Here is a 71,117-nt window from a genome sequence, read left to right on the forward strand (position 1 = left end):
TTTAAAAGTCAAAGTACTCAGGGCTCCCTGCTGATAAAAATATTCCGAGCTGCTGCTTGACTCCAGGGTGAACGTAACGTGAAACCTCCTCAAAGCTTAAAACACTCTCACCTCCTCCTGAACTGCTCCTTTGGTTGCACCGCCTGCCCCGGGGCTCCGTGACAGAGCTCACACGGACGAGTGGGTGAATCTCCTCTTTTTTCTGCCTTCATTCTCTGATCTGCCCTCACCAAAACCATCGTGGCAGAGCGGGACAGGGATGAGCAGCAGGGTGTCAGAAGACTTCAAGCAGTTGTGTCAGTTTTAGCGCCTGTAAAAGCTGGGCAGACAGTGAAAAGCTGCTGGGAGCTGCCTGGAGGATGCGGCTGCTTTCTTTGTCCTTGGAGCGTGAGTGGAAGAGGAAACCCAGAGGCTCCGGGTTTGCTCATGGCACAGGGACAGCAGGAGCAATGGAAATTACCTGTATGTAAGCCATGATAACATGGCAAAGACAGGAGAACTCAGAGTAAATTCATCATAAAAAAAACCAAACCAAAACAAAACAAAAAAACAAACAAACCAACAAAAAACCCCAAACAACAAACAGCATATTTCAATATTAATACAGGGGAAGAAGAGATGTTTCTTCATGCTGTGGGCAGCTGAACCTTAGAACTCCTTGCCAGAAGTTGTGGATGGAGAAAACTTTCCTGGCTTAAAAAGGAAATTAAGGCAGGACTTCAGAGAGTTCTGCTGAGGATTACCAAGTAGAAAAACCACATAAGGTTCACAGAATTCTCTGGGATGAGAGTAGCTGGAAGCTCTAGCTCATGTGGGAAATATCACTTATCCTTTCTTTGACGTGTGCTTCTAGGTACTTTTGAAAACTACTTACACATTCCATCTGAATCAGTATCCCTGTCCCTTTTTATATACTAACAAGAAACCATTAACACAAATATTAAAAAGTGGAATAATTATTCAGTGATTCTTTCCATATGAGGTATAAAACAAACCCTATATCCCGAGCACATTTAAACAAGCCAAAATGACATTTCTTAAAGGCATGGATGCATTCAGTTCAGGAAGAGCAGTCAGACAAATAAACCTCCCACGTCCTCATCAAATGCTCACAAGATTGAGGATTTGGGTTATGAATTGTGACATGTTCTTCTCCAATAATGTACAGCAAATAAAAGGATTTACCTCCTGCTACAGTATTAAATCAGTTGTTCTAGAGGTTAATAAATCTGTTTGCCAAATTCTTAGGAAATGGAAATTTAAGGCTTTATTTCCTAAGTTACTCCATCATGGATGTTTTGGGAAGGAATGAAATGAGCATTATGATGTGATTTGGAGACTGTCATTACTGTGTGAATGTAGAGCTCAGCCAAGGTCTTACACTGATGTGCTGGTGACACAAAATGTTTAATGACATCTCTCATGACATCTTGTTGCCCTTCTGACAGTGTGAGACAGAAATGTGGCTGCTACAGAAGATGCTGAGCTACCTGGTCTTGCCAGCCACTGTCAGAGGAGTGTCATGATCCACTCTTGTGGGTGAGACATCAAATCTCCATCCAGAAAGTGACTGATATCTCCTCCAGCACCTCTTCATGGAGGCTTTGGTTCCTGGACAGGTGTAAAATGGAGTGTGCTGAGGTTTTAATCTTACACTCCTCCCCCACTTTGCAATGTTTTGGGGTCACTGTTTGCATATCTAAGGTGCCAGAATCCCAGAATGGTTTGGGTTGGAAGAGACACTAAAGCTTATCCCATTCCACCCCCAGCCATGGGCAGGGATACCTCCCACTATCCCAGGTTGCTCCAAGCCCCATCCAACCTGGCCTTGGACACTTCCAGGGATCCAGGGGCAGCCACAGCTTCTCTGGGAAAGCTGTGGCAGGGCCTCCCCACCCTCACAGCCAGGAATTCCATCCCAATATCCCATCTAAACCTTCAGACACACAGCAGTGGTTTCACTCCACTACTCAGACACCCACAAAGTGCATCCACATAACCATAAATAAGCATTTGTGAGAGGCATAAAGCCTGTCAGAGCTTTGTCTGTCAAACCAGGGTGTACCTTTCCTGTCAGGCAGAGCTGTGTGCTATCACTTGAGTAATTCACAATTATTTACCTTGGAACCAGCACTGTGGCCTTTTAAACCCAGGATTAGTGTCCAGCCCTCCTGCTCACTCAGGAAGTAGTGGTGAAGACATTTGAGCTCTAACAAGCCATTATGTCTATTTTAGCACAACCACCAAATGCCAACTTGGATTCACCCAGGGAGCTGTCAAGGGTTTTGCGTGTCAGTGTGTTCTCTTCTAGTTTAATTTAAAATTTTAGGGAAAGTTCCAGTATTTGACATGCTCTGTTCTTTCCCAGTCATGGCTAGGATCATTAAATCCTAAAAAAATCCCAAAGGCAAGCAATCCAATAAAGCAGTCTTTTGTTCTGAGGCTGGCAGGATAATTCAAACAGGAGGTCAGTCAAAAAATTCACATTTTCCTGAGTGCCCTGGGGAGCTGAGTAGATGAGTGCCCTGCCTCTTTCTAACCCCCATGCCATGGCAAGAAGTGAATTTCCATTTAATACAGCCTAAAAACCCATTCAGTGAAATAACTGCAAGGTATTTTCACAGCAAGGCCCTGCTCATGGTGGCTGGCACTTCCCCAGCTCCCTGAGGATTTAGGGAATAATGCCTGAGTTTGTGTGATCCCATTGGCTGGGCTGCCTGACCCTGCATGTGCCATTTCTAAAGTGTGCTGACCCCCCTCCATAGCACCCTGAGAAAGGAAACTTTCAAATATATTCCTATTTCATAGGCATAAACCATGCTGCCATTTCAGAATGTGCCCCAGGTTTGGTTGTTTTGTGGGGTTTTTGTTTGTTTGTTTGTAGTGCTTAACACAGAAAGATTCTCCCAACACTCCAGTATTCAGTGATGCAGCTTTGTTTTTATGCCTTTTGCCCCAAATCCTCAGTCCATGCTTTCCTCTACAGTTTTTTGTCTATGACATAAGGATTTTCTGCTTAAAAATGGAAGCAAAGATTCAAATTCCCTGGCAAAGCTTCTCATATGGGATACAGATTGTGTCAGCTTATCTGGCTCAAGCCTGTCTGCATGTAAACTTGTTTTCTTTGGAACTTCAGTGGTGCTCTGTGCCTCATTGTTCACATTCTTACAGCTGGGGTTGTGGCAAGGGAAAAATCAGCTTTTTGTTTCTCTCCTGCGCCACTGGGTAGATCACTGCTGATGCGTAGATGGAAATATTTTTTTTTCCTTATAAATGTTTGTACTCAGAAATCAAACTGGAAATGTTCAAAGCCAGGTTGGACAGGGCTTGGAGCAACCTGGGCTAGTGGAATGTGTTCAAAGCAGCAAGCCTCAGCAGGGATGGTCAAGGCAGAGCTGCAGCAGTGGGATGTGTTCATGGGCAGTGGAAGCTGCCACAGGAACAGCAGAACACCAGTGGTTATTCACTGCACGTGGTGCCGAGCAGGGCTATTGCTTAGAGACAGCCACAGCTCAGATAACAGCTCCATGTCATGGCTTTTGAGTTCAGAGCTCCCTTGTTCAGGAATGATTTATTGTTTACTCTTTTTATTCTGCTGGTTTTTCAGATGAATGTCCTGTGAGAGCAGTTGGTGTTGTGTTACTGCTGCAGCACCTGCAATGCGAAACTCAAAATGATATCAGAGGATGGTTTGGGTTTGGGAAGATTATTAAAGATCATCCAGTCCCATCCCTGTTGGAACCCTGGTTACTGAGAATTTTAGATTTTCTGTGCTGACAGGCACTGACCCCCAAGAGAACACTGCATTTGACCTAAAGCCGTAAAGACTTCCAAAACTGAATGATAAAACTAAGATTATAATGAATGATAAAACTGAGATTATTATTAAAACTGAGATATACTGAGATTATAAGTGTAGTTTGAATAGAAATGTGTAGTATCACAGAGTAGAAAACTTAAAGATTTTAGAATACAGTAATATATATAAAGCAAGATGAAAGCTTTAGGACAGAGACTAATACTTCTTCTTCACCTTCTTCTTCACCTTCTTCTTCACAGGTTTAGGTGGTATTGTGTAATAAGATAGAATTCCACATTACAAGCCACAGGTAGTTAGTTGTTAGGTTACAAGTAAAAATAATTTAAGTGTAATTTCTTAATTAGAGAGTTTATCCTTAAAAAAAACATTGAGAAAGAGATAAGGCTCCTTTTTAGAGTGAAGTGCTGTAGAACTCACAGTCTGTGAGACTGTAACATAGATAAAAACTAATAAACATCTAAGTCCGAACAAAAAATACCGTCTCGGGTGTTTAATCCCAACCCTGCACCCATCCCAACTTCCACACCACATCCTCATCTCTATCCCCATGTCCAGCCTCATCCCCATCCCTACTGACCCTGTCACCATTCCCGCTCCCATTCTCATCCCCAACCCCATCCCCATCCTCATTCCCATAGGGAAGATGTGTGCTGATGTCTTTACAAACAATTCCACAGAATAGATAAAAACTAATAAACATCTAAGTCCGAACAAAAAATACCATCTCAGGTGTTTAATGCCAACCCTGCACCCATCCCAACTCCCACCACATCCTCATCTCTATCCCCATGTCCAGCCTCATCCCCATCCCTACTGACCCTGTCACCATTCCCACTCCCATTCTCATCCCCAACCCCATCCCCATCCTCATTCCCATAGGGAAGATGTGTGCTGATGTCTTTACAAACAATTCCACAGATGAGGGGATGGCTGTTAATGGCTTTGAAATGGTGTTTAATGTCTCTACCAGCCTCAAGCAGAGGGTTTGTACAGAGCCCGGACAGTCTGACTCCTGAAAGAGCCAAATGGGGCTGCACAACCCTGAGTTTCTAAACTTTGGGGTAAATAACCTGTTCAGGGGGTATGTGGCAGGCGGTTCGGGAAGGCTGCACCTTCGGCCAGGGGGGAAGGAAGAGGGCACCGAGGGTCGGAGTTTGGGGTAAAAGCAGGCTGCGCCCTCCGGAACCTCGAGAGAGAAAACCCCGCGGGGATGTGCCCCAGGGCCTCTCTGCCCATACCTGGGTAAAGCTGCAGGATCCTCTGTCTCCTTATGGACACTGCCTTTTCCCAGCGGGATTTCCCCACACACCATCACCATCCCGAGGCACCCCCAGCCCCGTTCCCAGCCCGCTCCCCAGCCCCAGTCCCATCCTGGTCACATCCCCGTTCCCAGCCCGCTCCCCCTGGTCCCAGTCCTGTTCCCAGCCTGCTTCCCCCGCTCTCCAGTCCCCATCCCGGTTCCCAGCCCGCTCCCCACGTTCCCAGCCCGCTCTCCAGTCCCGTTCCCATCCCGGTTCCCAGCCCGCTCTCCCGTTCCCAGCCCAGCTCCCAGCCCGTTCTCCCGGTCCCAGCCCCGGTTCCCAGCCCGCTCTCCCGGTCCCAGCCCGCTCCCGGTCCTCCGGCGCTGTCCCGGCGCTCCCCGCGCGGCCGCTCCCGCCGCTCCTCGCTGGTGAGGCGGGCGGGGCCGGCGCCGGGCGGAGCGGGGGCCGAGGCCGCGGGGCCGCCGGGGGAAGGGAGGTGAGCGGCGGCGGAGGGTCCCGGCTGGGCAGGGGGACACCGACCCTGCTCCGGAGAGTCCCGGCTGGGCAGGGGGACACTGACCCTGCTCCTCATCCTGTTCCCGTGCTCCTGTCCGCGGGGCGGGGCGGTCCGGGATGTGTGGGGGGAGCGAACTGGGAGGGAACCGGGGTGAAATTGGGGTGTGGGGGTGTCTGGGGGGTTGGGAAGGCGATGAGGGGAGTTTGGGGATGTGGTGGGGAGCAGGGGGATGTGCATGTTGAGATATAGGATATAGGATTTGGGGGTTCTTTGGGGTGCCTGAGGGGTGGAGGAGGAGGAGGCGGCGTGGGTTGGTTGGGGATGGCTCGGGGCGGGCAGGGATAACGTGGGAGCTGCGGGATGGGGGTAAGGTTTTGGGGTGTCTGGAGGGATGTGTGGAAGGCCTTGTCAGCACAAAGTAGAGCCCCGACTGGGGGCATGGGTGTGTTTGCTTTCGAGGTACCCGGGTTTGTTGAAGAGGCTTCTTTTGGGGATTTTAGGATGCTTAATGTGGGGGAGGAGAGGTGTGGGTGGGGTGTAGTTCTGTGTAATGTGAGTGGAACAGGATGGATGTAGGATGGGTCCTTAGGTGGGATTCTGAAGGGACAGGGATGAGCTGCTGGGCTTGGGGAAGTGTCAGGATTGAGGTGGATGAGGTGGGTGAATATTTGAGACCAGGTGAATTTGGTGTTTCTGAGAGATGAAGGTGGAGCAGAGCATCACAGAATTGTTGCAGTGTGGTTTGGAGGATTGCCTGTTGGAATAGTGGGATTGATGTGGGAACAGGATGCTGGGGTTGGAGGTTTGTGTGTGCTTCATTTCTGGTAATCCACAGGAGTGTGTGCAGACAGATTTGTGATGGCAAGGGTTTTTTCCACATGCTTCCCTTTGGGGATAAGAGTAAGCCTGTAGGATTTATAGGAGCCTTAAAGCTCTGGATATGCGCAAATCCTGTGTTAAATTTTGAGATAGCGGCGTGTTTTCAAATTGCTTTTGTTCACTGCTCAGTCTGGAGAGGAGGTCTGGTTGTGTGTAGCTGCTCAGCACTGCTGGGAGCTTGGAGGAAGGTCACCTGGGAAGGATCAGGTGGTTACTGGTGCACTCTTAGAAAATGATAAATTTAACAGTGGTCTGGTTTTTTTTTTTTTATATATCTGAGAAGAAGATAAACTCCACTTTGTGATCCCTCAGGGAGGTGATAAATCTCCCTCATGAGCCACATCCTTGTTGGGTGAGACCCAAAGCAGCACTGGAGCTGCAGCTCAGCTTTTGTGTTTGATGAATCAACCTGAATCTCTTTCATGTTCATCCCACCTGTAGCTGTCCAGGGCTCCCTCTGGAGATACCTGCCTGAGGAAGGATGCTTTAGTGCAATAGTTTTGGTTATATAGCAAACTGTCATATGTCCAAAGAATTTCACATTCTGCATCAGGACCGTGGGAATATCCAGTAAAGCTTTTGGCTCTTTCTTCAGCAGGAAGGTCAGAACTGGACAAAGCAGATAGGGTTGAAGCTGGACACCTCTAGAGAGCAGGGAAATGTGTCTGAACAGGGAGAGACAGTGAATTCTTGAGAGAAATCCTGGTCCCGTATTTTGGGAGCAGTGTGCCATTCTTGGAATGAAACCTGCTTTTGATGGTGAGATAATTTCTGAAAGAACCAGGTTTATGATATAATCTCCCTCATGAACTCTGCACTGGTTTGCGTTTGCTTTCACAGCCTTTTGAGCAGATTGTTTTCTAAGTCCAGGCAATCAAGCAGGAGTTTGTTGAGCATTTGGGGAAGTGTGGCCTGGTGGCTTGGGTGTAATCTTCTTACCCAGAGGAGCTTGTGTAACACACAGTAAAGTGCAGGAGGCCTGATTGAGACTGCCTTGATAATCCCTGCTCAGCCAGGGGAGAGTTGGCTGCTCCCTGGGAAGTGAGGGAAGGGGGAATTGTGCTCCAGGTCACTTAGACACACTGAGGAATTGTTTATTCTGAGATTGGGGCTGTTAATGTGAGTCTTGCACTGGGCAGTTTTACTCTGAAGCATTGTTGGGTGTACAGGTGCTTCAACAAATGAAAAAAAACCAACTTTGTTTCCTTCAGTCCTAAATTATTTCTTCTGAAATAATTGCTTGAAATACTTCCCAAGGTTCTGCTTTGTGCCAGATGCTGCCGTGATGTTATCACTTGTGAACTCTGCAAGATTTGAATGCAAAGCCTTGAGTTCATTGCCCGAGTTCGGAGCCAAGGTCAAAGAGCTGCCACGTCCTGGCGGTGGCAGATCTTTGGGCTGCTGATGGTGAGCAAACAGAGAGACTGCAGGAGGAAAGGGCAGCCAGGGTGACACAGTGACAGCACCGAGCCACCTCCCTAGGTGCACACCTTGATCAGCTGTGCCACTTTGTGCTTGGGCACAGGTGACGTGGCAGGACTGGCTTGCAAGCAGTTAAAATTCCAAGGGCTGTGCCATTGGTGGCTGTCACTTGCCAAAACCACACAGCTCTGACCATCATCTGATGGGAGAGCAGCGAGGGCTGTGCCAAAGGAAAAGGAAAACCCAACACCTCTTTTTCTGAGGAAGGAGAGTGGATTCCTTTCTCCAGTGAAGTCTGGCATTTAATTTGGAAGTTTTCCTGGATCTTTCTTTCCCAGACCAGCTGATGGCAGCTGAAGCATTAGGCCCTGCAGCAGGAAGGTTTGTACCTCTTGGAAAGTTGGAAAACTCTCTGTGTGTAGTTGGTTAACTGGAGGTGAAGTTATCCGTGGTGATTAATAAAAAATATAGATATGTAAATTTAAACTCTTGCTGTTAGTGGCATAGGGTGCTGAATAATTTCATGGGCTGGGTAGGTTTTAGGAAGTGTCTTTGATTTCTCAGTTTGGTGCTTTTTCATTGTCCTGATCATCTTCTGGCTGTTTTGGAGTTATTTTGGAGCTAAACTTCCCTTGGAAGCAACCCTTCACTGTAAAACTGCAATTCTCAGCAACTGTGCTTAGAAGTTGGCTGTGTTAAAGTTAATATTTCTGTTAAAAGTTCATATTTTTTGGGTTTATTTCACTTTCATATAAAAGTTATCTGCACTGTTTTAGCAAAGCTTATGAGCACATTGAAGATTGATGGGATGTTTCAAACTGGTTTATAATAACCGTGATTATTGTTGAAATTCTTTTTGATGTGTGAGTTTGTGAGCTTAGTTTGCTTTCACAACTTAAATGACAGCTGGAAGAGAGCTGTGAGAGGGATTGTGGAAAAAAATCACATCTAATTCTTTAATCTCCATTTGAAAAGTTCAAGATAACACTTCTCAAGAGATGTCTGATCTTCTGTAGTTTTAAATTGCTTTTCTAAGGAAACAAGTTTTGTGCCATTGTGCTTTCTGCTAATTCCTCTGATAATTATCCTCTGATAATTGCAGTTGCTTTAACGTGCTGGCACCTTGGACAGAGGGATGGTTCCCCCAATTTCTGTGGGAATGGTTCCTCTGGGGTAGAAATGAGATCCTCTCAGTGGTGCCTGTGGCAAGAACTCAGCCCTTATGAGACATCAGGAGAGTTTGTGGTGCCTGAATTAGAGGAGGTTTTGCTCTCTGGACTTCTCAGACGAGAGAAGCTCGTCCTGATGAGCCACATTTCAAAGACACTTTGAGCATCCTAATGAATTGTGTGATACAGGGCTGGTCAAAGCAGTTGTTGTCTCTTTCCAAAGTCTGAGTTCACAAAGTGTTTTTTCCCTTCTTTTTATTTCCCCAATGCTTTGTTTATGTAGTTTGCCTGAAGCCAAGTCAATGCCTTTGGTTGTCCTTTTTCCCCTTTGTTTAATTCCTTGAGTTGTTTGTGATAATTCCTTAAAACCTGCTGATTTAGAGCTGCTCTTTTACTGATATAACTTAAAAAACTTGTGATTGGGGCATCATAAATATTTTGCATATCATTCCACAGCATCTTGGAATGAGTCTAGAAATGAATATATTGGGTAAGAAAATGAGCTGTTTATTTTCCTTCAGGCAAAACACTTCCTAGGATATGTTCTCCCACTTCACAGGAGATCTGATGGTAAAAATGCATGTAAATACAGGTAATTAATTAGGTTTTTAAACTAATTTTTAATTAGTTCATTCTGATTCTCTTTCAGAGATGATATGAAGTGCTGTTAATCCTCTGACACCGTGCCCTGGATCCTCATGGTATGTCTGAAGGACACATCTCTGCATGGTCTGAATATGCCAGGTGAAGCCCAAGAATAACTTTTCACAGGAGTTTGTGACCTCTTAAAGAGGAAGAAGTCAAGAGAGGGCAACTTTTGTTCTATATTTAGCCCTAGGTGAGTCTGTAAAAAGAACCTGATGGGCTCTAACCTAAAATTTATTTTTGGACTTTTGTGTTACACTAGAAAATAGAGAAGTGCTACACTCAGGCAGCTTTTTGGAGCTCCATTGGAGATGCAGCACATCAGTGGGATGTGAGCTCAGCACAGCAGCTTCCACAAACACCTCTGAGAGCTTTACTCAGCCTTTCTGGTGCTTTGGGCAAAGCAGGAGGGAAAACAAGAATATTTTTCAGGTAGATAATTGCCCTATCAGATCCCCTGCCTCACCTTTTAATCTGAGAGGCAAGAAATGGGCACAGCCATGAGTTTTGAGAACAGTTTGGTTGCCTTGCAGTGGCAGAGGTGTCACCAGAGGTGCTGTGTGGTGGTTCCAGTTGTTGCCAGTGCTGTTCAGTTCCAGTGGTGATTTCGCTCTCATCCTGCCTGGAATTTCAGAACGAACTGACTTAAACCTTTCATTTCCAGATTGTCCTCATGAATACTCCCGTGGAGAATGTCCATGATCTTCTTTGCCTGTGTGGTGAGGGTGAGGGATGGGCTTCCCCTCTCAGCCTCCACAGATTTCCATCTCAACCAGGACTTTCTGGACTGCAGGAAGAGGCTGAAGGCGCTGTCCTCGATCCTGGCGCGGTACCCCAGTCGGGGCACGGCCAAAGGACGTAACCTGAGCATCCAGTGAGTCCCTGCTCTGCTTTGCTGGGAGCTTTTTGGCTTTATTTTATGAAATATTGCTCTTGGGGGTTAGTATTACATTGAAATAATACTGTGGGTGTGGTCTGCAGTGCCTGATTCCAGCCTGAAATCCCACACTGCTTGTGTAGGGTGTGAACTGCAATAATTTTGAAGTCTTATTGCTCACTTGCTACTCAATGTAGTGAGCTTGTGCTTAGTTATATATTTGTATATTTATATATATATTTATATGTTAATATATTGTATTTTGCGTGTTAATTTATATAAATATACTTACATAACTGTTATTTGTTTTATACTGTATTATATTTACACAGATTTCATTTTGCACTTACATTTATACATATAAATTCACATACATTTCAACATATTTACATACACATACACAAACACAATATTTATTCATATTTAGTTATATATTTAGATACCTACACAATATTTATACACATATAGTTATATAGTTTATATGCATACACAATAATTATATGTATTTAATTATATCTTTTATATACATACACAGTAGTTATTATTAATAGTTTAGTTATATATTTTATATACATACACAATAGTTATATGTATTTAGTTATATATTTTATACTCATATACAATATTTATACATATTTAATTATATATTTTATATGCATACACAATATTTACATGTATTTAATTGTATATTTTATATGCCTATGCAATATTTATATGTATTTAGTTATGTATTTATAGATACTTTAGTTATATATATTATATACATACATCATACTTTTGCACATTTAGCTCTATATTTATAGATACATACATAATATTTATACACATTTAGTTGTATATTGATATTTCTTATTTGTATATATTTTGCTCATGTTAATTTTCATTTTGTGTGGTAAAAATGGGCAGTGCTTGTTACTTTAGCAGTTGGAGAATCATGGATTTTTACAAATCCCTTTAAGAAGGCATCCAAGTGCCTTGGAATGATTTACTTTAGGAGAAGAAGGAATTACAGAGAAAGAAATGAAAAAATTTGTTTAAACTCATTTAAGAAGTGAGTTTTAGCTTCTGATTGCATTTCTGATGTGCAAATGGAAGAAAACTTTAAGTGACCAAAACTAAGCATCCCTTTTTTGGGGCAATTAAAAAACACATGAATTTCCACTGAAACAGATGGAAAAGCAGAGATTTTCATCTCAATTCCTTTTCACTCAAAGCCAACTTGTGCCCTTTGATGCCAACAAGTCCTGCTGCTTTTAATCTGCTGTGGTCTGTGCAGCAGCTCAGCCTGGCTCTGCAATGAGAGCAGTGCAATTGGATCCGTGGCAAAAAAGCCATAAATTATGGACAACTTGGAAAAGGTGCTTTTAGGCAGGCATGGTGTTGATCCCAGCTGGGAGCAGCAGGAATTTGGGGAAGCTCCCCGGTGGAACTGGGTTGGCAGAGCCAAGCAAAACTGTGAATCCCAAGTCCACAGTACAGCAAATAAATAAAAAATGAGGTGAAATAGAAACCGTGAGTGGGAAATGAAGTTGGGGTAAAATATAGGAACAGGAGGAAGGAGACAAATTGTTCAGTTTCAAAACTTGGGTGTGAAACTGATTTCCTGCTGACTGGGCTGCCAGGGAAGATGTCCCTGAGAAATCTGGAAGGATTGGACCATCTGCAGGTGGAAACTTCTACATAAATATGGATTCAGTGTTAGAGGAGCCCCTTCTAGGGTAAATTTTTATTATGATGAAGCAGGAAGTGTTTGAAAATCTTGGGTTGTGCAAATTAGCAAGTATTTCTTGCTGTTAATATGATGTTGCCATCTGCTTCCTGGTAACAAACTTCCTTGCTTTTATTTTTTTTTTCTGCATTTTCTTTCAAAATTGGTTTTCTGATCACCTTGGTTTTTATTAAGGTGATTTAAAGCCAGCCTGGGAAAAGAATGTCCCCAATTTGTACTGATGTACCAATTTAATAAAGTCTGTGTTGTGCTCTTCACTGTGCTCAGGCATCCTGGATGAGTTAAGAATAAATAATTGTGTAAAAAAAATAGATCTACAGGGATTGAAGGACTTTGACAACAACAAAAATCCCTTTTTTTTTTTTTTTTCCAGTCTGCTCTCTCAGCTCAGTCTGTACATTTTGTTCTGACAGACAGCACAGCTTCATCCTCACATTCAGCAGGACTTTCACCTTTTTATGTTGATGTGATGTTTTTTAAAATTTCTATTTCAGTTTCCTTTCTTCTGGGGATATTGCCTGCATGGCAATCTGTTCCAGCAGCTACTCAACCATCATGGCCTTCTGCTTCCTGGAAGAGCTTCGCTGGGAATTTGCTGCTTCCTACAACACAAGGAGCATCAATTCAGCTTCCAGACCATATGCTTTTATTGAATTTGGTTTGTAACTTTGTTCTCTAATAGTAAAAATCCTCTCTCTGCCAAATTGATGGTGTTAAACAACATCTCCTGGCCAAAGGCTGATGATGAAAGTGACTCTGGGTGTGCCTTTGCCTGTGTGTGGAGGAGGAGGGGGAGATCTTAATGCCCTAAACTATTTGAAGTATTTGGTTTGGAGTTCCTGAGAGTTCATCTATTATGAACAAAATGCTGTGGTGATTGATGAACAAGCAGAGAAGAAAAGAGAAATTGATATCTCAGACACTTTCTAACTTAATTAAAAAAATCTGACAAGTGAGGAGAGATGAGTACAGGAAAAAATGGAGACAGAATAGATTATTATGGGCAGCTTTATTTCTGGCATGACTTGGCATCAGAATGCTTCAGAACCATGCCCAATGGTTCTTTTTTAGCCTAAAATAATTGGTTTTCTTGCCAAGTAGCAGCTGCTCTATTGAACTTCACACCTTTGAAAGACACAATTCCCTTGCAGTGAGAAAGCTTTCTGGGAAAGGATAATATCCTGCAGTGTGTTTGCACTCTTCAGTCCAGATTTCAGTAACAGTGCTAAACTCAGGCTTAAAAACTTGAGAAATCCATCAGGAAAGCTTCTTTTAGAGCCATCTTGGATTTTGGGTGGATTCCCCTGCAGGGCACATTACAGCCAGGATGTAATTTCATGCTGAGATCCACATTACTCGTATTTTTTTTCTTAACTTGAGTAGGAGTTGGGGGAATTTCTAGCCTCTTTTAATTGCATAAAGCTTATTTTTCAAAGAAAAAATACATTTCTAAAAGAATTTTTACTCTTATACTTTATTAAGTTACTGAGTGCCTAATATTGCTGTGTGGTTATTTATTTATTAATTTAATCATCTCCTTTCCTATGTTTGGATCTAAGATGTGCTTGATGCTCAAGATTTTAATATTTTGTTTGGTAGTTACAGATCACTTTTATTATTTTTTAGATTGGATATTTAAAGAAATTCTTTCCTGTGAGGTTGGGGAGGCACAGCTTCTCAGAGAAGCTGTGGCTGCCCCTGGATCCCTGGAAACATCCAAGGCCAGCTTGGACAGGGCTTGGAGCAACCTGGGACAGTGGAAGGTGTCCCTGCCATGGCAGGGGATGGGATTGGATGATCTTTAAGGTCCCCTCCATCCCAAACCTTTCTATGCTATGAAATACCTAAAAGAAATATTTTTGTCCCTAAGCAGCAGTGGAATTTTATGCCTGAACCCAGTAAGAAATGAAATAAAGAAATTAAAACAACCAAAGAGAACGCCACGATATGATAAAATATCACCACAATTAAGGTTTTAACAACACTAAGGATTAATTAAGCAGTCCTTCAGAGGTGACTTGAGCAGCTTTTCCTGTTCTTTCAGATAACACCATCCAGAAGGTGAAACACCATTTCAACAGCGCCCGTGGCTCCAGGGCCAAGGGCAGCTGGGAGAGGGTGGAGGAGGAGCTGAAGCTGCAGCCCCCAGTGCAGCTGCAGCTGGAGGCCACGGAGCTGCTGAACGGGCTGAGCAACGGAGGGCATGCAGGAGGCCGTGTGGAGGTTGGTAAGTTACTTCTACACCAGGTGACAGGAGATTTCCTCACCCTCACATTGGTGCCAGGTGGCAGGATGGTAGAAAAACACGTTCACTCTTTGTTCTGGTTTGAAAGGAAAACCAGTGAGAGACTCCAAGTCAGAAATACAATTTATTAGGAAAAGAAAAAAAAATACATGCAATAAAGCAAAAGAAAAACCACTGACAGAGTCAGAATACAACTGACACTCTGTTGGTCAGGGTGGAAGAGATAAAGAAAACTGCCCAATGAACAGAAGCCCCACTTCTGACAGATGGCAATAGAATACATATTGCCTTGCAATCTAGGGCACTCTTCTGTGAAAATGTAAAAAGTTTAATAAAGGACAATAGGAGACAAGGACAATAGAGCAAGGGTTATTATGGGTGGGTGCATCTTGGCACTGAGCCAGGAGCACCCTGTTATCTTCAGGGATACCCCTTAAATACCTTTTAATTACATCAGCCTGTTGCATATTCATGGATCCTTGTGCGTAGTAAACTTTTTCCCAAACTACTTCACATGTTGCAAGAATTGTTTAGCACGGTTCCTCCTTGGATCAGCATTTTTAGAGCATGCACATTCCTTGGTTGTGGCTTTAGTCCGTTTTTATCACCTCCAGTGTTTGGGCCTTGGTCCACTCTGCCTTCAGAGGGTGAGTGCTGCTGGCTGGCACATCTGTACAGGTGTGCTCATCCTGTGTCCATTGGGTGTTATCCCATCCCAGCAGGCATTTTAACACAAGCACACTGACATCAGCTATTGCACTGAGCTTAATTAACAGCAGAAATAAAAACTATATCTTTATAACAAAGTGACTTTAACATGACACACATAAAATCTGTTTTAATATTTGCAAAAAGACAATAATATAATTTGTATCTATAACAGTAGAAATGCTGCAACATCCCTCAAAGCATCTCCTTCAGAAGCTGCTCAGAGTAAGGCCATGGGAGCCATTTCAAGTCCATGCACACACCACAGATAGCTCAGGGGAGGAAGGACAGGAAGGGTCTTTGTGTGATGGATTCCAGCAAAGGTTTATTGCATCCACCATGCCAAAAGGATCAGGGACAAAGACAAAAACCATGTGGTCTGCACAGGCTTAAGTGTGGGGTCAGTGATTTGAGGGTACAGGGATGGTGCAAAGGGCAGCAAACTAGGGAGGATGAGGGATGAACAATTGGGGTGGGCAGGATCAACGGCCAGTGGGGGAATTTAAATAAAATTATAATAATTCAGAGGGAGGGGGATTTACATTTTCCATTTCAGGGGAGGCTTCTGCCTTCCTTAGTAGACACCTATCTTTTCAAACCAAGAGATATTTCTAATGTAGATTGGCAATAGTGCTGCAGAACACCATGGGGAAAAGTCCTCTCCTTCAGTCTAGGTGGGGAAAACTCTGTGGTAGATCTTTCCAGGGCAAAGCTTGGTTTATTACGTTCCCACAACTCCCCTGTTCTTTCTTACTATGAAGACTTTCTCAATGGATTTTTGTAGATACTAACTAAACAGAGAAACATGAGTAAAACTATAAAAGCAATGATTAGAACCTACAAAATCTGTTTGGCAAAAGATGAAAACCATCTTGTCAACCCCGTTGTCTGAACAGTTCATTGATGTAATCTGAGCTCTTCTCAACTTTTAAGTCCTTTACTTGCTCCTTCAGCTTCTGGATGTGGATAGATGTTGAGTGTGAAGAAAGGCAGAAGCAGCACATCTTTTCCAAGTCTTAGCACTTATGTCCATGGGCAAGCAGTGAAAAGTCTGTTGCTTGATTTTATAGGGTTACATGCTTGGTGTTTTTAGCATTTATTAGCAGCTCACTTAGTGCCTAGAACATAGCATTGGTTTGCTTACTTAGCACTTTCAATTCTCTTAGCATTTTTTAAGTTTTTGCAGCAGCATCCTCAGGGGCCAATACTCAGGCTGCTATTTTCTTTTTTCTACCTCAAAAGTCCGTTTTGTTTTGGCAGTCAGATTTAAATTGATGGACAAATCTGCTGTGCTTAATTTTTTGATCACGAATTGTGGCCCACAGCACATGGTAGAAAAACATGTGGGGGTTCCTTGTGTACCAAGAAATGTTTATTTACACTGTGTGTGTGAAACCAAAAAAGGCTTTTTCCATCATAGTAAGCAACATATGGGCTTTACATTGCAGCAGGTATGCAGCAGAGTTTTGGAGACTGCTGTGGAGTCTTCTTCCAGCCTTACAGCTTCCTCTCTGTATGGAAAATATAGGCTGGGCTTGATATTTTCTATGTGCAATTCTCTTCTCTTCAAACCCTTGCTTGTTCAAATTTCTAAAGAAGCTGCACTGATTCATTCATTGCTTGTTGCAAATTCATAATGAAAGATCTATAATTCAGTCTGAATGAGTTTCTTCAGCCTTGAGGGAAAAGACGATGAGAAAAATATGAGCTGAGGGTCACCTCTTGTTCCCACATTGTCTGGCTTGAGTTGTTCTCCCCTCTTTGCTTTTTCCTTTTACCTTATTTTTAAAAAAAGTTAATACATTTGACTAAAATTCTGAAAGAGGCTTTGTGTATCTGTATAAATAACACAGAGGCTTGACAAGGGCCTTTTTAATAATAAAACCTGATGTTTTACCTGCTTTTGAGGTACCAACCTCTAATTCTTTATTACAAAACTGGTATCTCTTACTTGTGTTTCAGTTGCACAGTCAAGGTCCTGCCTACCTCCTCCACAAATGAAATCCTAGAGTTATTAAGGTTGGAGAAAACCTTTCAGATCATTGAGTCCTACCAGAAACCAAACCCTGCCAAGTCCACCACTAAACCATTCCCTATTTTAATCCTATTAGCACGGTGGTTTAAATGCAGCTGGAGTGCCATGAGCTTATATTTCCTTTTTTTGTTGTTGTTCTTGGCTTATGAAACACTAATAAAATTAAGTTCCAGTTGCTCAGTCTTATTGTTTATGATAGATGAGCTGGAATCTAAGTTGACATAGGTATTTTAAATTAGAGTATGGAAGGGCACTGGCCAGGAGGAATTAAAAATAGAATGGAAACCACTTCATTTGCCAGTCAGATTTGTGAGTGCTCCTCAGAGCTGTGCTTGAAGGTTAAATCTTTTCATGTTATGACAGGGCTTAGAAATTCTTTGCACTTTTTCTTTAAATTTTGAACAGCTTCAGTGCCAGTAAATATTTGTGATCTAGTCTGTGTCCACAGATCAGAAATACATTTTCACTTCCCTCTTATTCCTAATTGCTTTCCTTTACTTTCCATCTGGCTTTTTATTTCTGCCTGTTCTCTCTGGTCTAACCCAAATACTCTCACAGATTGTTCTGCCTTTATTTTAAGGATCATGTTTATGATCATCTGTTTGCCTCCACTGGAGTCAGCTTTCCTGGCTTGTGTCTCTCTCCTCTCATCATCCCCTCCCAGCTGAATCCCACTTTGCTGCTCTAAGTTTAGCTGTGTGCATAGTGTTTGTTCCATATTAATGTTATTTATACCATGGCTCTGCTCTGCAAGAGGCTGTTTGAAATGCTGTGGCTGCAGGAGAGCAGGATTGAATTGTGACTGCACTCCCTGGTGCAGGTTGATTGATCCAGGGCTGATCCAAACATCCCTTCCTCACGTGGCTGGAGCTGCTGCTGGCCTCTTTGGAGCTGGGTGAGCTCATCCTCTGCCTCTTCAGTTTGCTGTGAAAGGGGCTAGAAAAGTCAGGGCAGCTTTGTCCTTGCTAGCATTCATGAGAACAAGAGATTTTTTCCTTCTTACTTCCATTCTTTCTGCTGTTTGTTCTTTCCTTTTGTTAACTAAACCCAGCCCAAAATCCCTTCCCTTGTGCCCTTGCTCAGCACACCACAGCCCTGGCTGCTGCTCGGAGCTCACTGGTGTCAGTGTGGGCACAGCCAGAGGACATGGGGCTGTGTGCAGGGCACAGGGGGGCTCTCTGTGGCCAGGGGGGGTTTGCACATCACAGCTGCCTCTGGGAAGCAGCAGAACAACCTGTGCCACTGCTCTTGTCAGCCAGCTGGAGAATCCTGCAGCTCCCCTTGGTGAGTGTTCTTCATCTTCCACAGGCACACAGGGAGTCCTTCAGAGGCCTTTCCAAGGGGCTGCTTTTGAAGCTGTCTCACTCCCTGCCTTTTGTGTGCTTGTATTTCAGTTTAAGCTGTTGGAGTGTGATTTCATTTCTCACTCCTGGTGCTCTTTCTGCAGAGCTCTGAGTGAGTGACTCAGTGTCCAACCTTGTGCTGTGCCTGCAGGAGGCAGATCCAAGCTGCTGCACACTCTGGTGTCTCCTTCCAGTGAAATGGCCACAGGCCTCTGCCAGAAAATCTTTCACGGGCAGAGGTTTCAATTTCTTCACTGTGTGAGGATGTTTGCAGTTATTCTGCACATGTTCAAACCTGCTGGTGCATCACCCACAGCTCCCTGAATGTTTCTGTTTGGATCTTGTGCTCTGAAGTGCACAACTTGTGTGCTTGAAGAGTCAAATCAATGCAAAGCCTAATTGGTGTTTATTTGTGCTTGTGCAGAGTAGTGCTGTCTTGGACTGAGTGTTTGTACTCTTCTTTTCCCTTATATAATGTAAGAGACCATTCCAGTATGAAATTCTCTTTATAAAAATATGACTGACTTCACCCAAGAAAGTGAAATAATTTTTCCTTAGTAGGACCTATCTCGCTTCTCTGTGCAATTTCAGTTTGTGAGTTAAACTTCAGAATTTAACAGCACAAATAAATCTCTGCAGCAAACCATTTCAAGACCAGTTTTCACAGAATCTGAACCCTGAGCAACTGGATGTTTTAATCTCCCCTGCATCTGTGACAGCAATTTTTTTTATCCTCCTGGACTAAAAAAAAAATGTAACTTTTACATAATATTTCATGCTACAGAAGCAATGTATTGAGACCTACATTGTTCTTACCTAGGGACAGGGAACTCTTGGCATGTGTGGTTTGCAGGATTCTGCTCAATGAATGACATTTGTATTTGATAATTATAATTTGGTTGAGAGACATTTATGCCTCTGAAGTAAACCTTAGAAATTGAGGAAGAAAAACAGTCTTTATTAGGAAATAATCTGTGGGAGAGTTACACATATATATATATAGCTGCAACATTATTTAGTTAATCAAAAGTAGGAATAGCAGGAAAAGATAGAAGGAAACTGAATTCTGGGGTCAGGGAATGAATAAGGACGCTGCTACAAGTTCTTTGTAAATGTCACTGTGTAGCAAAAGAAAAGCCAAATTGCCTCTGAGTGACAGAGTTACACCATTCTGTCTGTAATACCCAGTAATGCTCCCTGAAGTGACACACATCAAATTGAGTTGATCCAGTTCCTTTGGAGCTGAAATTGTGGGTGTGTGAGTGCATGCCAGACAAATTAATTACAGAGACATGGATGAAAGGTGCTTTACATCCCTTTATTAATTTGGCACCAGAGTTTTTTACATCCATCTATCAAAATGTGGCTTGAAGGAGAAGGCAGGAGTGTTTTCCTCTCTGAAACTTCTTTCCTTTTTCCCTGTGGTGGCTCTTGTGGTGATTAATCTGTCGCTCTAAAGAAAGCCAGAGGTGCAGTTTATCTGTAATAGATAAATAGATAAATAATCAGATAAATAGGATCTGGATACACCTGGACACAGGGAGAAGATGGTTTCCTTGAGGGCTCATTCATTCTCTCCTGTGTCTTGGGTGCAGGAGAAGATCTGGATTTGATATCTGAGCTGAAAATTATCATTTTTTATGAAACTGAGTGTCCTTCTTGTGGTGATCCAAGGGCAGGGATGAAATGTAGGTGAGGATCAAGGTGTGGAATCTGTTGTTGGACAAGTGCTGGAAAACTGGAGGTGTGCTCTTGGCCAAGCCTGAATTAAAGGCAGCAGATTCCAAAGCTAAACACACATTTATGATAATTACTTTGACCTTAATTAGGGATGTATCAATGAGGTTATCATGCAGAACTGCTGTTCAGCAGTGTGGGTGTTAAGTAGTAGCAGAGAAGGTGAGAAAGGAAGGAGGCAGATAATTCACTGCCTGTGAAATGGGGGCAGCCTGAGCCCTCAAGTGGGAAGAAATGTTTAATTACTGGTTAAGGAGGAGATGAATTGCTGCCTTGCTGTGATGGGTGGGTGAAATCCAAGCCCTTCCCCAGACCTTTGGATGGTGAAAGTTTTTGGCTTTTCTGCTGACCTGAGCAGTGTTGAGCATCCTCATCAGCTGGAACAAACAAAGAATTATCTACATGCACCGTAGTAGAAGACATTGATGCCAAATAGGTCAAGAAAAATCTGTTGCTGACCTGTTTAAAAATACTCCAGAGCTCTTGATGATTTTTGGATGTGTGAAGAACTGAATACTGCAATACAATAAAAAAAAAAAAAAGGGGAGGGGTTTCTAGTCATAATCAGTCTTTCCTGGAGCAAACATGAAAGGTTTTGAAAGTGTTTAAAACCCATAAAAGGTAATTGTGGTGTTTTCTAGTAAAAGATTGAAAGTAATAGAGCAAACTTGCACTGATGTCTGGTTTTCATTTCTTTTCAAGTCCCTACTTACAGAATGCAGCCTGTGACCCCCCTGGGGATTCTGTCACTTGTTCTGAACATCATGTGTGGAGCTCTGAACCTCATCCGAGGAGTTCACCTGGCAGAATATTCCTTTCAGGTAACCCTGAGTGCTCCCAGACCTGAGAATGAGTGAAAGGCAGAGAGTTTTTGGGTACCCAGTTCAAGGGTGGCTGTTCTGCCCCTTAGCTGAGCACAAGAAAGTATTTTGTTTCTCCAGGGAATGTACAGTTGGTTGCTCACCTGCTACACCTTTGTGTATTTTCCTGTACATCACAACATTGTGCATTTTATCCTGTTCTAGAGGAGTTTAAATTTTGAGAAATATTTTATTCTTACCACGCTGCCTGGATTTTTTTTCTCCATTCTTGCATTTTATTTTAGATCCTTTTCTGTAATTTTTTTAAAAATAAACATGAGACTGTAAACAACTTTAAAAAAGGGGGAAAAAAAGTGTCCTGATTGTATCCTGACACAGTTTTATTTAGCAGGAGCTGTCACATAAGCCTCAGTTCTTGGTGTCTTATCCAATGATATTGATCTTGGTGTTTGACACTGTTACAGTCAATCAACATAAACTGGGATAAGAGGTTCTTGACTATATGTATAATGTTCTCAAATATCAAGCAGCACTTGCTAAAAGCTGTGCCTGACGTAGTTGTCACTTCTTTTAATCCCAACAGGAGGACCATGAAGGAATTGGAAATGTGATAGCTTTTTTTCTACCTTTTCTAGCCTGTGTTTTTCAGGTATGTTAACTGCAAATAAAATACTTTGCTGATTATTTTGCTGTTATAATTCACAAGGCAGAGCCATTTTCATCTAAGCAGAGGTTTTTAATATCCTAGCTAGGTGATTCCACTGATTTATTCCAGTGAAGTGGCACAAAAGCAGTTCAAGGCACGTTTTGACCCTTGGGAAATTGCATTTGCAGGCTTTTTCAATGCTTCCACCTTCTGACAAGTCAGAGGGGGCTGGGTGTGATGGATAAATGCCATCCCAGAGATGGTTTCTTCCCAAAAGGATGGACACATCTTCCTGTCAGTGTCAGACTTAGTGATGGGCTTTTGCAGCACAACCACCTGAGCAAATATTGGACAGCAACATTATTGAAAATGGTGTAATTTACATGAAAAATCACATTGAATCCTGGTGGTTCCTTAGATATTTTTTCCATCATGGGGTTATTTTCTCTGACCTTACACAGAAGAGTTTGAATGAGGAAAATACCACATGTTCCAAATTGTTTTTTTCTTGAAAGGCTCCTTGAATTCCTAAAAAAATTGAGTTAAAGGTGAACCTTTAACTTGGGGGCAATATATGCTGGAAAATCTTCAGCTTTCAGCCTGGCATTGCAGAAAGGTGTTGGAGTTTTGTTTCTAGGAATAACTGATGCCTACAGTGCATTCATTACCCTTGTTGCTTTTGGATCATGGTTTGGGGACCACTGTCTGCAGTCTTTGATGTATTTATGGGATTATTTGTTGTATAATGATACAATTTAGTGTCTTTCAGCTTTTTTACTCGCTTCTCTGTGCAATTTCAGTTTGTGAGTTAAACTTCAGAATTTAACAGCACAAATAAATCTCTGCAGCAAACCATTTCAAGACCAGTTTTCACAGAATCTGAACCCTGAGCAACTGGATGTTTTAATCTCCCCTGCATCTGTGACAGCAATTTTTTTTATCCTCCTGGACTAAAAAAAAAATGTAACTTTTACATAATATTTCATGCTACAGAAGCAATATATTGAGACCTACATTGTTCTTACCTAGGGACAGGGAACTCTTGGCATGTGTGGTTTGCAGGATTCTGCTCAATGAATGACATTTGTATTTGATAATTATAATTTGGTTGAGAGACATTTATGCCTCTGAAGTAAACCTTAGAAATTGAGGAAGAAAAACAGTCTTTATTAGGAAATAATCTGTGGGAGAGTTACACATATATATATATATCTGCAACATTATTTAGTTAATCAAAAAGTAGGAAGTAGGAATAGCAGGAAAAGATAGAAGGAAACTGAATTCTGGGGTCAGGGAATGAATAAGGACGCTGCTACAAGTTCTTTGTAAATGTCACTGTGTAGCAAAAGAAAAGCCAAATTGCCTCTGAGTGACAGAGTTACACCATTCTGTCTGTAATACCCAGTAATGCTCCCTGAAGTGACACACATCAAATTGAGTTGATCCAGTTCCTTTGGAGCTGAAATTGTGGGTGTGTGAGTGCATGCCAGACAAATTAATTACAGAGACATGGATGAAAGGTGCTTTACATCCCTTTATTAATTTGGCACCAGAGTTTTTTACATCCATCTATCAAAATGTGGCTTGAAGGAGAAGGCAGGAGTGTTTTCCTCTCTGAAACTTCTTTCCTTTTTCCCTGTGGTGGCTCTTGTGGTGATTAATCTGTCGCTCTAAAGAAAGCCAGAGGTGCAGTTTATCTGTAATAGATAAATAGATAAATAATCAGATAAATAGGATCTGGATACACCTGGACACAGGGAGAAGATGGTTTCCTTGAGGGCTCATTCATTCTCTCCTGTGTCTTGGGTGCAGGAGAAGATCTGGATTTGATATCTGAGCTGAAAATTATCATTTTTTATGAAACTGAGTGTCCTTCTTGTGGTGATCCAAGGGCAGGGATGAAATGTAGGTGAGGATCAAGGTGTGGAATCTGTTGTTGGACAAGTGCTGGAAAACTGGAGGTGTGCTCTTGGCCAAGCCTGAATTAAAGGCAGCAGATTCCAAAGCTAAACACACATTTATGATAATTACTTTGACCTTAATTAGGGATGTATCAATGAGGTTATCATGCAGAACTGCTGTTCAGCAGTGTGGGTGTTAAGTAGTAGCAGAGAAGGTGAGAAAGGAAGGAGGCAGATAATTCACTGCCTGTGAAATGGGGGCAGCCTGAGCCCTCAAGTGGGAAGAAATGTTTAATTACTGGTTAAGGAGGAGATGAATTGCTGCCTTGCTGTGATGGGTGGGTGAAATCCAAGCCCTTCCCCAGACCTTTGGATGGTGAAAGTTTTTGGCTTTTCTGCTGACCTGAGCAGTGTTGAGCATCCTCATCAGCTGGAACAAACAAAGAATTATCTACATGCACCGTAGTAGAAGACATTGATGCCAAATAGGTCAAGAAAAATCTGTTGCTGACCTGTTTAAAAATACTCCAGAGCTCTTGATGATTTTTGGATGTGTGAGGAACTGAATACTGCAATACAATAAAAAAAAAAAAGGGGGGGTTTCTAGTCATAATCAGTCTTTCCTGGAGCAAACATGAAAGGTTTTGAAAGTGTTTAAAACCCACACAAGGTAATTGTGGTGTTTTCTAGTAAAAGATTGAAAGTAATAAAGCAAACTTTCACTGATGTCTGGTTTTCATTTCTTTTCAAGTCCCTACTTACAGAATGCAGCCTGTGACCCCCCTGGGGATTCTGTCACTTGTTCTGAACATCATGTGTGGAGCTCTGAACCTCATCCGAGGAGTTCACCTGGCAGAATATTCTTTTCAGGTAACCCTGAGTGCTCCCAGACCTGAGAATGAGTGAAAGGCAGAGAGTTTTTGGGTACCCAGTTCAAGGGTGGCTGTTCTGCCCCTTAGCTGAGCACAAGAAAGTATTTTGTTTCTCCAGGGAATGTACAGTTGGTTGCTCACCTGCTACACCTTTGTGTATTTTCCTGTACATCACAACATTGTGCATTTTATCCTGTTCTAGAGGAGTTTAAATTTTGAGAAATATTTTATTCTTACCACGCTGCCTGGATTTTTTTTCTCCATTCTTGCATTTTATTTTAGATCCTTTTCTGTAATTTTTTTAAAAATAAACATGAGACTGTAAACAACTTTAAAAAAGGGGGAAAAAAAGTGTCCTGATTGTATCCTGACACAGTTTTATTTAGCAGGAGCTGTCACATAAGCCTCAGTTCTTGGTGTCTTATCCAATGATATTGATCTTGGTGTTTGACACTGTTACAGTCAATCAACATAAACTGGGATAAGAGGTTCTTGACTATATGTATAATGTTCTCAAATATCAAGCAGCACTTGCTAAAAGCTGTGCCTGACGTAGTTGTCACTTCTTTTAATCCCAACAGGAGGACCATGAAGGAATTGGAAATGTGATAGCTTTTTTTCTACCTTTTCTAGCCTGTGTTTTTCAGGTATGTTAACTGCAAATAAAATACTTTGCTGATTATTTTGCTGTTATAATTCACAAGGCAGAGCCATTTTCATCTAAGCAGAGGTTTTTAATATCCTAGCTAGGTGATTCCACTGATTTATTCCAGTGAAGTGGCACAAAAGCAGTTCAAGGCACGTTTTGACCCTTGGGAAATTGCATTTGCAGGCTTTTTCAATGCTTCCACCTTCTGACAAGTCAGAGGGGGCTGGGTGTGATGGATAAATGCCATCCCAGAGATGGTTTCTTCCCAAAAGGATGGACACATCTTCCTGTCAGTGTCAGACTTAGTGATGGGCTTTTGCAGCACAACCACCTGAGCAAATATTGGACAGCAACATTATTGAAAATGGTGTAATTTACATGAAAAATCACATTGAATCCTGGTGGTTCCTTAGATTTTTTTTTCCATCATGGGGTTATTTTCTCTGACCTTACACAGAAGAGTTTGAATGAGGAAAATACCACATATTCCAAATTGTTTTTTTCTTGAAAGGCTCCTTGAATTCCTAAAAAAATTGAGTTAAAGGTGAACCTTTAACTTGGGGGCAATATATGCTGGAAAATCTTCAGCTTTCAGCCTGGCATTGCAGAAAGGTGTTGGAGTTTTGTTTCTAGGAATAACTGATGCCTACAGTGCATTCATTACCCTTGTTGCTTTTGGATCATGGTTTGGGGACCACTGTCTGCAGTCTTTGATGTATTTATGGGATTATTTGTTGTATAATGATACAATTTAGTGTCTTTCAGCTTTTTTACACCTTTGCTCATGGCAGAGTTTTGGGGTGAATAGATTTATTTTGATCTATTAGATTTATTTCAATCTAATAGATGGATTTAGATCTAATAGATTTATTTTGATCTAATAGATTTATTTAGATCTAATAGATGGATTTAGATCTAACAGATTAATTTAGATGTAATAAATTAGTTTAGATTTAAGTGCTTGATGTAAGCTGTTTTTCACAAAGAAAGGCTCTGTGCTGTCTCTTTCCCTGTGAGTACCTGAAGCCAGGGAAGCTGAATAAAGGAGAGTTTTCTCTTCTTTTGATTTATAGCAGCTTCTCCCCAAAAGCTCTGCACAACCTGCAGTGCTTTCCACGTGCTGACCTCTGCCTGTGGCATCAGCACAGTTGGAAATTGTGACCTGAGCTGACAAAGGCTGATCTGTCACTGCCTGAGGGGAAGAAGTCCCTCCTCTGTCAGCACTGGGAGCTTCTCATGTTCTCCTGTGAGGGTTTTGCCCTTCACATTCCCAGAGGATGGGTCCCAGGCAGCAATTCCCAGCTGGTTTTGTGCAGAGTTCAGTGCTAACTCTCCCTCTCTGCTCCTTTTGCAGTGTTACCTGTACCTCTTCTACAGCTCAGCCAGGAAGGTGAAGACATTTGTGCTCCTTTTCTGCATTTGTTCATGCAATATCTACTTGTATGGATTGAGGAACCTCTGGCAAATCTCCTTCCACATAGGAGTGGCTTCTCTTTCTTCTTACCAGATCCTGACAAGGCAGCTCCTGGAGAAGCAACCTGACTGTGGTGTATGAAGAAAAAAAACAAACTTGGGGTTTGCTACTCTGTTTTTACAACTCTTTTTTTTGTATTCACCTGGCCAAAAATAGCTCAGAGTGTTTTTTTTAACCATCCATGGCAATGGTTATTGCAAGGAGAACAGTTCCAAGCAACTTGGGATAAGTAGGATTCTGTAATTATGTCCAGCACACACAGCAAGGGCTGCAGCTGTATTTCACATGGTTTATGGTGGAGCTTGTCAGGTGTCTCCACAGATGGAAGTTCTTACCTTCAGCAGGCTTTTCCTCCTTGGCTGCCACCATCCAGACAGCATTTTGCCATTTGTCTCACTGGCTCTGTGAGAGCTTGGCAGGTCAATCTTGCCCTGCTGCTGCAAATACTCAAATTGTGTAGTAAAACAAAGGTAAAGTGATGGATAACATTTTTGTCTCTAGATTTTCTTGGTAAATGTGAGTAAAGGGGTTGTTTGCTGTAATTAGGTGAGTGCAGTATCAGTGGGAAAAATGCTGAGGGTGAGCTTCAGGATCACTTTTCTAAGTTTGGAAGGACAGGGAAAGGCTGTGGCTGTTTTATAAACCATAAAGTCTATAAATATCTCCTTGGCTCAACAGCACATTGCAGTTTAGTGTGTGCTCATGGGTTAATTGCAAATATGCTTGGGGCAGCAGAAAATAATCCAAATGAGTGTAAGTGATCTGTCAGCTCTTGTGGCCTTTGTTTCCTTGGCTAAGGTCACTTTTAGGATAAGGGCAATTCCATGTTTGCTTGGCCTGTATGGATAATAAATCTTGCAAGCCTATTTATGACAGGCCACTGACTCCTTCACCTTTTTTTAATAAAATGAGTAGCTAGTGAGTAGAAAGCAATTTCCAGGAATGGAAAGCAAGAGCAGGTTCTCTTTGTTCTGTAAAACACCTGTGGGTAATGGTGGTGAATTCTTACACTCAGATGAGTTTCTGGGTGTGCACTTTGGAATAGGGGACTGGAATTCCCAACCTCTGCTGCACTGGCTGTTCTGCTCTGTCATGGATCCAGGTGCACAGGGGCATTTTAGGCCATAGAGGAATAATTTAGGCTGGCTGTTAAAAAAATGCATAGCAGTTTGATGCAGCTGTCCTTGAGGGGTTGTAGAGATTCAAACTGTAGGTATGTTATTGTGGAATTATGGTCCTAAAATTTCCTTTTTTTCTTTTCTTCATGATCATCCCCATGTCTTTCACCAAAGATTTCTTTTTTCTCTCACACAGTCTCTACCTCTGGTTGCAAAGAGATTAACATGCAGCAGAGTCGTCTTTTTTTGCAGGAACACTTGAGAAAATTCCTTTCTTTTATCCCAGTGAGTTTTCCTGGAATCTCAGGATGTAAACACAAGGATCAGACCAGAAATTTGTGGTGCTGGACCTTGGCAGCACTTCTGGATGCAGCTGACTGCAGCAACAGCATCCATGGGCAGCCCATTACAACCTGGACAGTTCCTAGGACATCAGGAGACTTAGTGCCAGAGCTTTTCCCAGGAGGAAAATGTAGAAATTTCTTTTTCACTGCGCTTACTGGAACAGCAATGTGATAAAAACCTCCAAAGTGTGAGGAATAGTCTGGTAGGAATGATGGAGGAATGTTTTAGCCAGGCATTTAAGGACACAGCTCGAGCTGTGTGCCATAAGGGAGAGGTTTTCTGTTATAAGGGAAGGGATTAAAGTTGTTTGTCTGCCATTATCCCAGTTTTCTGTCAGTCTGCAAGTGGAGAAATGAAGCCACAATTCAAACACTGTCCCTGAGACGCCAAGATGACCCCACAGATATGAGGGGTTTTGTGCTGCTCTTAATTTTCATACAGTTCACTCCCAGTTTTCCCTGGTAAATTACTTCTGGAGACTGCAGGGAACTTGCAGCCACAAGTTTGGATTACAAGTTAAAAAAAAAAAAATAAATCTGAAAAAAGAACACCCCAGAAATCTGACACTAGAAACTTAACACTTTAAGGGTAATGGATCTGGTGTTTTCCAGGAGCATAAATTGGGTAAAAAATTGCATAAATTGGATTCCTGTGGGGAAAGGATGAAACATTTTATACTACAGACAGACAAATCTTCATGGAAAGGACTTTAGGACAGGAGCCAACTCCCTGCTCCTGCCTTTTTATCCTCACTGTGGCTAAAGAGTCCAGAAGAGCTTTTCCAGTTTCTCCTGGGCTTGGCTAAAGCCAGCCCACACAGAGCATTTCCAGAGGGCATTCCTCTGGGCTGATTGGAAAAATTGTAACATTCCTGCTGCTTCCCCAGCATCCAACTGCTCTGTCCTGAAACAAATCCATCCCTGAGCCAGGGGATGGCAGCCACAGCTCTGCAAAGGAGTGCTGGAACAGGCTGGCTGGATAATTGTGCAATTAACAGAGTGGAGAAAGGTTAATTTCAGCTTTTTTTTGAATTGGTTTTCCTAAAAATATTTCAGTAAAATCAAACCAAATCAGTTGGTTCAGTTTTGCCTTTGCCTAAACTTCTATATTTTTTGCTTTGTGGATTTTTGGGGAATGTGGCTGAATCTTCAGGTGTTTTCTACTCAATGACAAAGCTCTGTTTTGGTGTTGGTCTTAATCCCTTTGCAACCTTTTATTTTCCTGTAATATGTGTAAACCATATTAAGGAATCTACATGGATTAGTCTGTGTGCACTTCATAGGTTTGGGTTTGGGTTCCAGGATGAGGCAGAGCACACAGAATTTCAGAATTTGACCTATTTTTCTTTTTAATTTGGTATTTATCCCATGTCCACACAGTATTTATACAGTTAAACATTTTCTCTTGGCAAAACAGCAAGAGGAATAGAATAGTTTACATTGATCTCAGTGCTTTAAGATTTGATAAAAAAGAATGACTTGCAGTTTGAGAACACAAAATCTGACTCATAATGTGGGATTTTTCCTGTATTGAATCAAATCCCCAAAGAGAAATCCATCCCTTTTTGCAGCTTTAAACTGGTTGATGTGGTTTGAATTGCATCTTCTTCATTCTGTCACTTTGCAAGAGAAGTCTTCTGGAAACTCTTCTCCTCACCCAGCAGCTCAGCACAAGCAAATTGGCAAAGAATAAACTTGAGTAATTTCCAGATTTGCTTACTCAGTGCTTAGTCACTTTATGAAGCTGGTAATTCTCTGGTTTCTTTTTTTTTCCCCCTTTTCTCCCAAAGACCTGTTGAGTTTGTAGAAGGTGGGCTGGTACCTTTTTAGACATTTTTGCACTGTATTAATAATGAAACCTGTGTAAATGTGTATAAAATCATTTTGCATGTATATGTATATATGTACATATATCTAATAAATGGCTTTTTTTGTAATGTTGTCTTCATGCAGTGTTTGGAATTTACTGATTATATGAGATACAAGGTTAATCCATCATTCCATTTTTGCAGGCACCTTCAGTGATCCCTGTGGCCAATTCATCAGCTGAGCTGTATAAACCTATTTATAAATACATATAGAAATTTAATTATCCAAGCAGGGGATTGGGATAGAATCCCAATTTGCAGAATCCTCCGTTGAAGGATGCTGGGATAGAATCTCCTTGTGGCTTTAACAAGCTTGCTTTTTATTTTCAGGGACTCTCAGAGGCTTTTCCTGCAAAACTTGTGTGTTGAAGTGGTGAAATGAGGTGTGACACATCCCAAAGGTGCCTTTCCAGCTGCCTGGCAGGGATAGTGGGGATGTGGCAGTTTGCAGGTGCATTTTTAGCCTTAATGAAAACAGGCTTGTTAATTAGTCTGTCCCTACTAAGAGCTTGTGGACTTTTTTGGGGGAATTTCAGCCACCTTTGCTTATGGCTCTGAAGACACCAATTCATCAGCTTTTAAGCAACGAAGGGGTTGATGTGACAGAAAATTCACCTTTTCCATCACTGGAATGGGATGTGTTCATGTGTGGGGGAGATGCTTTGTGGGACAGGACTCAGAGGATTCTGCTGAATCAGGAACCAGAAAATAATGCAAAAATCAAAGAGCTGGAAGAAATCAGGTTTGTGGAATTATTGGTTTCTTCCCATTTTTTCTGCTCCCTGCTTCTCCACGGGATATCTAATGGCTTCAAACCGACAGAGGGCAGGGTTAGATTAAATATTAGGAAATTTCCTCACTCTGAGGGTGGGGAGACCCTGGCACAGGGTGCCCAGAGCAGCTGTGGCTGCTCCTGGATCCCTGCAAGTGTCCAAGGCCAGGTTTGGAGCAGCCTGGGACAGTGGGAGGTGTCCCTGTCCATGGCTGGGGTGGCACTGGATGAGCTTTCAGGTCCTTTCCGAGCCAAACCACTCTGGGATTCTGTGGCAAAAGCAAAACGATGCTCAGAGAGAGGGAGAAGCCCCTGGAGTGAGGAGAGAGGCAGAGCAGGGGGTGGGAATCAGGAGGAGAGAGCATCATTCTTCTGAGCTGCTCTGCCCTTTGAAATCCAGATGTTATTTTTGTTCTGTAAATAAATGATTGCTCAAAGCATGTTTCTTCTCAGGATGCCAGTGGAGGGGAACAGCAGCCTCTCCCTTTCTTCTGTGGTGAGGGGAGAAAGCAATTATAACTCCCTTTCTCTTTTGAAGATGCTGATAAAAGGAGGTGGGAGGATCAGAGGGTCCCTGTGCCGAAACAGAAACAACTCCTGAGGTGATAGAAATACATGTTTTTATTTTAAACAAAGTAACTGCACTTCTGCTGACTTTCAAAGGTGACCCAGTTGCATGGAGAAACTGTTTGTGAGGGGGGGAAGGAAACCATGGCCACAAAAGCAGGGGCAGGCAGGAGGTGGGGACAGGTGAAGTGTCCCTCTCAAGTGGTCATGGATTTAAGAGCCCTGGGCCACTGTCCTAAGCTCAGGCCAGGGCTTGGAGCAGCCTGGGACAGTGGGAGGTGTCCCTGCCCATGGAAGGGTTGGAATGAGATGATCTTTAAGGTCCATTCCAACCCAAACCATTCCGGGATTCTGTGATTCCCTTGGGCCACTTTTCTCCAGCTCTTGGAGGAATCCTTTAGAAAGTAATTAAATGGCAACACCAAACAAATAGCCCTAAAAAGTCTTTGCTTTCTGTTCCCACTTAAAGTACACAGTAAGCAAAACACAAAATGCTTTTAAAATTCCCTTTGGTGGAATAAATGTCTTTTGATGTAAGAATGGTAAGGAGGGCTTGAAATAATGACCATTAAAAGGTAAAGTACCTTTCAGTACAGCATGGAAGGCTGAGATTAATCCTTTCATTATGCAGGGGGAAAAATTAACTGTTGGATCCCTGGATACTGAGAATTTTCTGAGGGCTTTCTGTGCTGCCAGACACTGACCCCCAAGAGAACACTGCACTGACCTGAGGCCCTGGAGAAGCTTCCAAAATGGAATGACAGAACTGGGATTGTGGGAGTGGAGTTTGAATAGAAGTGTGTGACATCACAGGGTGGGAAACTTTGAGACTGGGGTTTTACAATATAGTAATATAGATAAAGCCAGACAGAGGTTTTAGGGCAGAGGCTGGTCCTTCACCTTCTTCATCATCTTCTCCATGGGTTTGGGTGGTTTTGTGTAATTGGATAAAAAAGTCCCCACTGCAGCCACAGGTGGTTGGTTATTGGGTTAAAAATGAAAATAATTGAGGTGTCATTCCTTAATTGGACAGTTGATCCTTCAAAGGCCTTGCAGAGAGAGATGGGCTCCATTTTTAGTTTGTCAGAGTGCAGTGCTGCAGAACTCAGGGTCTGTGAGACTGTGACAGGGATCAGAACTGATAAACATCTGAGTCCCAACAAGAAATTCCATCTCACACATTTAATCCTGACCCTGGCAAAAAGACTCCACAATTAACATCCCAAATCCCTTATTTCATGGGCTCTTGTAGGGAAATAGACAAATTAGGCAGAAATTTCAGCCCTGAAATGCTTCAGTGCCCACCAGAGGGCAAAGCAAGCACAAGGCTTTCTCTGGGGAGCTGCCACCTCCTCCTGCTGTGGTGGCCTTGGGCAGGAGCAAAGGGCACAGACCTGGCCTGGTTGGCCCCAAAATGTTCCTATTTACCTGCTAGATGAGGTCAGAAACCCAACCACGCTGTAGTGAAGGTGCTGAACAAACCTGTGCGGGTCGCACCAGGCTTGCAGCAGCACAGCCCGCTGTGTTTGGGGGGGTTCAATGTGCCCTGAGTGCTGCTCAGAGCAGGTGACAGTACAGCCACAGCTGCTGAGGGGACAGGGATTGGGCCAGTGGCAGTCCCTCACCCTGGGATTTGCTGTCTCTGCTTCAGGTGTGACCCAGATTTATGTACAAGTGGTTACCTTTGCCAGGTAAGGGAGAGGAGCAGAGAAAATGGCCTCAGGTTGTGCCAGGTGCTCCCTCAGCCTGGGGAGGGTTGGGTTAGATTTTAGGAGAGATCTTTTTACAGAAAGGGTGGGCAGGCACTGGAACTGGCTGCTCAGGGAAGGGGTGGTTGAGAAACACTCAGGTGATCCACAGCAGGAACCTCTGCTGCTTGAGGCATCCCAGAGCTGGCAGCTGGGTTTTTGGTTTGGGCTCAGAAGCCAAAATTCCCCTGATGAGTCACAATCACAGAATCAACGAAGCTGGGAAAGCCCTCCAAGGATTGAGTCCAACATCCTCAACTCCACCACTAAATCATGTCCCAAGGTGCCACACCCACAGGTTTTTTTAACCCTTCCAGGGATGGTTGCCTTGTGCTGGTGGTACTGAAACTTCTGCTTTGTGTCTGGCCCGTGGTTAATAACGTCACTTTTCTCCTCTTTGAAGCTTCTTCCTGGTTTGTTCTGTGGCTGCTGAGGCTGGAGGGGGCAGGTGGGGAGCAGCAGCACTTTGTGGTGAATACACTAAACCCAGCAGGGAAAAGCCTTGTTCCCCCCATTCCCAGGGCTCCTTGGCTGTTCCCTGAGCTCACACAGGATTTCCTGATCCCCAAAACATGAACAGGAACAAAACACTCTCCTATGCAGGGGGTGTACACCACACCTGGAGTGCTGTGCCCAGCTCTGGCCCCTCAGTTTGGGAAGGACCTTGGGACACTGAGCACGGCCAGAGGGGACAGCGAGGCTGGAGAGGGGCTGGAACACAAACCCTCTTCTGGTATCACCTGCGGTCAGGAAAACAATTCCCAGCCACAATTTTAGGGATTTCTTTCAGCAATTTCTTTCCCTAGTGGTTTTTTTTTTTTGAAGTTTTTTGTTTGTTTTATATCTCTTCCTGATCATTGCATGGGGAGTGCTGAGCTGTCATGTACCACATCTTCACTGGCAAAGAGTAAAGCACTGCTGGGGCATCTCCAGTCCTGGGGTCAGTTTTTGGGAAAAAGGACATTGAGGGGCTGGAGCGTGTCCAGGGAAGGGAATGGAGCTGGGAAAGGGGCTGGAGCAGCTGAGGGAGCTGGGAAGGGGCTGAGCCTGGAGAAAAGGAGGCTCAGGGGGGACCTTGTGGCTCTGCACAGCTCCTGACAGGAGGGGACAGCCGGGGGGTCGGGCTGTGCTCCAGGGAACAGGGACAGGAGGAGAGGGAACGGCCTCAAATAGTGTCAGGGGAGGATTAGGTTGGAGATTAGAGGAAATTTCTTCATGGAAAGGGTGGTCAGGCACTGGAAAAGGCTGCCCAGGAAGGAGCTGGCATCTCCATCCCTGGAAGTGTTCAAAGCAGTGTGGATGTGGCCCCTGGGGCCAGGCTTTGGTGGTGAACACGGCAGCGCTGGGTGTAGGCTGGACCTGAGAAACCTTTTCCAGCCTTTGTGGTTCTGTGGTTCTGTGACTGCAACTGGCAGGTCCAGGCTGGGTGTTGGATATAAATTGCAGCAGGAGGGAAGTGAAGCTCTGGAGCAGCTCCCACAGGCTGGGCAGAGCTGATGTGCCCCAGGGCTGGTGTCAGTCCTGCCTTGAGCTACAGCTTGCACTCCATGTCCCCTCCAGCCACATCTCCCTGATTTAATGCCCCTTCCAACCATATCCCTGTGCTTTGACAAACCTGTGATTTAATGTTCCTGCCCACCAGCATCTCTGGCACTTCCCCATCCTGTGATTGAGGGTTCTGGATGCTGCTCAGCTGCTTCACTGCACTCAGGTCCTAAATTAGCACAGCGTTCAAAAAACCCCCACCAACAACCCTAAATCAATTTTTTCTCCCTGAAGGCTCTCTTGATAGAAATGGAACATCAATAGAATTTAGAAAACTTTTAATTTCCTCCTGTTATCAGCAATTTGACTCAATAAACTTTCAATTTTCAAGTTTCTGATAGGTTTATGGGAGAGTTACAACAACCTGACACCACCAGTGCCTTCCAAAGCAGGAAGGAAGTGTGCTGGGGATAGAAATGTGGTGTTGTTCCCATATCTTAAGATGATTAACTTTTCTGATGACTGAGACACACCAGACTCCAAAAAAGACATAAAAATAATTTTTACTGCAGATTTGCATGACTGTATCTCCCCATTCCTGGAAATGTCCAAGGCCAGGTTGGACAGGGCTTGGACTAACCTTGGATGGTGGAAGATGTCCCTGCCCATGGAGGGGATTGGAATCAGATGATCTTTAAGGTCCCATCCAACCCAAACCATTCTGGGATTTCTGGTGTTTCTGTCACAAACAGAAAAATCCAAACTTGTCTTTAAGAAAAACAAACTTGAAATGCTGCAATTTTCATCCAAACTGATACTTCCCTGTCAGCCTCAATCTCGATAGAAGTCAAAAAGAAAACATCCTGAAAATGAAATATTTTGTTCAACTCAAGAGAGTTTTTGTCCAGAAAAGCCTAGAAACAGCAACAGTGGGCTCTGATCAAAGAGTTTAATCACATGAAGATTTTAAAGGCAGGGTATAACTGCTCTCAGCCCTTGTTCTGACAGTCTTGAGTCGTTAAAATTCACTGCTCAGTTTTGTGGAGACCCCATTGCCTTTTAAGACTGACTTAAAAATTTAAGTGCTTAATAAATTAATGATTGCAAATTAAGTCATCCTTTGGTGCCTGGTCAGCTGTGTAGTCCCCAAATCCATTGATGTACTGAGGAATTATGGGCTTCAGTTGGTTCATTATGGCAGCTCCTGCTGCTTTAGGCACACCTGGGGATGTGGGCAAGAAAGGAAAAAGCCCTTGAGAATATTTTTGACCCAGGTTATTAAACAGCTCTTTCCCCTGGATCAGATCTTTCCATCCATCACTGCCAGGGAGGAAAATCAATCCTTTTTATAGCAAGGAGCATATTCAATAATGCAAAAGGTCACGGCATTAAACACGATGCGGAGGTGTCTCCAGTGAGTGATGGGCTCTGCCTTTTCAAACCTGCACAGCCCCACTGCACTCTGGCAGCTGGGGCACCTCCTGCACACCCACCTCCCTCAGGATGGTCAAAAACCTCATCCCACGGGAGGTCAAAAAACCTGATCCTGTAGGAGATAAAAAAAACCCCATCCCTGAGGATGGTCAAAAACCTCATCCCTCAGTGTGATCAAAAATCCCCATCCCTCAGGATGGTCCAAAATCCCCATCCTTCAGGACGTCAAAAAACCTCATCCCACGGGAGGTCAAAAAACCTGATCCTGCAGGAGATCCAAAAACCCCATCCCTGAGGATGGTCAAAAACCTCATCCCTTAGTGTGGTCAAAAGTCCTTATCCCTCAGTGTGGTCAAAAAACCTCATCACTCAGGATGGTGAAAAAACCTCATCCCTCAGGATGGTCAAAAATCCCCATCCTTTCTCTTGGGGGTCAGTGCCTGGCAGCACAGAAAGCCCAAAACTCTCAGTATTCAAGGTTCCAACAGTTTTCCTTGGCCTGTGGATGCTGAATGCAGCAGTAACTTTGGAGTGCAAACCATTCCTGCCAGGGATCAGTGAGCTCTGCTGGTGAGAGCGTTTGAGAGCTCAGTAAAATCAGAGAAAAATGAAAATGTGCAGGTCCTGGGTGGCCTTTGGCTGGTGGCAGAGTTGGTCACTGCTTACAGAACTAAAAGAGAAATGAGGATGTAAATGTGGGGAAGATGGAAGGAAAGGTGAAGCCTGAGGAACTTCAAAAGAGGAGCTGGAGTCAGGTTAGGAGGTGTTGATGTGTTGGATGATATACACGGAGATTTCAGGACACACTGAGGAACCTGAGCTGCAGGAATTATTCCAGAGCCCCTCTGAGAATTCACCTCCTTTCTTTAATTAGATTTTGAGACAGATTTCTAAAATTCATCCTACTGAACCCAGCTTACAGCATAACTCCATTTGACAGTGCTTTTCCAATTGGAAGACTTCAGTTGTTCCTATTTTGGAGTGAGCATCCCAGGGATCACTGGAGAGTTCCACGAACCAAAGGGGTTGGGAAGCTCTGGCACAGCTGAAGAGAACTGGGATCAATTCCTGCTCTCCAGGAATTCCCTGTGTGACTCCAGACAGATGTGGGGTCATGCAGAAATCAGGTTTTATGGTTAACCAGTATTTCTGAGCAGTGGACTGGAGCATCTGCTCTCCAGGATCAAATTCCCTCAGGATCCACAGATCCCACACCAACATGAGGCTCTTGTCATCCCCAGTCAGGATATGGGAATTTCTCTGTGCCTCACTTCCTCCTGCATCAAACAGCTGCAGAACCTTTTTGTTGAACTGTTCTCTTCCAAAGAAAAATTCAAAAAAAACCAGAAAAAATCAAAATGCCTATTTTGATGGAATTCCACTCAAAATTACCAGACAGCATTTTGAAACTTCCAGTGAAAGAAAGGAAAATGAAACTTTTCTTACAGCATTCCCCTTCATTACTCTGGGATCAATTAAACAGCCCTCAGTAGAATTTTATTTAAAAACCCAATAAACAAACCACCTCAGCTATTTTTTTTTCCTTCTGTTGTGTCATAACAATATTTTTGCAGGCACACCTGAACAGAATGGAATAATCTGATCTCCAAGCAGCTATTCCTCTCTTCTGCATTTAAAGCAGGACTTTCAGGAGTGCCTCTGAGCTGTGTGAACTTAGGCCAGGTAAGTTTTTATGGCATATTTGCACCTTTGTGGCTGCAGCCTGCAAGCTGTGACTGCAGAGTGGATGGGGCAGAGTTTCAGTGCCCAAATGCCTGGGGACAAAACCCACAGCTGGTGTGGCAGCAGATGTGGTTGTTCAGCCTCTTCCCAGGTGAACTTCCAGTTGTTCCTACCATAAAATGAACTTTACACGGGCAGGGAGTGATGGGACAAGGAGAGACAGCTTTAAACTGAAGGAGAATGGGTTTAGATGAGATGTTTGGCTGAAATTCTTTGCTTAGAGTAGTGAGGCATTGGAATAGGTTAATCAGAGAAGCTGTGGCTGCCCCTGGATCCCTGGAAGTGCCCAAGGCCAGGCTGGATGGGGCTTGGAGCAGCCTGGGACAGTGGAAGGTGTCTCTGCCCATGGCAGAGCACTGGATGATCCTTAAGGTCCCTTCCAACCCAAACCATTCTGAGATTCCATGATTGCCTGGATTTGCCATTCTAGCAGTATCAAAGTGGGTAGATCCACTGGAGGGAATTCCTTTCACAGCTAATCCTGATTTTCACCAGGTTAGGACTTAGGTGATCTCCTCTAACCCATGAGAACCAAGTTAAGCTGCAATTTCTCAGGATTTCTTTTCTCCCTTTTTATTGTTTCATACAAAACGTTGCTGGGCTGCATTTCCCTCACTGCCCCCCCCCAGCAGAGGAGTAATTACATTTATTGGAAACGCTTCCTGATCACACATTCATTTACCAGCTGCTAAAGGAAAATGAACTGGGCAAAGTGCCACTGGAGACTTGGATTCACAAGCTGGGGAAAGCAAATGAAAGAACTGCTCCGTGTGCATTTGCTTTCCCTCTCCAGCCATTCATTATCCTCCTGTTCAGCTGATTTAGGAAGTTAAAAGGCAGTCAGGGTGGCAGCATGTGATACTGTTCAGCACGAGCTTTTGGGGCTTTGGGGCTGCCAGATTTACCTTTGGCTGCACTTTAAAGGACAGGGACTAAAAATATTCCAACTTTACATCTGAAATATGATGTAATAAATAAAACCAGAACCACTGCATTCTTATTTCTTGGTTGGTGTTGCCATTGACCCATTTTCATCCTCCCTGTCCTTCTTCTCCCTCCCTCTATCCCAGTATCCCTTTTCTGTTTTCTGGACCCCACAATTGGCATGAAAAACAACTCAGCCCCAAAACACCACACACAGAAACCCCCACAGGCCACAGAGACACCTCTGACACCTCCAAACCCACCATGGAATGGTTTGGGTTGGAAGGGAACTCAAAGATAATTTTGTTCCAACCCCCTTCCACTATCCCAGGCTGCTCCAAGCTCTGTCCACCCTGGCCTCGGGCACTTCCAGGGATCCAGGGGCAGCCACAGCTTCTGAAGCAAATTCCAAGTTTATCTGTAGGTATCCATAAAAAATATATCAGTACAAGATTGCCCAAATCCACCAAGTCATGGACAAAGAGAGAGATTTCATACCAAGTACTGCCAGAGAGCCCAGGATGGTGAAAAACCCAGCCACGATGAGCAAAATAGTCAAAATAACACAGTCAGAAACCCTCCAGTGCCCAGCTGAGAATATTTTTGCAGGTTTCACCCTTTTCTGTCTGCTCAGTCATGTTCACCACCAGGGAAGACCAATAAAATCTGTTGGAACATGAGACTTTTGAGTCAAATAGATCAACCTACTCGATGTGGAAAATCAATGGGCATTGATTTTGTGATATTTTACACTGCCCCTTCTCCATGCTGTGCTCATTCTCCCTAGGCAGGGGCAGACAATAAATGATTAATTTAGATTCCCCATCCCATTATTTTGTGTCTCAGGAGGTCTGATAAACTTTCAACCCTACCTGAGTTCTGCAGGTGTGAACTACTTGCTATTTGCAAGTTGCCTAAATATCTGGTATAATTAGATTTGGAGTATTTCCCTGTCATTTTATTTTTGCTTTCAGTATTTATGGTTTTATTTCAGTCTGAATGTTTGAGCTCACCCTCTTTGACCTTATTTAACATATGAAGGGAAGGAACTGGTTAAAAACCTGGTCTGGTGGAAGGTGTCCCTGCCCATGGCAGGGGATTAGAACTGGGTGAGCTTTAAGGTCCCTGCCATCCCAAAACATCCTAAAATTCTGTGATATCTCTAAAGGGCACGGAATGCTCTTTAGAGATATCACAGAAGAGATATCTCTGTGACTTCTCTGATTTTAAATTCAAAAGTTACTTGATAGTCTTTCCATCATTTTGCACCTCGGGTGCTCTGTGACAGTGTGGATGCAGAGTGGTTTCTATCCAGAAATTTAGACAAAACCTGTCAGTCTGAAAATGGGTGATAAAACTCATAAAATGCAAACAAAGGGTGTAGTACACATCCTAGACAAGCAGACACTGGGACTGGATGAAAAAGGCTCAAATTACTTGAAGAGGGCTCAGCATAATTGCTGGTTTTCTTCTGCAGAGAGATTTCGACAAAGCACACAAAAGCAGCTCTTAAAGAGAAATGATTTGTGGCATAAGTGGTGTGATAAACATCTGAATATGAATGTGGTGCTGGTGAAGAGCCCTGTAAACTGTGTGCCTTTCAATGTTTATGTTCCTTAAGTTGTGCACAGGGACATTCAGGTGTCTGGATATCCATTTCTGGTTTTTTGGGGTCTCTTTTTTGGCCCTGTTTGGTCCAAAGCCAGGAGGTTTGGGTCTCCTGTGGGTTGTGTTCCAGTCCTGTGTGGACATCTCAGGTGTCCCAACCCTGAATCATGGAACCACAGCAGCCCAGAATGGCCTGGGGCTGAAGGGACCTTAAACATCACCCAGTGCCACCCCTGCCATGGCAGGGACACCTTCCACTGTCCCAGAGTGCTCCAAGCCCCATCCAGCCTGGCCTTGGACACTTCCAGGGATCTAGGGGCAGCCACAGCTTCTCTGGGCAACCTGAGGCCTTGTATTGGCCTTCATGTTCCTCTGCAAATGTGATTTATTTCTTGAATCACTGATAGAAGGGTCTCCTCGAGCCAGGTCTCATAAGATTTTAGAGATCTGTATCACACCTGAGATAGCTCAGCCACCTCAGATGGCACAAAATCAGCAGGATGGCTTCTGTGGCAGTGTTGGAAACAGAGAAGTTTTAATAAAAAGGCAAAATAACAAAGCTCTTTACAGAGAAAAACCGAGCTAGGGCAAGCGGCTCTTCCTCTTGGTAAAACACTTCACAAAAGCAATTGGTTCCTTTGTTGTCTTCTTTTTTTAGTAAATTGCTTAGGCAGGGCTTTTTGGCTTCTAATTGGCTATCCTTAAGTTTGAGGTGAAGTCCTCAAGGTCCTTTTTACCTAAGTGAAGAGAGAAACTTCTAGGCTTTTTTCCTTTTTTTGGAGACAAAGGATAATTTTGTCACTCCGTCAACAAGGGGCACATTCCAACAAATCACCACGTGCAATAAAGCATCCCAGAACTCAGAGCTCCCCTTCCCCAGGCATGCAGACATCAGTGAGCACCCACACAGCTGCGGGGGCTGATATGGGGTTAATCCTGCCCAGCTCCTCTTGGATCTGCTGGATGGCTCTGCTTCAATCACCTGCTCTCCCATTTTATCCAGATTTCCTGGTCCAGGCTGTCACTGTGGTGTAAAGCCGGTCCAGCTCAGTTGTGGCTTGTCCTCTGGAAGTGCTTTCTTTATTTCTCTATTTCCCACTGCTTCATTCTGTGTTTACATTGAATTTATTTGGGGTAAATTTACCTCTTTTTAAGTCAAGTCACCGGAGGCAGCTGCAACCCTACCTGAGATAGCTCAGCCACCTCAGATGGCACAAAATCAGCAGGATGGCTTCTGTGGCAGTGTTGGAAACAGAGAAGTTTTAATAAAAAGGCAAATTAACAAAGCTCTTTACAGAGAAAAACTGAGCTAGGGCAAGAGGCTCTTCCTCTTGGTAAAACACTTCACAAAAGCAATTAGTTCCTTTGTTGTCTTCTTTTTTTAGTAAATTGCTTAGGCAGGGCTTTTTGGCTTCTAATTGGCTATGCTTAAGTTTGAGATGAAGTCCTCAAGGTCCTTTTTACCTAAGTGAAGAGAGAAACTTCTAGGCTTTTTTCCTTTTTTTGGAGACAAAGGATAATTTTGTCACTCCGTCAACAAGGGGCACATTCCAACAAATCACCACGCGCAAAAAAGCATCCCAGAACTCAGAGGTCCCCTTCCCCAGGCATGCAGACATCAGTGAGCACCCACACAGCTGCGGGGGCTGATATGGGGTTAATCCTGCCCAGCTCCTCTTGGATCTGCTGGATGGCTCTGCTTCAACCACCTGCTCTCCCATTTTATCCAGATTTCCTGGTCCAGGCTGTCACTGTGGTGTAAAGCCGGTCCAGCTCAGTTGTGGCTTGTCCTCTGGAAGTGCTTTCTTTATTTCTCTATTTCCCACTGCTTCATTCTGTGTTTACGTTGAATTTATTTGGGGTAAATTTACCTCTTTTTAAGTCAAGTCACCGGAGGCAGCTGCAACCCTGGTGTGAATGGGAGGGCCAGGTGACAGTGGGGTCATTCCTCATTCCAAGGCTTCAATCAGTGACCTTGGCTTGCTAATTCTCTTTATATTCTTGCACAATTTCAACATCAGAAGCTTTAGGAAAACCACAGGTGCCACAAGACTGACACACACTGAGCTGGCAGCAGGGTGAGTGATGTAAATCTTTTGTGATGATGTAAATCTTTGCACTGGGAGCTGTTCTGGAGTCACAGAATGGCCGAGGTTGGGAAGGAGTCACCAGGTCCAACCCCCAGCTACATCAGGCTGCCCAGCACCATTCCCCCTTCAATATTGTATTTGCAGGGACCCCCTTGGCAGGGAGGAATGATGAATCTGACTCCATGTTCTCAGAAGGATAATTTATTATTTTATGATACTATATTATATTAAAGAATACTATACTAAACTATACTAAAGAATACAGACAGGATACTTACAGAAGGCTAAAAAGATAATAATGAAAACTCGTGACTCTCTCCAGAGTCTGACACAGCTTGGCACTGGTTGGCCAATGAGTCAAAACAACTCACACCAGAATCCAATGAAACAATCACCTGTGGGTAAACAATCTCCAAACACATTCCAAAGCAGCAAAACACAGGAGAAGCAAATGAGATAAGAATTGTTTTCCTTTTCTGAGGCTTCTCAGCTTCCCAGGAGAAAAATCTTGGACAAAGGGATTTTTCCAGAGAATGTGAATGCGACACTTCAACGAGCTCAATTTGCTTTTGAAGTACAACTTTTGCCTCTAGAGCTTGGCTGGATCCTTTAAGAAGAGTGATGAAACCCATTTATCTCTGCAGAGGGAGGTTTGCCCAGAGCACTCCTGCATTATCCTTGCTTTGTTCCGAGGTGAGTTATGCTTGTGATCATTTTAAAAGACTGCAAATGGGCTGCAGGAAACAAAGCAGACAGTCAGGGTGTAAAATACCTTCCATCCCCAAAGTGTGTTCAGTCTCAAGGATCCCTCTCATCCATTAAGTATTGATTTGAGGGGAGGACACAGAACCAAGCTGCCAGCTGGCCCTGATCTGTTTGAGCAGTAAATCCAGAGCAGCTCCTGGGGAATCGATGAAATGCCATTGATTCAGAAAAGCTGCAACTAAATGAGCTAATGGATGAGGGTTTGGGGGAGGGAGCTGAGTGACACTGAGGGGATCAGCCTGGCCAGGTGGCAGAAGAGGTGAGCTCAACACTTTGGACCATGAGGGGGTTTGGGCACATATTTTTGGGTGTGTTTTTTTTGTTGTGTGTGTCCCCTGGGTGGGGCCAGGACCCCAGGGTGGGACATTGCTCTGTTAGCAGGGACAAGAGCTGATCTGGAAAAACTTTTTTAGTTAAATGTTAGCAAAAGCTTCCTCATGGCGAGGCTAGTTCAAAATCGGAGAGGATTTGGGAGAGGTGTAACTGACCCTGGAGGAAGGAAACCTACAAAAACATTATCACAACCATGAAATATCACCAGGATGGTTTAGGCAGAACTAACAGCTGCTTCCAGTACCTATTCAATCATTTCTCCATGGAGAAAGCAGGGGCAGGAGCAGAGACAAAACCCTGTTTCTAAGAGGTGTGGGAAAGAAGATGAACTTTAAAAATGCTCAGGAGACCTGGGATTAATTCCTTGCCTTGCTGTAGAATTCCTGAGTTTTAGCCTTTCCTTGCCTTGACTTCCTGCCCATGGAAATTGTATTTTTATTTAGTATTATTAATTTTTTTCTGCTACTAAATGTTTTGGCTGTTAAATAAACAGGTTTTCCCACTTGTCTCCAAAGAAATCCTTTCCCAAACCAGTTGGGGGAAGAAGCACTTAGATTTGCTTTCTAGAGGACCCAAATTTAGAGGCTTTCTCTAAAATTTGCCCATAGTTTGATTCTGAATAAGCTTTGCTTATGTTTAAGTGAAATTTCACCCACTCTGGGTTGAGCCTGTTGCCTCTTGTCCTGTCAATGAGAAGAATCTGGCTCCATCTTTCCACACATCAGGAATTTTTAGGAATTATTAAACCCCCCCTAGAGCTTTCTCTTACTGAGGCTGAGCAACCCCAGCATTTTCAGCAGAGGATTAATCTTACCTAATTTCAAATTTCAACTCTAAACCTGTCACCCAGGAGTCCTTTTCTAGGAGAACAAAAGACACCGGGGGCCCAGAATTCAGCTCCCTGGTCCTGCAGGTCTCAGGTGGGATTCAGTTCCCACACACAGCTGCCAAACACCATTTGGGATGGCATCTGAGACGTTTTTAAGGGACAGGCAGGTGTCACAGGGCATTTATGAGGGACCAGCATCCTCCTGAAAAGGCAGCTGGGGGGTGTCCAGAATGGATTTAGGAGGGCAGAGCCTGCCCTAGCACCAGAGTTGGTGTTGAGGGAGGGCTCAGCCCAGCTGGATTCCATGTGTAAGCCTGGCTTAGCTGGGGGTCTCCCAAAGCTGGAGTGAGGATCCCAGTGCCACTGGGGAGACCAGGAGTGCCACATCAAATCCTCACCTCACCCATTTCTCCTCCCCAGCCTGGCTGGTTGGGATAAGCTGAACCCCAAGCCCCAGCAGTCCTTTGGGGAGCTTTGCCGGCAGCTAAAAACAAAAACAACCCAGAAAAGGCTTAAATTATGCCAGGGGCTCCACCAGCCCGTGCAAAACTTGGTGAGGGGAGGTGTCAATTCACACTTGGACACTGCAGAGCTGAGCTAAAGCATAGAGGGAGCTGGAATTTGTGTGCATTAGCAAACAGAAGGTGTGTTTTGCTTTTTTATTTTCCCTGCTGGTTATGTCTGTACAAAGGGGATATAAAAGGTCTCAGGGTGTTGGTGCCTTCCCCTCTCTTGGCTCTGCAGCAGCAGGGGAGGACTGGGACAGGTTTTATGTAGCCAAGGTAAATGTGGTGCTTGTTTTCCTCGTGGGTTCCTGCCAGGAGAGAAGCAAATGCCCACGTCAGCCAGCAGGGAAAACCTGCTCCTTCCCCTCCTGTCAAACACAGGGACTTGTCATCCCAGCTCCTGGAGAAAAGGCAGCCAGAGCTGTGAAACTGGGTGTGAGGAGAAAGCAAATTTAACCCTGGGTGTGGGTGGTGGAGCAGAGCCCTCTTCAGCAAGCTTGGCACGAAGTGGCATAAATAATTTTAGTGAATAAACAAGGTAAGATTTCTCTTGCTGGAGATGTAGAGAGATTGGAAGAAAAGCAAATGCCTTTCCCTGGAGTATCACAGAGTTATTAAGGTTGGAAAAGAACTACAAGACCTTGGAGTCCAAGCTGTGACTGATCCTCAGTGTGTCACCAGCCCAGAGCACCGAGTGCCTCCTCCAGGGATGGGGACTCCAACACCTCCCTGGGCAGTCCCTTTCGATGTCTGACCACCCTTTCAGTGTGAAATTTTCCCTAAAATCCAATCTAAACCTCCCCTGGCACAGCCTGAGGCTGTTTCCTCAGGTTCTGTCCCTGTCCCCTGGGGTCAGGAAGTTTTAGAGTAAGAAGGTCTCCCCTGAGCCTCCTTTTCTCCAGATTAAACACTCCCAGGAAAGTTAAATGAAGTTATATTGAATGAAAACACAACACTGCTGTTTTTTCCCCTCCTTCAGCATCAGTATCTGGGGATCCTGAGTGGAGCAGGATTGTGATGGGAGGCTCCTGACCCTCCATGAAGGAGGATTTCCCTCCTTGGACACCTGGGATGAGGTTCAGCTGTAGCAAAGCAAACTCCCTCCCTGTGTTTCACCTTTCAAGGGACAAGACATTCCTGACATAACACATATCCTGATTTTCCTCTTGCCTTGCCAGTGGTTTTCAGCTCTGGCAGACCTGGCAGCATTTTTTGTTGTACCTGACAGTTCAAACAGACTTTTTTTTGGTTTAAGTCCAGGGAAGTGTTTAAGCCTGGGTGATCTCTGAGGGGAGATGCTCTAAAGAGCATGGAGATAAATCTCAGTGTCTTATTGATTTTCGTCGCCAACCCAGGCAGGCTGTGTGGTTTTAAACTTTCACCAAAGTATCTCATTAAAGAATTAAAACCCTAAATACCTCCTGGGACCAAAAATCCTGAACCCAAGTGCAGGATTTATCCATACATTGCATGTTAGAGGTCACATAAAGCATGAAGCATCACACTGGTGTGCAGGAAAATATCAGAAAAACCAGTGCATTTGCTGTGGTGTGAGGGGGAGGCAGAATTTAAATTGTCCTGTGCCATTTGATAACTCTATAAATCCATCTGGAAGGGTCTGGCTGTGCTGAGCAGTCCTGGACTGGCCCAGAACACCAGGTACAGGCACACATGGAGCAGGGAAGTGTTGGAACCCTGAATACTGAGAATTTTGGGCTTTCTGTGCTGCCAGGCACTGACCCCCCAGAGAACACTGCACTGACCTGAGGCCGTGGAGAAGCTTCCAAAATGGAATGACAGAGCTGGGATTGTGGGTGTGGAGTTTGAATAGAAGTGTGTGATATCACAGGGTGGGAAACTCAGAGTTTAAGGGTTTAGAATACAGTAATATAGATAAAGCAAGATGGAGGTTTTGGGTAGAGGCTGGTCCTCCTTCTTCATCTTCTTCCCCATGGGTTTGGGTGGTTTTGTGTAATTGGATAAAAAAGTCCTCATTGCAGCCATGGGTGGTTGATTATTGGGTTAAAAGTGAAAATAATTTAGGCGTCATTTGTTAATTGGACAGTTGATCCTTCAAAGGCCTTGTAGAGAGAGACAGTTAAACATTTTGTAGCTTGTTAGTAGAATGCTGCAGAACTCAACTTGTAGGACTGTGATATGGATAAGAACTGATAAACATCTGAGTCTGAACACAAAATATCATCTCGAGCTTCAATCCTGGCCTTGACAGAGGCAGAAAAGAAGTTAAAGAATCGATGTGAGGGAAGGAGCTCTGTTTGTTTCTGTGATGACAAAGAACCTGAGTTAATTCCTCCTCTCTCTGCATTGCCTCCACTCTTTGATCATTTTGTCCTTTTTGGGCCTCTGTTTCCTGTGCAAAATGGACATCATAATTTTTAGTGGCTGAATTGTGTCCCTGGGAAGGGCTGCTGTGCCTGTGTAGGGGTGAGGCAGGATTAATTCGGGATATTTTGGCAGGGGTTGCTCTGTGCAGTAAATCCAAAGTGACAGAGCTGCCCACCAAGTCCTGGCTGTGCCTCACCTGTCCCACAGAATTCACTGGGATCCAGGTGCTGTTTTCTCTCGTGCCATTAGGTGGTGGTGGAGGAAGCAGGACTGACACGATCCTCAGAGTTTCAAAGCAGGAAAATCAGAAAACTCCTTCAATTTCTCACAAGGGAAATATTTCTTTGCTGTCTGCTCAAAGGAATGAAAACCAGGTAGGGGAGGGTGATCCCATATGTGAGGGACTGCACAGCAAACCCAATGTCTGCTCTTGGAGAGCACAGGGAGCACACAAACCTCAGGATTTGGGCAGGGGCATCACAGGGAGTGAAGCTCTGCAGATTTTTTTTTCCCCTGGTAAAAATGGAAGGAAGGTGGGAAGGCAGCACTGGAGAGGGATGAAGGAGGTGTGAGAGCCAGGCAGGGTCCTGGCAGCTTGATCTGGGGAACAAACCCTTCCTCTTAAGAGTTGATGTGTGAAAACTCAGACTTGGAGAGGAACAGGAAGGGGGAGAAAAAAAAATAAGACAGCTCAGAATAAGCAACCGACCACACACACACAAAAAATCCCTGCTTTGCTCTGCACAGCTTTGATTGACTGCGAGGGGCTGGTTTGGAAAAATAAAAAAATTATGGAATCATTCTGGCTGGGAAAGTCCTCTGAGATCAGTGAGTCCACACTTAAAATGATGTCTTGTCTTCAGTGTCCTTGTGCTGTCACCTCAGCAGCAGAGGAGCCCTGCAGGGTACCAGGGGCACCCCACAGTGAATTTGTTTGGTTGTGTAAAACATTTGTGCCTTTCTCAGTGCCAGGAATGAGGGACTAGAGCCTGAACACTCCCCTTTTTGCCCCTAAACTCAGCCTAAAGCAGCAGCCAGTATTTTTGTTGCTTTCCACCTCTTTTGTTGGTTTCACATCCGTGCTGTGACCCAGCAGGGCTGGATTTCACTCTCTGGCTAAACGAAGTGCGTGGAGGATGAGGAGCTTTAAATCCATGGGCTCCTGCAAAACCCTGAGCTGAAATTGTGCTTTCTGAGCTAAACTGGTGGTGGGTGACATTGAGCCAGTGTCACAATGCTGCAGGAGCTCTGCAAGGACAAACCTCCAAGGAAAGGCAGGACCAGGACTGGAGAGAGGAAAACCACAGCAACCAGGATGTCCCACACCCTTACCTGAGCCTTCACCAGTGAAAAACTGAATTAAGGCCTGAAATCTTCAAATGTTTTAATATGTAGAGCTTCTAGTCCTTCAGGGGAGAATTTCCTCTGAAATATTTCCTTTTGGATGCCCTTCTCCAGCTCCCAGCAGGGAATATCCAGAGGGATACCTCTCATATCCTGGGTGCCAGCATGCTGTTTATCCCTGCCCAGAGGGTTTTTTTAAATCTTGCTGAGGCAATAACAGCCTTTGTCTTGTGAAGAACACGGTCTGGTTGCCAGCCTGCCCTGAGGATTTGGAAGCTGCTCTGTCTCAGAGTGAAGTGCCCTCAGAGCTGGATGATGGCCCTTGAAGGCTGAGACCAAACTCAGCTGAATGGGCAACCAGAGAGCTGAAAGGAATAAAATACATCAGATTCCTGGAAAGAACCTTCAGGATCACCCAGTTCCAACCCCCTGCCACGGACAGGGACATCTTCCACTTGACCAGGCTGCTTGGGCCCCATCCAGCCTGGCCTTGGACACTTTCCCTGCTCCCTGAGGTGTTGGGAACAGCAGCACTGGGCACTGAGCCTGAGAAGCTGCTGATTTTGGCCAGTCTGAACCCAGAAATGCCCACATTTCATTTAAACTGTTCTCTCTGAGACCTGGGTAACTGCAAGGACTAGTGACAAACCTGGCTCTTGCTTTTCAGAGATGTGGATGTTTCTTCTTGAGCCAGGCTGGATCTTTCTCCCTTAGTGTTATAAAACTTATTTGGAGAGATATTTGGTCATACCAGGCTCTGAGAAGACCTCAAATCCATTATAATTTAATTTCTGACACAGTTTTCCTGATTTTTTTCCCCCAAAAAAGGACAAATGGATGCCTTTGAAAGACCAGTAGTCACCATGCACTGCTCTGTGTGTATTTGTGTTTTGTATTTGAGATTCTGGATTTAATATAAATAAATAAATAAATAAATAAATAAAAATAAAGCCCACAGCAGGTGTATTTGTGTTTTGTATTTCAGATTCTGGATTTAGTACAAATAAATAAATAAATAAAAATAAAGCCCACAGCAGGGCTTTAGCAAGGCCTGAATTTGCTGACGCTGAGGCTGAGACCAAGCTGTGACCATCACCCCATTTCCCTGATTACTCCTGGGAGCCTGCATGGCTCAGTGAGCAGAAATGGTGCCACCAGCACAATCAGGGATAAATTCTGTCCCCATGCTGCTTTGGTGGTCAGAGAAAGCCCAGGAGTCACATATTTCACCAGCTGCCACTGGGCTAATCAGGATTTGCTCCCATCTGGAGAACTGGGACCAGTTTGTGGTGCTTTTCCCCAGAGGAAGGACACAAGGAAACAGCTCAGTCAGGTGTGGCCTCTCTGCTCTGAGGAAATTCACCACCTCACTCCTTTTCCTTTTTCCTTCCCTGTTTTGTAGGGAATCTCTTCAGTATGAAACCCAATTGACCTGGTTTCTTATGAAAAGTATAAAATAGGAATTCAGGCTGCCCAAAGCTGTTAAAGCCCCAATTTTGTGCTCTCACAGCACAAGTGACACTGCTCTGGCCCATTGTGCATCCTGGCCAGGGACAAAGCTGCTGCATCTAAGTGTGGGCTGTTTAAAGACAATGAAATGTTCTTTGGGGAATGGTTTGGGACTTTAAGATCACCTTAGATGGGTGAGATCAGGGATGCTACCACCAAGATCAGGTTGTCCAAGTCTTGTCAAGGATTTTCTCACATCTGTGAATCATCCTTGTTATCTTCTGAATCTTCTCCTGTTTTATTTCTTTTTTTTTTTTTTTCTCTAGAAGTCTTTTAAAACCATCTGCATCACTGTCCTCTGTCTGCAAATTGTGTTCTTCAGGTCATGTAAATGAGTTCTTAGAGAGATCTGTGTTCCCTTTGCATGTTTGTAGTGTTTCTTCTTCTTTCAAGCAAAATAAGAAGTAGCCCAGATTGCCAGGATGTGCCTCCTCCTGCTCACTTGGGAGAACTGGTCTTGGCTTTTCTGGAGGCTGAACTGAGTTTCATCACTGTGATAATGAATGGCAGCACTTTCACCTCCTTGGGAGCAAACTCAGAACCTCCCTTTGCCAAATCCAGCCCAAAAGGAGGAGTCTGGTGATTTCCCAGGCCTGAAGTACACAGAGAATGCCCAGTTATTTGTACTCTAAACAAACAACTGACAATTTTCCTCGTGCTGTTACCCTGCTCTGCCAAAGCCACCTGTCAGATCAAACAGTTTATAAACAGTGACTGTGAAGGAAGGGAATCAAATTCCAGCCTGAAAAGGAGCTGTGATGCCTTGCTGCTTATGGAGTGTGGGCTCTCTCCCTGCCTGCCCTCAGCAAAGCCAAAATTGTCACTTCTGCACAGCCTCAGAGGGGAAAGAGGAGGAAGAGCTGTCTAAGACTTCGTGCTGATTGACCACAGCTTATAGATCATGTCCAGGGTGTCTGCAGAGATCAGCAAATGGCTGAGGGACAGCTCTCTGCAGGGCTCTGCTGATGATATTAAATGGCTGTGGCCAAAAGATAAATCTTAATTTCTTGGCTTTCTGGAAAGCCCTGTGAGCCACATCACAGGAGGAGCAGCACAAAGGTTTGGTGCCAGGTTCCTTCCCATGAAGGGATATAGAAGTGTAGGGCCAGGAATGTAATTTGTTTTGTCCTCAGGGATCTGATGTCTCTCTGTTCCATATTTTTGGGGGGTTCCTTTATACCCGTGCTGGGTAAGGAGCTCTGACAAGAATCACAGTGTGGAATCCCAGAAGGACCATCAAGTCCAACCCTAATCCCTGCACAGACCCATCCCCTATGAAGCTGCTGCTCCTTTTGCTCCCATAATAATTCTTCATTTGAGCATTTTTAATAATTGTCTTAGTCCCATTCAAAAGAGAAGATTCTTCCACTATCTTTCCTTGATGGATTCCACAAACTGAGTTGATGTAACCACTCCCCTTGGTACCTTTGAGCTCCTTTCCTTACTCTTCTCACCCCCTTGTTGTTACAGTGAAACAAGAAAAGGAACAAAAGATGAAGTCAGAAAGCCACTGAAAGTCCTGATTTCTGCATGAGCTGAGTCTTTAATAATTGCTGGTAATATTTGATTTACATGGCACCTTTTATGCTGAAGTATATCCCAAATTCCATAAATAAGTGCAAAGCTGTGCTAACGAGGTCTCAGCTCTGCCAAGGATGCAGCCCCAGGCTCTGTAATTGCAGGTATTTCTCATCAAAATCTCTTTGGTTTTTCTCTCACCTTCATCCTGCAACCAAGTGCTTACAAGGCTGCCTTGAGCAAAGGTGGATCTCTGGCTGGGTCAGTCACAGAATGGTTTGGGTTGGAAGAGACCCTAAAAATCCCCAAGTTCCAGGCCCCTTCCATGAGCAGGGACACCTTCCACTAAAAAAATGTTGCTCAGAGTCATTGCTTGCCTGAGACAGAGGAAAAAGGCTGAGTTGAACTGAAGGATTGGGGAAAGATGCTGCAGTGAGAAAGAAATGCCTCAATCAACCCTTGGGATTAAATTGTGCCTCTCAGAGTCAGTGGAAACAAAAGGGACCAAAAAGCCAGGGCTGACCTCTGTGAACAGGGAAAATGAGAAAAAGGGGGGCTGAGAAGATGGGTGAGGTCCCTGATTATGTGATGGACAGGCAGAGGCATTAAGTCCTTCTGTTTATAGATGTAAAAGTATCAGCCCCAGATCCAGAGAAGAGGAACAGGCTGCCCAGGGAAGCTGGGGCTGCTCCATCCCTGGAAGTGTCCAAGGCCAGGTTGGACAGGGCTTGGAGCACCCTGGGACAGTGGAAGGTGTCCCTGCCCACGGCAGGGGGTGGCACTGGATTCTCTCTAAGGTCCCCTCCTACCTAAACCTTTCTGGGATTTTATGATGTGGGAAGTGGGCATTTTCCTTGTTGGGCCATTTTAGGGATCAGTTCCTATGGACCATGACAGACCACAGGGATGGGACCACCTGCAAATTGTCATAAACAGCAAAGGAATGAGAGAGGCTGAGCTGCAGCAGTGAGAGTTTCTCATTTAAAATAATGGTGGATTAGAAATCAAAATGTTATTGCTGCTGTAAAGCTGATACATCCCCCTTGAAGTTTACTCCCTCTTTTAAAGGCTGACATTCACAGGAGCTGGAGTGGTAATAGCAGCAGCTTCCCACTTATTAGGAGCTCTCAGAAGGATCTCAGTGAGCCAAGCAACCGTGGTTTTTATTAGCACTGATGGTGTGTGTCAGTGGTTGGCCTCTCTTTATGCCAGCATTAACAAGAGTTGAGAGAAAATTGTCTTGTCAAGCTCAAGCCAAGCAGAAATAATGGCACTTGAATTCTTTCTCTGCACCCACAAAGTGACAGCATTTGTGGTCTTTAGCATCTATTTCATGTTTACGTGTCACAGGCAAAGCCAAGCCTTGCAATATACTGAGTTCTCTAGTATGGGTTCAGTTTTGGCCTCTGTGAAGTTGTTTCTGGGGTTAAGAACTCCTTGTTTGCAGCCTCTTTCCCATAATGTAAAATCTGGCCCCCAAGCCACATCTGGACTGCAGAGATCCCCCACAAGTTTCTCCATCCTGCTCTTCCAGGGAAGTCCCACCGTGTTAGAGAGACTCAGCTGATGTGCAGCTGCATTTTCAAAGCAGGGATGTTCATGTTTCCTGGCTGTGACTGCAATGAGGGATTTACTCCAGGTTTCAGGAGCTCAGCACATTTCAGGAGATCTTGATTTACTCCCATGTCCTGCCAAACCTCCCTAAGTGACCCTGGGGGAATTGTACATTCCACCTGTGCCTCACTTCCCAGTCTATAAAAGAACACATTCCTCTCAATTTTCCTGTCTTATATTTGGATTTGGAGAAGTTTGCAGCAGGAATTGTCTGGTTTTTTGTCCAGTTTGTACTTGCATCAGTGAGACCTGCTCCAGAGTCTGCAGGCAAGTGTCAATGCCTGGGGGATCTGCCTGGGGGATCCCAGCAGTTCTGGAGGAGCTGGTGGCTCCTTTCAGGAGGAGCTGGTGGCTTTGAGGCCCTTTCCTGACAAAAGGACCCACACAGCACAGCAGCATCCCTGATAATGCTGGGGTGACTTCCAGGAAAGCATCCTTCAGGATGAAATTGCAGAGGCCACAGTCAACTTCTTGTCCTAATCAATGACCACAAGAAGCACAGAATGTTAATTTATCTTTAATTTGTCTTGTCGCCGTATTTAACTTGTAAATACTTGTAAAAACTTGTAAAACCAAGGTGTTCTTGAAGCTCTCCTCAGTTTTTCACCCCTTGCTGTCATTCTCTGGAGAATGAACACAGCAGAGCCCTCACTTCAGTTCTGAGTATGTTTGAAATCCATCATGACCAAGCTCTAAAATCCCTTTTCCTTGTCCAGCTGCCTGTCTGTGTGTCTGCCCAGACAGCTTGTACCTCCCACTGCATTTGTCTGGTGAGTTAAAGGCCCTCAGTAAAACAGATTGTTCATGCCCAGGAAATCAGAGCTCCATCCATCCTGCTGAACGAGGAGAATTCATCACAGAGGGAGAAGCTTTGCTGCCAGGTGTCAGGTCACTCCTGCCCTGGGGGCTTTCCCAAGGCAGTGACAGCACAATTTCTTCACCAGATGTGAATGCTGAGAATTGGGGTGTCCCCATGGGTGACTCTGGAGTGACAGGGAGGTGCATCCAAACCTTGATAGGGGGAACCAGGAACCTCTGCACTCTGTGCTCCTCTCAGGAGAAAAAAAGAGCCTGTGCCCTTCCCATGGGTCTGGGGATGTCCTGGCTGTGCCATGTCTGGTTAGATTGTCCTGGACTGTGAAATGTTCCCTGAGCACCATGTGGAGTTGTGGAGGGGAATCTCCCCCTCTAACCAGGAATGCTGGGACAGGAGAACTTTAAACCAGATCCTCACATGACATTTTGCGCCCATAAAACCACCTAGGTGAGCAGGTAGTGTTTTTGTAAACATGATCCTTTATAGGCTGAGTGGGGGCACAAAGAGAAGTTGGTTCTCCCCAGTCAGTGAGAGAAACACTGGCTGTTTCCAGACCATTCCCTGCCATTGAGGCCTTTTAATAAATACCTGATTCCTTGGGAAGGCTGACCTAGAACAAAGGCTAGAGAGAGTTAAAGAATAAAGCAGGGATTGATTCCAAGGATCTCCCCAAGGATTTTTCAGATGCCTCACCAGGCTCAGTGCTGGGCTAAGGCAGCTCCCAGGAGAGCAGGTGGTGGCCAGGGCACGGCACTGCAGTAGAATTTGTTCTATTTTCTCTACAGAAATCAGCCTAAAATCTGTCCCAACCTCAACCTGGTTAATCCCCATGTGTTTCTGTTACAGGGTTGTCTAGTGGCATCCTGTGTTTAGAAGGATTTTTAAGACTTGCTCAGTTAAGGGGTCAAATCACAGAATTCCAGAATGGTTTGGGTAGGAAGGGACCTTAAGGTTCATCTAATTCCACCCCCTTGCCATGGGCAGGGACACCTTCCACTATCCCAGCCTGCTCCAAGACCTGTCCAACCTGGCCTTGGACACTCCAGGGATCCAGGGGCAGCCACAGCTTCTCTGGGCACCCTGTGCCAGGGCCTCACCACCCTCACAGGGAAGAATTTCTTCCTCACATCTACTCTAAATCAATCCCCTCTCAGTTTAGAGCCATTCCTCCCCATCCTATCACCACAAACCCTTGTAAAATGTCACATCTCAGTCAACAGCCTGAGATGGAGGAGTGACATTTAAATTTGCACTTCTGGATTTAAAATGATTCATCTCAATCATGCTGCCATCATTAGGGCTCATATGAATGAGCTACTTTACATGCTCATAGCTACATTCCTGTGCCTGAACAGGCAAAAGGAGTGGGATTAATTAAGGGTACTTAATTACTTTCAGTGCCCATTGCACAACATTTGTGCTGGACCCACGGACACGTTGCCATCACTCAGCTGAGAGGCAGTGACTTGTCACAGGGGAGCTGTCAGCAGCAGGAAATTGTGGAGCAAGGAAGGAGAGGAAGAACAACTCATGCTGGCCCAAGCCAAGAACACATCCATTAACCAGGGACTGATGGCTCGTTCCATAGCTTGTCACCCATTAAAATATTGCAGCTATATTGATGCTGATGTACTGCCAGCTGCACTAAAAATAGGCCAAGTGTGCAGCTTTTAGTGCCACAGGAAAAAAAAAAAAAGTTTTTGTGCATTAAAAACACTTTGCCATGACTCACATTCCTTCTTGGCTTTTCTGTGCCCTCAGATGGAACATTTTGCCAGAGGTGTCTGGTGCACCCAGAAAGCAGCTTCTGCAAAATAAAATTAGAAAGCACTGTACATCAAAGCCCTGTGATGTGAGATCCCATCAGCCAGGGAGTCCCAGGAGGGGAGGGCAGCTTGTGAGGGTGTCCTGGGTTGCAAAATGTGGCAGGGGTGTGAATTCTATTTCCTACCTGTCAGAGCTGGGGCAGTTCTCCTCTGTCCATGGGGCAGTTTTCTTCCAAGGCAGAGGGTGTCCTCAGTCTGATGCTGAGGAGCTTGGGGACAGCAGGGCCACCTTGGGCTGCTCCTGTGGCCCTGAGAGGGTGACAGGGGCTGGCAGGAGGTTTGGATGGAGGGGACATCCTTTGGAATTGGCAGCTTGAGCAGCTGGAGTTGAGGTGGTGCCTGCTGGGGAGGGTCAGGCTGGGAGAGAGATGATTTTTTTCTTCCTTTGGACCCATTTATTGGCAAAGAAGGAAGGAAGTAGAGTGTTCTTGAAATGCACTTGCTTTGGAGAAGAGTGCTCTCATCAGTCCTGCAAACAGGAAAGACCTGTTGGTGAGGGACGGCTTGAATTTGAAGCCCAATCATAGAATCACGGAAGAATCTGGGTTGGAAGGGATCTCTAAAGGCCATCTAGCCCAACACCCCTGCAATGAGCAGGCACATCTTGAAATGAACAATGTTTCATGAACTAAAACACAAGGAGTGAATCAGAACATCAGTGAGGTGCTCATCCTGCTAGCTCAGGCAGTCCAAGCAACAGCCTCTGTAACAGAGCCATCATTTCCTCTGCCCATCCACTTTTACCTGCTGAAACAAGAGGGGAAGAACAGTTTTTGTCTAATATCAGATGTTTAAAAGATAACAGACAGTTTAAAATTAGTCATCCAGGCTCCTTTACATCAGACACAAGAAGCAGAAACTTCCAGAGGCCAGCTCATTTTCTGATGATATTTTTAGGCAGTTGTGTGGCATTCAGCCATGAATCAATAGGTTTATGACCTTCAGATAGAATTTGAAGCAATAAACTAGATCACTGACCACTTACTCTACATCTTTATTTTTAAATTTTCTCCTTTCTTTTTCTTTTCAGAGCAGCAAACACTGTTTGCTCCTCTGCTCCCAAGGTGCTGGTGCAGATCCCTCATTCCTTGGTGACATTTGCCACCTGTGCCCTGCTAAATGGTGCTCTGATGTGTCCCAGGAGCTCATTTATTCCCCTCACCAAGCTCTTTGCCTTGTTCATTAACATAATTACTTCCCTGCATTAGCTTATGCCTGTAATAAAATCTCTGCTCCTCCTGTTTGAAGCCACAGAGGTTGAAAGTTTGGTAATAAAAACAATCAGTGACTTAACAAATTACTTTCCCCTCAACTATTTGGCTGGTTTGGCAGAGCTCCCTTTCCCTGTGCTGAGTTTTTCTCACTGTAGACGCACTAAAAATCTCCTTTATTAGTGTGCTCACCTTGGCTGTGATGGCCAAGAGCAGATGTGAGGGAAGAGGAAATTCCTATTGCATGGAATAATATCCATTCCTAAAAGGAAGGACAACACTCAGGTCTGGAAATGATGCTAGGAAGAACCAGAAATTGGTTTTTAACAAGACTTTTTGTACAATTCCGAGTCCTGTGAGTTCTGTGCTTTGCCTGGGATTGAATTCTCTTTAAGAAACAGCTTCTGTTCAAGTTTATTTTTGCCCTGCTCTGCCTCTTTCTGCCTTCCATGTGAATTATTTCACAATCTTGCAGTAAAACCTCCCAAACACTCTGTCCAGAGGGGGATTGATTGCTGTCTTTAAAAGGACATCACTGACAGGGAGGGGCTGGATGCTAAATGGGCTCTTTAATCTAGACAAAAACACAATAAAGCCAGGAGAAAAACATGAAAACTGAGAGCAGTTCACTTATTAGAGCAAACTCTTCAGAGAATTATGGTTTTCTCTGTCTCTTGAAGTTTGTGATCAGCTCTAAACACGTGTTTGGTATCTTTTCACACAATCTGGGATGTTTTAAATATGTGTATGGGACAGGAAGGATGCACAAGGTGCTCAGTGCCTGCTGAAGTGGCAGCTGAGCACACAGTGGAGTCCCATGGCTCTCAAATAACACTAAAAACCTGATTTTAGGCAAATAAATTCTATCCCTGGGCTCTGATAATGGATTTAGGGAAGATGCTGGTACTTTCAGGGAGCAAAATGCTTGATTTATTCATGTGTCCTCTTAAAGATGAGGCAAATTGTCCCCTTGGCTGACTTCCGGTGGGCTGAGGAGCTCAGGGAGAGGAATCCAAACCCCAGGGAAAGCCTATAGGAAGGGCTGGAATTAACCCCTGACTCTCAAGCCCATCTTCATTGCTTGTCTCTCAAGAACAGCCAAAACAGGACCAGAATTTTGATTTTATCCTGGCTGGAAAGTGGTGGTGACTCTGTGCCTCAGCTGTGACTCGGCCATTTGTCACCTCCTGTGCCAGGCAGGCAAATTGCCCTGACTCTGCAATCAGGGTAATTAGGGAAAGCAGTGTTTTGAGCTGCTGCAACCCTCGGAATAAAACATTGCCTTTGAATCAAAGTGCTCTGATCAAAGTTGGAGAATTAAGATAACAAAAGAGCAATTAGGGAAATTTTCCAAATGAACAACTTGTGTGGGTGGAAATAGGTTCTTTCAAAAATGTCATCAAAACATCTGAACTCTTTAAGAATGCTCCTTTTTCTTTTGTTTGGAAATTGCTCATTTAGGAGAACAACACAGGAACACGGGTGTGTCATAGGCTGGTGTCACCTGCTCTTCTCCACTTTTCTTCCCCTGGGAAGGAGTGTCCCACATCCCAGTGTGATAGGGACAGCTCTGTGTCCCTGCTGTGTCACCCAGATCAGGGTCTGGCTGCTGAAATGTTCACAGAAATGCCCAGACCACTTCTAGGGACAAATGCACACCAGCTGTTGTACAGCAAAGATTTTTCCCTCAGGCTCTCACTCCTTTCTGAGGATCAGGAGGTGTTGGAGGTTGGGGGTGATGCCTCAGGTTTGAGCTTTTATATTTTCAGATTCTGTGCTGCTTTAGTGTGTGGGTCAGGGCTTCACATCAGGGCATGGTGAGCTCTGTGCACAGAGCAGGGAGACAAAACAATTCCTGCTCCAGCTGGGCACCAAGGACAAATGATCCAAATCTCAGCCCAGGAGCACAAACCCCGTGGGCTGGAGAGAGAAAAACAAGCAGGATGGGAGTGCAGGGGCTGAGCTGGAATTGGACAATGAACTGCAATGTGCACATGGAGCAGAGCTGATCCCAGGGAGAGACCCCGTGAGATATCGTGCATTTTGGGACCATTTGGGTTCATCTTGGGGGCAGCCCTGGCTGGGCTCTTGTGCTGCCCAAGGGGCATCCATGGAGGAGATCCTTTGAATCAATCCCTGCTTTATTCTGCAGCTCTGTCCAGCCTCTGTTCTAGGTCAGCCTGCACAAGGCATCTGGGGTGTCTGTGGATGAGGAGCTGGACAAGCCCCAGCTCTGTGGATTTGCAGCTCTGGGAGCCAACTGTGCCCTGGGCTGCATCAAAAAGATGCGGGCAGAGTTTGAGGGAGGGGATTGTGCCCCTCTGCTCTGCTCTGGTGAGATTCCACCTGCCCTGCTGTGTCCATCTCGGGGGTCTCTGACAGAGGATGGACCTGGAGTGAATCCAGAGGAGGCCATGGCGATGCTCCGGGGGTGGAGCCCCTCTGGAGCCTGGCTGGAAGAGGTGGGAATTTTCACCTGGAGAAGACAAGACTCCAGGGAGAGCTCAGAGCCCCTTACAGGACCTAAAGGGGCTCCAGGACAGCTGGAGAGGGAATGGGGACAAGGGATGGAGGGACAGGGCACAGGGAATGGCTTCAAACTAAAAAAGGGCACGGTTAGGTGGGAAATTGGGAAGGAATTTCTGGCTGTGAGGGTGGTGAGGCCCTGGCATAGGTTTCCCAGAGAAGCTGTGGCTGCCCCTGGATCCCTGGAAGTGTCCAATGCCAGACTGGATGGGGTTTGGAGCACCTGGGATAGTGGAAGGTGTCCCTGCCCATGGCAGGGAGTGGGACTGGATGATCTTTGCTGACCCTTCCAACCCAAGCCATTCTGTGATTAAACAAAAAAATAGATGTTGCAAGGCTCACAGGGACTGGATAGTTCCCTGATGGGCTCTGGCAGAGAGTGTGAATTGTCCCACTTTGCAGTGCTGCATTATAAAAAAAGAACCTGAGGGTGGAAAACAAAGCAAACTAAGCCTGGAAAACAGTGCAGGCTGCACCTTGAGCATGCAGAGGGATTTGCTCTGTCAGACACCTGTCTCAGGCTGATCAAAAAGCCTCTGTGCCACTGACAAGTGAAGTGATTTTCCTGGTAGTGGGAAAATGTTGGAACCTTGAATACTGAGAGTTTTGGGCTTTCTGTGCTGCCAGGCACTGACCCCCAAGAGAACACTGCACTGACCTGAGGCCGTGGAGAAGCTTCCAAAATGGAATGACAGAGCTGGGATTGTGGGTGTGGAGTTTGAATAGAAGTGTGTGATACCACAGGGTGGGAAACTCAGAGTTTAAGGGTTTAGAATACAGTAACACATATAAAGCAAGATGGAGGTTTTAGGGTGGAGGCTGGTCCTTCTTCTTCACCTTCTCCTCCATGGGTTTGGGTGGTTTTGTGTAATTGGATAAAAAAGTCCCCATTGCAGCCACGGGTGGTTGGTTATTGGGTTAAAAGTGAAAATAATTGAGGTGTCATTTGTTAATTGGACAGTTGATCCTTCAAAGGCCTTGCAGAGAGAGATGGGTTCCATTTGTAGTCTGTCAGAGTGCAGTGCTGCAGAACTCAGGGTTTGTGAGACTGTGACATGGATAAGAACTGATAAACATCTGAGTCCAACAAAGAAACACCATCTCAGGCATTTAATCCTGACCCTGACCAAGGCAGAAAAAGAAGATAAAGAACCAACAGGAAAAAAGAGGAACTTTCAGTGAATGCCTCTGAGCACAAAAGAGTGCAGAGCACGGAGTGGCTCTGATTTTGATGAGTGAAGCTCAGGCAGAAATTGTCCCCTGCAAGGACAGGGACCCAGAGCTGCCACTGCTGGAATGGAAGAAGCTCTTTGGCTGGAATGTGATTCAGCCAAGATCATCTTCTTATGCACCTGCCTGTTCCTGAGATTGGGAAGGAAAAGCACACCTCCAACATCCAGGAAACCCTGGACTCTGTCCTCTGTTCTCTGAGTGGCCTTGGGGAGCCCCAGTTGCTTCAGTGGGGTGATCTGGTGGGATAATCAGGCTCATACTTCCCAGGAAGATCATTTGCTTCCAAAAAACCTTGAAGTTGTGCTTTTCTTGCTGTAGCTGAGCACCCGTCCTCAGCACACAGATATTGGTTTCTCCCTCAGGCCCAAGGAGTGGGAGAGGGCCTGATATTCCCTTCAGAGATGAAAAAGGAGGGTTCCTTTCCCCTCATCCCAGTTCTGGTGTGGTGTGGAAGAGGAGGGTCTGGTCTCTTCACGTGGTGTGGTGGGAAGGGACAGGGACCTTTATTCAGGGTGAGGGTTTTGTCTTCATTTTGTGCATCTGGAGGTCAGATGAGTTCCTGCACTTGGATTCCTCATCCTGGGATCCCTTTCTAGCCCACAGCTCTGCCAAAGGCTCTTGGTCAGCCTGACCTTGGTTTCTTATTTTAGGGTGAGGTGAATTCCCCTCTGGATGGGGGAATTAATTTCTCTCTCTTTACTGTAGAAGGAAAATGGGGGGAGAATCTCAGGCTTAAATATCTGCATTTTAGCCAGGAGGAGGTGCCACCCTCACCTTCCCTGCTGCCCTCAGAGCTGCACCTCCCTCAGGCTTTCAGGAGAGCCATAGCTGCAGAGAATTTGGTCCACAGCACACTGCAGGATCCAAAATACCCACTGCATCTTTAATCTTTTGTACGCTAATACACGTCTAGACAAACCAGGGCAGCTTGTGCTGAGCTCAGCTCCCTGCTGCTCCTCTGGGACACTGAAAATTACATGAGCAGCAGTGAAGAAGATTTTATTTTATTTTATTTTATTTTATTTTATTTTATTTTATTTTATTTTATTTTATTTTATGTTGGAAAGTACAATTTTCAACACCAGGCTTTCAACTTGGCAAATGAAAATATACCTGGAATAGGTGAGGGACTCATCTGACAGAGACTCTGTCATGACTGATTATGTACAAACACATTCTACATCCACAAAAAAGAAAAAGTTAAGTAGCCAAAACAAAATGAGTGAGCAATGAGTGCTCACCCACCTTTGGATGGAGGTACAAGGCTCATATTCTTTCTGCCCTGTCCTCCTTTTATCTTTATTTTCCCATTGGTGGAGATAAAATGGGAAAAGGAAAAAAGTAAGAGGAAACCAAATGTTCAAAGTGCTGAATAAGCTGCGAGCAGTTCCCCTCTGAGACCTGTAATCAGAAAAGGGATCTAATAGTCCCCATCCAGTCCTTCACTGCCTGCATTTGGAAATTGTGATTATAGCACCAGCGGCACATGTCACAGTGATGCATATCAATCATAAAATGCCCTCCTCTGCTGGGAATACGGGATGGGCTTATCCATCTTCATCAAAATAAATCAAGAGCCTTTGTAAAGAAGGTTTTCAGCCATAGGTCACCACGTTGCCTGGAAGCTGCAATTCAGGAAAAAAAGTGTGATTAAACTTCTCTCAGTTTCTGACATGGGGGTATGTGGCAGAGTGTTTAAAGCTGTGGAGTTACACACGGCCTCAAAATGCCTTGAGGGAATGCTGTGAGTTCCCAGAGGAGAGGCAATAAAGCCAATTTGGTTATTCCCCTGCTAATTATATTAGGATTTGGTGAATTTAGCTGAGCCAGCGTCACTAACAGTGACCAGAGACTCCTCAGCAGTGGTACTCAGGAGCTGGGAAAGCTGGGAAATCTGGGAAGGCTGGGAAAACCTCCTGGGCTGTTCCTTTCATTGCGTCAGGATGAGATTTCAGGGCAAAAATGGAGCTGAAGGAGACATCACAGCTCTGATCCATCACTGAGATGTCAGGACTTTGAAGCTGAAATTACACAGAGAAAATGAGGCTTCTTTGGAGATCCATCATTGAGATGTTAGGACTTGATGCTGAAATTACACAGAGAAAATGAGGCTTCTTTGGATTAGGGCAGCTCTCTGGAGCAATCTGGAGCAGCTCTTTGAACACCACTAAGAGAAAAGGAACAAACTCCTGTAGGGCACCATGGAGGCTGAGACCAAGCAAGGAAGCTGTGATGTTCCAGCCAGGAAAAAGAGTGTGAGCCTGGCTGCCAGCTCCTCACCCAGGAAACATCTGGCTCACACCAGCCTGGCTGATTCCCACCCACTGATGGAGAGATGCTGTGTCTTGGTTTGAAAAGACAGGTGTCTGCTAAAGAAAGCAGGAGCTTCTCTTGAAATGGAAAATGCAAACCCCCTCCCTCTGAATTATTATAATTTTGAAATTAAAGGGCTCTTGGGCAAAGATATTCTTGGGAGTAGGAATAACAGTTCTTTATTAAGAAAAATAAAATAAAGAAATGCAGTAATAGAAAACAACATTGATAGAGTCAGAATAGAAGCTCCTGCCTTCCTTAGCAGGCACCTGTCTTTTCAAACCAAGACAAGAGGGCGTTCATTTATCTCTGTTTTCTCACCTAGAGGGTTGAGGGGAACATGTAGATACCAGGCTGAGCAGTGCTCTGCACATTCTGGGGACAGGTACTATGACAAATGCACGAGGCTCATTCAGATGGAAAGTGCTGCCTGTAGAGATGCTGTCACCACGATGGATGAGTGCATTGCCTGATCCTCTTTCCCACTTCTTGTGGAGTGTCAGGATTCTCAGGCTTCCAGTCACAAGGCTTTTTTCCATATCAGCCACCCCTTTTTGTCTAGGTTAGCAACCCTGGAGCCCTCTGACTTTCCCCACATTTCCAGTAGCCACTAAAAATCAGAATCTCAGTGCCAGGTTTGGGATTTTGGGGGCAACTGAAGAATGAAAGTAGATGAAAAGATGAAATCTGAATGTACTAGGTGGTACCATGGAGCCAATCTGGTGTCTTGTTCTTCTCAGAAGTTTGCTGTGGGTAAATTTAAATGGGATTTTGGCAAGGAATTCTTCCCTGTGAGGGCGCTGAGGCCCTGGCGCAGGGTTCCCAGAGCAGCTGTGGCTGCCCCTGGATCCCTGGAAGTGTCTAAGACCAGGTAGGGCGGGGCTTGGAGCAACCTGGGCTAGTGGAATATGTCCCTGCCATGGCAGGGGGTAGAACCAGATTTTTAAGGTCCCTTCCAACCCAAACTCTTTGGGGGCTCAATGATTTCCCTCAATGGATCTGAGTGCAGACTGCACTAAAATGTGCTTGAAAACATTTTAAATTTGCAGCCCAAGTTCAGCCATCTCTGCTGAAAACACTAGGGAAGCAGCAGATGCAGCAGTGGATTTTTCAGGCTTCTGGATCTTCACTCCCCTGATTGATACAGCAGCACAGAGAGTTCAAGCAATCCCTCAGAGAAAAAAAGAGTCTCTCAAACAAACAGGAAAGAAACTAATGTTTGCTTAAAATGCTAAACATATCCTAATTAGTAAATAAAGTGTAATTCAAATAAGGCTTAAGAATTCCTGCCTGACACTGTTATGCCACTTGTGATATTTGTGTAGTAGGAGAGATGAAAAAACCTCACAAAATAGATGAAAATCAATGCAAAAGGAAATAAAGCTTTAGATTAAAAATGGAGATTCAGATTCAACTCTTTATTTGAAGATACTTTGCAATCAGCAGAAAATAAATCTCCCTAAACTTAATGAAATTCAGTTTCCCAAGAGCAGGGCTTTTTTACAGGTAGGAGCTTAAGCATGGACACAGCCACAGCAACAACTCCTCTTTTATTATCACAAATACAAAATGACATGAATTTATTGAAGATAATTATAGGAACAACACACAGTGTTCACCTCTGGGCAGCAGATCCCCAGAACTCTTTACAGCACTGGCTTATCTCAGTTTGTATGAACCAGGCTGTTAATCATTTCTTTGATTCCATTTTCTGATCTGTGACCAAGGAAAGTCTGTGGCTCAGTTTTCGCTCTTGAACCTTTTACCCCTTGCTGACCCTTTTGTGCTGACACTATTGAAGTCAAGTGATGTCTATTTTCCCTTATTTGTGCTCCAGTGTGTGTTGCTCTCTGAAGCTCTGGTGCATTAATAAATGCACTGCCAATCTCAATATACCCCATGCTGGTCATGGGGCTGAGCATGGCCTTGTGAGAGCTTCTCCCCCACTGACAACATAAAGTCAATTTATATCTCTCCAGGTAAATTTTTGCCTCATAGCTGGGAGGAAAATCCTTATTGTCTTAGGTTGCAAAATGTGGCTGGGGGTGTGTATGTTTGAATTTTATATTTCAAGGGAGGCTCCTGCCTTCCTTAGACACCTGTGTTTTCAAACCAAGGCACTGATGGTTATTGGAAAGAGTTCATACTGGATGGAGTGGTCTGGGACAGAGATTGGGTGTGAACTGAAAAAGGGAAAATTTAGACTAAATATTAGGAAGAAATTCTTCCCTGTGAGGGTGATAAGGCCTTAGAGAGGTTGCCCAAAGAAGTTACGGCTGTTCCATCCCTGGAAGAGTCCAAGGCCAGGTTGGATGGGGCCTGGAGCAACCTGGGATAGTGGAAGGTGCCCTGTAGGTTAAAACTAAATTAAATTCTCTCCCAGTACAAACCATTCTGTTCTGTAACTTCATGACTGAAGCTCTTCAAGGGCTGTGCAGTGCTTTCATCCATGGATTCTCAGGTGTGTGGGTGGCACTCCTGAAGGTTTCTCCCACACCTACACTTCCCAATCTGTGTACTCGGGAGCTGCCTTCCTGATATTTTTTTTTGCAGACTGACAGCAGAAGTTAAGGATGCAGATGGTGTGCCTGTGGCTGCCCTAGTTTTTGGCAGGGAAGTCTGGACAAAAGACGAGAATTATCCCAGGGCTGGATAACTCCCAGTGGCAGGAGGTGTGGGATGGGCCTAGGACAGTGGGCACTTCCAGGGTTTTGGAATTTCACCTCTGAACGAGTGCAGAATCTGGCCAAAATTATTATCCTGGAATAACAGAAGGGGGAATCCCATTAATGTCTTTTTACCTGAGGTATGGTTTTGCTGTGCCTCATCCCAGCCCTGCTTTTTATGGAGCAGAGGGGGGATTGCTCAGCATGGGTTCAGCTCTAGGGAGGGTCCCCAAAGTCTTTGCAGTGTGTGGATGAGAGAATAAGAGCTATGGGCAGCAGATTTTTGCTCAGGGTTACTCCCTGGGGAAGGTACCAAAATTCTTGGAAGGTCCTGATGCCTTGTGCAGGCTGACCTACAACAGAGACTGGACAGAGCTAAAGAATAAAGCAGAGATTGATTCAAAGGATCTCCTCCATGGATCCACCTTGGGCAGCACAAGAGCCCAGCCAGGGCTGCAGCCAAGATGAACCCAAATGGTCCCAAAATGCACGAGCGCTCCCGGGGTCTCTCCCTGGGATCAGCTCTGCTCCATGTGCACATTGCAGTTCAGTGTCCAATTCCAGCTCAGCCCCTGCACTCCCATCCTGCTTGTTTTTCTCTCTCCAGCCCACGGGGTTTGTGCTCTTGGGCTGAGATTTGGATCATTTGTCCTTGGTGCCCAGCTGGAGCAGGAATTGTTTTGTCTCCCTGCTCTGTGCACAGAGCTCACCATGCCCTGATGTGAAGCCCAGACCCACACACTAAAGCAGCACAGAATCTGAAAAATATAAAAGCTCAAACCTGAGGCATCATTTCCCACCAGCCTGGAGCAGCTGGAGGTCAGTGTTAGGGAGTGGAGAGGTGGTGGGAACTGCAGTGGGTACAGCCAGATATCAAACCTTCATCCTGAGGCTCTGCCTGACGCAAAAATACCAGCTCTGTGGGGCAAAACAGATAAAAAAAGTCTCCATCCAGAGCCTGGCCTCATCCTGAGCACAACCCCGGCAGAAGGAACTGTTCAGGGAGCTGAGAATGCCTCAGGAGGGCTGGTGTTTCCAATCCAAGCTTCCCCTCTTTTCTCCTGCAAGAACAAAGCTTTCTGGTCCCTGCTGCCTGCAGGTCTGTCCCGTCTCAGGTGCTGAAGGAGAGCTGGCCTGACCCTGGCCCTCAGGGAGGGTGGCACCTCCGCCTGGTCCCTGGGCCACGAGAGCCACAGCTGAGCTGCCCATGGTGCCAGCAGGGCTGGGAAGGACCCAGAGGGGCTTGAGAAAGTGGGTCTGAATCACAGAATCATGGAATGATTCAGGATGGAAAGAATCTTAAAGCCCATCCAGTTCCATGGGCAGGGACACCTTCCGCTGTCCCAGGCCGCTCCAAGCCCTGTCCAGCCTGGCCTTGGACACTTCCAGGGATCCAGGGATCCCGAAGCAGCAACAGATTCTCTGGGCACCCTGTGCCAGGGCCTGCCCACCCTCACAGGGAACCATTCCTCCCTTATATCCCACCTTAATCTGCTTCCTTCAGTTTATCTTTGTTATGGTTAAAGCTGTGCATGGTGCTGACAGCTCCTCTCTCCCTATGGCCACCTGTGCTTCATCCCAAAAACACCTCTTGGAAGACACGTCCTGTGGGGACCTTCTAATCTCAGGTCAGGAGTGTTTCATGCTCACTGCTGAGAAACCAGCTCTGGGATTAGAAAAATAACCAACCTGACCAACTCTCTGACTATTTCTGTGGCTCTTTAAGCTCCGTGTGCCTCCAGGAGGTCCCTTCCTAGAAGGAGTTTGCAGCTCTAACCCAAGGCTCCTCTAACACTCTCCAGTTCAGGGAAGGTTGATCTCCTGGAGGGGAGCCTGCCTTTGTGCTGAGCTGTGGAGAAAATCCCTGTGAATCCCTGGCTTTGTTAAAAGCTGGAGTTTGTGTGAAGTGAGCCCAGCTCTGGGATTTTCCCAAACACACTCAGCACTCGCTCTGACTTTGATCAGCAAACAGAAGTCATCTCAGGAGGGTGTTTATTTTTTTTTTAAATCTTGGGTTAGGGCTCAAATGTCTTTGGTGGGCATCTTCAAAAGCTGCCCTGGCCTTAGCTGCTGTGCAGATAACAAGGAGCTGCTCTTTGAAGCTGGGATCTGTGTGCCTGCTGTGTCAGGCCTTTGTAGCACTGAGCATCCTTGCTTTGGGATCAAGGACCCCTCTGCCTCTGTTAAATTTCCTGTCAGACATGAAGCTGTATCCCTCTGACTGGAAACAAGAGAGACTGAATAGCTTGGACAAGGAAAGCCCACAAAAAGGAAGAGGAAATTTGGGCTCATTATTTTGTGTCCTGATTTTGGCTGGGACAGAGTTAATTTTCTCCCTAGCAGCTGGTACAGAGATGTGTTTTGGATTTAGCATGAGGATAATGTTGATATCACACTGATTTTCTGGTTGCTGAGCTATGCTCACCATAAGTCAAAGAATTTTCAGCATTTGCCAGCAAGGACAAGAAGCCATTAGAATGTATTTGTTGTAAATATTCATTATATTTGTTGAAAAAATTGCTGGTCCCCAAGTTAATTTGTCTGCTCTGAGAGGTGGTGTGCTGGATCTTAGAACTGTGCTGTGTGACACTTGCAGGGTGTGTTCCCTGATGTGCTGGTTGTCACCTGTGGGAACTGGGATAAGGTTATCCCATTGTTGACTTTGTAGCACTGACAGGATGGAATTGCTGGTTGTGGAAATAATCTGGTGTTTGTGCTCATTATTCCCATCCAGACTTTGTGAGCCATCTGTTGGTAATTACTGATTGTTATACCTTTTTATCTTTTCCCTTTAGAGACTCAGTCCATGGGGATGACACCTCCCTTTGTCTTCCCCTTCTCCTCTAGGCTAACTACGAATTTTGAATATCCTTGGGATGTTCAAACCATCATGTTCCCATTGCTGTAACTTCTGAACGTGATCCAGGCTTCAGCTTGAACAACCATTTCAGAATTCCAGGCAGAGATCTGCCCCCAGGGCTGGATAATTCCCAGGATGTGTGGGATGGGCCTAGGACAGTGGGCACCTCCAGGGTTTTGGAATTTCACCTCTGAATGAGTGCAGAATCTGGCCAAAATTATTATCCTGGAAGAATAGAAGGGGGAACCCCATTAATGTCTTTTTACCTGAGGGATTTTGGTGTCTCCCTGGGGTGGGATAAATGGCCTAGCTTCCTGCTTAAGTAATTTTAAGTTTCTGCAGAACTCTTACTAGGAACAGCTGTAATCTGCTTCCAAACAATGTCTGGTTTTCTGGAGCCCTTTTTACACTTGTTTTTTTCTCCACAGATGGAGCTGGATTAAGAAAAAACCTCTCCTGGATGCCCTTTATCCATTCCGGATGGTTCAGGCCATCCCTTTATCCTGCCAGAACTCATCCAGCACATCCTGCAGCAGTTCTGTGGCATCAATGCCACCTCTGTAGTGGTGGGGTAGCACCACGTAGGATTTTGGATCCTTTGTATCTGGAAAGAAGGAAAAATGTGAGCATCATGTGAAGAGCCCATGTTCAATTATGGCCAATAGAAACGTCCATCATCCCAATCTGAAAATGATTCAGTTCTGAAAACCCAGGCCTAAACCCCTGCAGGCATCAACCAGCACCGCTCCAGAGGTTCTTCTCTGAGGTTCTTAATGATGCCACCATGTTTTCACTAAAGGAGATGCTCTAGTTTCAGTTTTGGAGAAGATGAAGGGTGTGAAGAGTGGATGGCAGAGGAAAGTAATAGAATTGTGGAGCTGCAGGATGGTTTGGTTTGGAAGGCACCTTTCAGATCACCTTGTTCCAAATCTGTGCAGGGACTCCTTCCACCATCCCAGGTTGCTCCAAACCCTGTCCAGCCTGGCCTTGGACACTGCCAAGGATCCAGGGGCAGCCACAGCTGCTCTGGCACCCTGTGCCAGGGCCTCAGGGAGGAATTTCTTCCTAATACCTAATCCAAATCTGCCTTCCTTCAGTTTAAAGTTATTTCTCTTGTTCTGTCACTCCACACCCTTGTAAAATGTCCTTCTCCAACAGTGCAATAACTTATTTGTGATCCTTCAGCCTTGCAAAAAGGGCAAAATTATTTTTTCTACAAGCTAGATATTGGAAGATTTTGAACAAATCCTCATAAATCTTTAATGCTGATAAAGAACTCTACTCAAGCACTCTTAAGGCTGCGAGGAGCTGAGCTGGGTCCTTTTCTCTGTGAGATTCTCTGCTTTTCCTGTGCCAGAGCTGCAGGCAAACCACCATGCATTGGTTATTCTGTGCATCTGGGAGTGTGACCCACTTACTGCACAGGATCTGTCAGTGGAGAGCTGCACAGAGCTCAGACCTGCCTGCAGATAATTAGTATTTCCTTTGTAACTTCCTAAGGAGGTGGGCAGAGGGGGGATATGTTGAAGAATATATTAAAAAAAAAAAAAAAAGTATTTCAGGAGCTTGCAGTAGTTCTAATTTCAAGCCTGGCCAGGGTCCTTTTTGCCTGTACTTTGGGGCTGAACTTGTAAGACCCCAAACATATCTATCACTATCCACACACGTGTGTGTGCATAGAAAAAGACAGGAATATATCTGGAAAATCTGTCAAGCTCGGAGTGCCAGCATATAATTAACAGAGCAATCAATCTGGAGCATAACAGACTGAGCTGCTCTTACTGTCAGTGAAGAGAGCTATTTAACCTTTTCTGGGCCAGAAAAGTAGTGGATATTTATATGTATATATCTATCTATATCAATATCTAATCTATATCTAATCTATCTATATATCATCTATATCTATATCTACATCTATATATATATATAAATATATAGACATATTTTTATATATTTATATTATATTATATTTTTATTCATTATTATATTTTATTATTAACTATTATGTAGATAGTTATATATATGCATATTAAATTATTGTATAATCTATTATTGTATAATAGATATTATAGTACTGATATAATTAAATTTATATATATATTTATATATAAAAATATTTCCAGTGGTGGAAATATCTACTGTCAAGCTGTTTTGTACAAAAAAGGAATGAATTTTAACCCCAGGCTTGACAAACCAGTTCTGGGAAGAGCCAAGAATTCCCATAATGTTGATGTCAATGCTGTGCACAACTAATTTCTCCTGCTGGAGTAGAACTGCCGGGGCCAGGGTGAACCACGAAGGGGGATTTGTAGATCTGCTCTTTGGAAAGAGGAGGGGTGAGAGTTTATCCATCAGCCCCTTGGAACTGTGCTCCAGAAGGGATTTGCTCGTGGAGAAGGTCCTGGGGGTGAGGGTTGAGCAGCTGAACATGAGCCCAGGTGTGCCCAGGTGGCCAAGAAGGCCACTGGCA

The 71,117-nt window shown here is 44.7% G+C and overlaps 1 protein-coding gene across 5 annotated transcripts; it reads left to right on the top strand.

Moving 5' to 3' along the window:
• The first annotated feature begins 5,500 nt into the window (after nt 1-5,500).
• SEC22C (SEC22 homolog C, vesicle trafficking protein) lies at nt 5,501-30,125 on the top strand. 5 transcript variants are annotated; one of them, XM_041489721.1, is made up of 8 exons: nt 5,501-5,557; nt 9,698-9,749; nt 10,358-10,567; nt 12,794-12,957; nt 14,344-14,526; nt 21,070-21,188; nt 21,772-21,837; nt 26,611-30,125. In XM_041489721.1, the coding sequence occupies exons 3-8, from the start codon at nt 10,386-10,388 to the stop codon at nt 26,809-26,811; spliced, it is 915 nt and encodes a 304-aa protein (XP_041345655.1). In that variant the 5' UTR covers nt 5,501-5,557; nt 9,698-9,749; nt 10,358-10,385; the 3' UTR covers nt 26,812-30,125. The 5 variants fall into 5 exon arrangements, with proteins under 5 accessions (XP_041345655.1, XP_041345627.1, XP_041345646.1 ...); XM_041489693.1 differs by lacking the exon at nt 26,611-30,125 and having other exon boundaries at nt 5,506-5,557; nt 9,698-9,886; nt 21,772-22,152; XM_041489712.1 differs by lacking the exons at nt 5,501-5,557; nt 26,611-30,125 and adding an exon at nt 7,104-7,864 and having other exon boundaries at nt 21,772-22,152.
• The last annotated feature ends 40,992 nt before the right edge of the window (nt 30,126-71,117 follow it).

This window comes from Pyrgilauda ruficollis, unplaced genomic scaffold (assembly GCF_017590135.1).
Source record: "Pyrgilauda ruficollis isolate IOZ18807 unplaced genomic scaffold, ASM1759013v1 scaffold12, whole genome shotgun sequence".
Taxonomy (NCBI): domain Eukaryota; kingdom Metazoa; phylum Chordata; class Aves; order Passeriformes; family Passeridae; genus Pyrgilauda; species Pyrgilauda ruficollis.

Bases quoted from the DNA above. Each gene is read 5' to 3' on its own strand.
- SEC22C (XM_041489721.1), top strand. From the start codon at position 10,386: ATGTCCATGATCTTCTTTGCCTGTGTGGTGAGGGTGAGGGATGGGCTT. The intron at 12,958-14,343 runs GTTTGTAACTTT...CTGTTCTTTCAG, and splicing joins ATATGCTTTTATTGAATTTG to ATAACACCATCCAGAAGGTG. The intron at 21,189-21,771 runs GTAACCCTGAGT...TAATCCCAACAG, and splicing joins TGGCAGAATATTCCTTTCAG to GAGGACCATGAAGGAATTGG.